Genomic DNA, 72,089 nt, shown 5'->3' with positions numbered 1-72,089 from the left:
TTCTGTACTTATTTGGATTATGCACAGTGCTGGAATTGGGCCGGTACTCACCGGTACGCAGTACCGGCACTTCTGGTTCTGACCCATGGAGTACCGGCACTTCTTGCTCAGTACCGGCATGCTGGCGGTACTCCGGTACTCATGCACCGTGCCAGTACTCAACACTCTCCCGCCGTTCTTATTATACATCCATATATATATATATACAGCCGCCCGGTACTCAGTAGATGCGTCATGAGGTGCCGAACGGACATTCTCATCGCTCTAACCGCTGGAGTTTCACAGCGGCTGTCAGCTGTTTACTCCTGTCATTCAAACAGAACGTGCTGGAGAGGGGGCGGGGCTTATCTTCTCCATGTAAATACTGTGGTGGAAACGACTATGTCAAAATTAACCTATTTGACCGTGATTTAATAGTAATACACGTTTCAAAATAATAATAATAATAATGCCGAAGTAACAACATACTGAAAACTGTTAGTAAAACCATGTTTTAATGCTTTACAATTTACATACCTAGATGCACGTGTGTTGTGTTTATGCAGTGCAACTCCCACCCAGTGGGTGGCTATGTAGAGTGATAGAACAGAGCAGGCACGCCCCCGAGAGAAGGAAAGCAAGTCACGTCACAAATTAGCATTTCTAAAATGTTAGCCTGGATTAATAAAAGTGCAAAAAGACAGCGGTTGTCGCCGGAAGAAACTTCAAATACAGAGAATGCTGTGCCTGTGTTGTAAATTGTGTCTGATGGGGAGCTTTCTTTGGTTGATCCTCGTGCTCCAAGTTCTAGTGCATTAGCATTAGCACTAGCTCCGCCGCCTCCTCCAGAGCCTCTAACGTTAGCTGCTACTGGCGCAACTGCCACCACCAACACCGGGCAAAGCGATGCACCTGACTGCTGGACAACGGACCAGGTGCAATATTTTTGCAAGACCAATGCATGGCTCCTTCTTAAAGATAAGAAGCTAGGATGTCGGATATGCAGAGATGTCAATCTTTGGGAATACACACTGGACAAGGACTGAAACTGTCAACTGAATGGGGTGAGTGTGCAGTGTCTCATTTCGGTGTTGACAAGGGCAAACAACAAGCTAGCCTGAGAAAAAAAATCAAAGAACATAAAGAATCACAAGCCCATGTAAAAGCTGCTGACATCCTTACATCTGCTTCACGTGAAACTATTCAACATCAAGTGCAGTCTATGCATAAATCTGAATTAGACACCACTATCAGAGTTTTTCGAACGGCATATAAAATTGGCAAACATAGCCGGCCATTCACAGACATGCCAATTGATTTGAATGTACAGAAACTGAATGGGCTGAACGTGGGCAGGGTTTTGCACTCCAATAAAACCTGTGGCGAAATCATCGACCACATAGCTCATGAGCTGAAGAAAAAAATGGCAAAAGACATTACAGAAAACCAAAGAAAACTCTGTGTTTTGGTCGATGAATCTACCACTATTAGTGGTAAAACGGTGCTTGTTGTGTGTCTACGCTCAGCATTAGCTGATGCTGAGCCCGAAACGTTTTTTTGGGAGCTGATCGAGTTGGATGGAACAACGGCTGATGACATCACAAAGGCGTTAATGGAGTGTCTTGGAAGAGATTTTAACGAGGACTTTTTAGGTCAGTGTTTCGTTTCTTTTGCATGTGATGGGGCTTCAGTCATGCTAGGGAAGAGAACAGGCGTTGCTACCCAGTTGTGTAGTAAATTCCCAAGCCTGTTTGTGTGGCACTGCTCCAATCATCGTCTAGAGCTGGCAGTTGGGGATGTGGTCAAGGAGGTCTCAGGGCTCAATCATTTCCAGATCTTTTTTGACAAACTCTATTCCTTGTTCCATGCCTCCCCCAAAAATCAGAGGCAGTTAGCGCAGTGTGCGCAAGCAGTCGGACAGCGTCTCCTGGTGATAGGGCGTGTTTTGTCCATCCGCTGGGTGGCTTCAAGTGAAAGGAGCGTCAGAGCAGTCTGGGAAAACTACCGAGTGCTTCATGATCACTTCACAAATGCTGCAAACGACACGAGCAGGGATTCCAGAGACAGAGCAAAGTACAAGGGCCTGGATGATGTGCTCACATCTGCAACGTTTGTCAGAAATCTGGGACTGATGTACGATGCGCTCACAGAGCTCAGCGACCTCTCTCGGCAACTCCAAAAAAGAGAGATGACACTGCCTACAGCAGATAGGCTCTTAACTCGAGAAATACGAGTTTTTGAATCCATGGTCACCATGCCTGGCCGACACATGACTACAGTTCATACAGCTCTAGCTGAGAAGTCCTTCAAGGGTGTTGCCCTGCGTGAGAATGGCAGGCTTGTACAGATTCATGCAGGTCAGTTTTTTCCGCAGTATGGTAGAGAATCTGAGAAACAGAATGACTTCCACAACCTCCTCTCATGTCAGCACAAGAGAAATCCCATTACATGGCCGGGAGGCCCGGGACAATCAGCTAATCCAGGACATGAAAGTTATCCATCCTGGAAGTTGGCCTGAAGAGGAGTTAGACGTACAGTATGGGGACGTAGAGGTGCTACGTTTGTGCGAAGTGCTGAAAGTGGACAGAAGAGAGACTGTTCAGGGCTTTCACGAATACAAGGAAACCAGGGCATCCCGTACACCTGCTGCCATGGAGCCTCTACTGAAAGCAGTCCGAACCATCGCTGTCTCCACTAGTGAGTGTGAGCGGGCATTCAGCTGCATGAACGATATCCTTACTGCAAAAAGGAATGCTCTCTCTGTCAGCCGACTGTCCAGCCTGGTTTTCATTAAATGTAATGGACCATCACTAGGACAGTTCAATACGGAACAGTATGTGAGGTCCTGGCTGGCAAAGGGAAGGAGAAGTGCTGATGAAAGAGCCTGTCCAGCTCCAGCCCCTGATACTGATGTCCCCAAGGCCTTCTGGAGCCTTTTCTAACAATGTGAAGTATATTGCAAAGCAGCTCACCCAGTGAGAAGACTTTTGGCATAATGTGCCGATTTGTACAGATCCTGGAGATAGAAGGACTTCAGACCAACCAGGGAGTTATCTGATCAGCTTGGTGTTCAATGTAACTCTTTACCATGGCTCAGACTTTGTTACTTACAGTTACAGTTTCTCATTTTAGATTGTGCAAATTTTGCATTTGTTTTTACATGTTCTTTGTTCATGCTCTTTATCATTTTTCTGAGTTGGAAAGTTAGATTGCATCATAGTTTACTTTATACATATTTGTATTCTTCAGTGGTGAAGTATATTGCAAAGCAGCTCAGCCATGTGAGAAGACTTTTGGCACTTTTTCGTTTTTCGTTTTCTGAGTTGGAAAGTTAGATTGCATTCAAAATGTACAGAAATACTTAATTTTGTTAAAGCTTTTTATAAAAAATGCTTCTGACCAGAGCTTTGTTTCCTTGTCATTAATGTTGAACACCACCAGAAGGGCTCTCACCTGAAAGGTCTCTGCTTCATGTGTCTTCAGCAGAAGATCTAGACTTTGATTGCTATATTTTCAGTTAATATTGACCTTACTGAGCTTTAGCCATATCCGCTGCCTATCATAAAAAATGTTAAGTACAGTGAACCTTTCTAAAATATACAGTAGTAAAGAGACAAACCCACCAGCATTATAGTAGCCAAATTCTTGTTTGTGGGCTGTATATATAAAATTGACTTGAAAAAGTTGCTGATTTTAGAGTACTGGCACCTTTTTCATTCCAATTCAAGCACTGATTATGCATGCAAAGGAAAAATGCAATCTCGGTATTTTGATTTATTGAAATAAGTTGTAGTGTTAGCCGGAGCATGTAAAGTACATTTAAACTAGCTAGCAGCTTGAGGCTGTTGGTCTACTTAGCCACAGTGATACTTTGAGCTAAATGCTAACATCAGCATGCTAACATGTCCGACTGGATGTGTAAAGAGAACTGGATATAAATAAACAGACGATGGGAAATCACAACTTTGGATTTAGCTATTAGTACATTTGACTAGTCTTCCAAATGATTGATTTGAATAAAGGATATTAAAGAGTTTGTACTAAGAAGCTGATTGAGCTCAAAACAAGTTATCTGCTGATTTAACAGCCATGTCTTTCCAAATCTTAGTCAACAGACAAGTATTTTTGGGCTCAATGGAAATATATGACAAACTCTGAAGTAATTCCACAGCTTGTTCAGAATGTTAATGCTATATGCTGACGATAAAGGAATATATATATTCTTAGTTGTGCATACAGACCAACCAATATCGGACCAATCGCAGCAGGCACGGCTTAATTCAATGAGACTGAAATCTGTGATTCAGCCCTTGTTTTTATTGTTAAAGCAACAATAGTAACAATTACATATGGTTGATATTGCAGATGAAAAGAAAGTCTAGTAAGTCTTTAAAGATTGTTCTCCAAAGCAGGCATTTGGCTGACGAAGACTTCAGAAAGAAAGTCAGTTCAACCTGAGCGGTGTAGAGAAAGCAGCTTCAGTGTTATTATGAAGCCCGCTCTCCTGATGAATGCCTGTCATGTTGTGATCACTGTTATTCACTCGTCATTCAAGCTTGCCAGCTAGCAATCTGCGGTTTAGCATGTAGGCCTACTGCTCATTCAGGTTGAACTCGAGCACTGAGATTACATCTGATGAGTATTGTGACTTTTGGGGGTTTTAGTGTGTTGTATAGGTTTGTGTGCATGTCAATGGTCTGCAAATGCTGAAATCCACACCAGAGGGATGCAGCACAGGCAGTATGAGAAAAATAAAGAGCTTTTTCAACATTAAAGCTTGGAAAAATGTCACAGTAGTAGAGGCACAAAATACAAGTATGAACCTGAAAATGAGATTTAAAGTTTAAAGTCTAACCTGCTGCTATAACTTTCATACTTTCTGCTGGTAAATACAAAAAGGGTATCAACTGCAGCGATACACAATCCCGGTTTAATACGGACAGTGAATGCGTCATCACGCCTAATTATCCACGTCTGTAATTGCTGCATGTTGGAAGAGCTTCAAATGGCAAAAAAAGAAGCTCCATTCAGAAAGAAAATCTCTGGTGGATGATTAGGGGACAGGTGGGACTAAGACTGATTGCTGTGGCCTTTGCGGGGCTATTCTGGCTCTGCTGAGTGTGTGCCTTCCACTCAACATTGATCTATCGACCCACAGTCCAGTAAAACCTCGCTCCGACCAAAAGGTGAATCTCATTTCTAAACACACACTGCACACACACACCAACACACAGACTAACAAGCATGTTGATTTTTGATGACAAGATTGATGTAGCCTCTCTAAATTCTCCTTGCGTCAACAATAGGTGGCTATTGGTGCTCTTCAGCGTGTGTGTGTGTGTGTGCGTGTGCGTGTGTGTGTGTGTGTGTGTTGTGTGCCATCGAGCAGGCTTTGTGACGACTTTGCAATCAGCGCAGTGTAATTGGAATGAGCATCCATGTAGGCTCGAGGAGGCTCCTCGAGGTAGGGTTAGGGAAACGATTGCTATTGTCTGCTGTAATGAGAAGCAGGTGGACGCCTCGGGGGTTAAAGGTCAGATATGGATGACATCAACTTATTCATGGGAAATGTCTGGATGACCAAAAGGCTGTTGATTTCAAGAGCTTTCTCCTGAGTCGCTCATATTTTAAGAACACATGGTGAGGTGTGAGTGTGCCGTAGATTGTGTGACCATATTCTTAGTTTATTTTATATATTTATCTTGTTTTTCATATTTCATCTCATTTTATTCATTTATTTAGCAGTTTTTTTAATATTAAAAATCGATTTGTATCTTAATATATTTACAGTGAAAGAGACCATATTTTATTCATATATATGTATCTTGTTTTTCATTTGTTTTTCCTTTTTTCATATTTTATTTAGAGATTTATTTAATTATTATTCTTCTTAGGTGAAAGTAAATAGACCATATTCTTAATTGCTTTTATCTAATTGTATTTCTTTTTTTCATGCAGTTATTATTCTTCCTATAGTGATTATTTATATATTATTATTGTCATTTTTTTTAATACACTGCCATATGTTCTGGGTACAGTTAAATGTATGTATCATGGAATCAATGTATACAGTGAATATATGAAAAAGGAAAACCCTATCTATCTTCATATTGATGCTTGATTTATTTCGTCAAATTGTATTTCTCTTTTTTACAGTTATTATGACATTGTAAGATGAATAGTTGAAAAGGGTTTCTCATTAAGAAGCAAAGAAAGGATGTAAGTGTAACTTTGTGTAACCTACCCTCTCCATTCACCACCGTCTGTGCGCTCTCTCACCTACACATTGAGTTTTCCTCTCCAATGTGCAGCAACAAAAGCGTATAGCCTCTCTGTAACTCCATACTTCTGCTTTACAGCGCTGTCATGGTCGCTCTTTCTCTCGCTTTAAGTCTGCATTTCACCTCCCCTTTTTCTCTCTCTGCTCCCCCGCAGGGCAGTCAACAGTGCAGCAGGAGAGTTCGCTTTTACAGCTCTGTATTTAAAGTGCACGTCTGTATTTACAGTCAGGGCCACGAGTCTCTCAGTCAGATGTGTTTTCTGCTCTCATTGTGTCCGTGTTATGAAAATGCAAATGAATAAACACATTTGTATACAAGATTGTATCCTTGGTTGTGCAAACACTGCAGGTTCATTGAAGGCAGTCAGGTTGTACTTTGCCCTTTTTATAATAGACAAACTAGCTGCCTCCAACTGTGTGTAAAAAGGGAATGTTTCAACATGATAAACTTGTATTTGGGCATTTAGGCACACTGTTGGTGTTCACATGACACCATTGTTAAATGTATTATACTCAAAATGTACAAAAAGAACCTAATTGTTCAGTTATCCTGTTTTAAATGCCAAATGTATATAAAAATCTATTTTCTTGCATTAGAGAGTGAAACATACTCACATTTTGGAGGGATAATGATCAACGTGGGGCTTGTATCTGATTACATTTGATTTTGCTGACTAACAGAACAGAATATGTTTGGATCTCTGTGAATAAAAACATTTTGTATGAACAACGAACGGGGTTGCAGTTGAAAAACATGTTTTTTGATGATCTAATGATGCAAATGTAGTTGGAAGGCAGTTTTTGAAAAGACAGTATCTCATTAATCGCTGAGTCATGCCTACTTTTGAGCAATTGAATCAAACCTGCTAGCCAATAGTAGAGTGAGCGTTACACCGCAATGTCAGTATGTTCTGGAAGTAAAAAAAGGAGTCCAATGGAGGTGAGTCAGGGTGGGGGGGGTGCAGACCATTTACATGCACACAAACCTACATCACACTCTACAGGAATGGGGAAAACTTCAAATTAATAATATGGCATATTTTTAATAATTTATAAATAGCATTTCATATTAATTGTTCAATAGAAAATTAATTACCCAGATTAGGCAATAATACAAATAAAAAAGTGCAGTCCAAAAGCAATCAAATATTTACTCTCACACGTAGTTTTTCTGTGGCTCTGGGATCAAAAGGAAAATAATAAAGCAAATACAGCAGAGAACATTAAAAAAAGAAGCGCCTGAGTTGAAACCCAAACCAATTGCCTTTCTCTCCCTCCCTGAACAACAATTACCGCTAAATATCAGCTGCCCTCCTCAGCTCCAGCCCTTAGCACTCGAGGCACGCAGCCCTCATCCATCCGCTCACTCAGGCCATCTTTCTCCACCTCTAGCCTCCTCTTCCTGTAACCAAACAGCACAGGGTGTCGCCGGGCCTGATGGGACAGCGTGAGTTCTGGCGCTTCTTATTATTCACTCCCGCCCTCCTCCTCTTCTTCTTCCTCTCCTCAATCTCCCCTATCCGCCCTTTTGCTCTCGCAGCGTGCATTGGATGTATTAGGAGGTATTACCCAGAAGGCCTGGTGGCACCGTGCTCACACCCTGACGGACGCACTGCAGGACGGAGACGAGGAAGACACACGCGTGGTAACACAACGGAAACACCCATGAGAGAAGACAGGAAGGAGGGGCGGAATTTGTTCTTTAAAATCTATTAATTTGTTTGTCTCCGTCAGGCAATTATACTGCATTTAGGGTTAACAAAACAAGCACCAGCCTTAAAAAGCCACGCAATGCGTTACAATGTGGCCTGAACACAGTCTAGTGCAGGATTAAGCTCTACACAATTCAGGTGTTTACCATTTTCTTAGACCCATCAGATTCTGTGACCACTTGAGCAGATCTTCCATTTGGTGGTGTGTGCGTGCCCATGTGTTTGCAGCTGATCTGGCATACTAATCGATCCATCAGTCTAACTTTAAGACCTCATGTGGTTGCGAAGATTGGCAATTTTGGAAAAACCTAATTAATTGACTGTTTTATTCCGCCATTGACTGTTGACTCCTTTTGGCACAAGTGATCAATACCTGGTTAGGCAGCAAATGGCGTTTCCAGCAACTGGCTCGCTTTAAAACAAGTCTGCCTTTTTCTGTTGAAAGTTTGCCCCTTTTCTTTGCTTAAAAACTGACATCCATGTGGTCTCCTTTTGGACTGGAGCATCTTCAGATGAATTCCTTACAAGATGAGTTATGATCCACTAAAGTTAAGCACGATACAAGGTGAACAAATCCACGTTTCTGTTATCTTCTCCGCTTTGTTGACTGTAAGGGAGCCAGGAAGGGACAATTCAGTGAGATTCAACTATTAGTTGTTTGGGAAGAGAGAAGGAGACACACCTGATGGAGATCTTTAGTGTATCATCTCTGCCTGCCAAACACGCATTTTCAACGAAGCTGTGTTTTCATAACTTCTCTCTTTCCATTGAACCTGTTCCTTCTTCTGCTTTCCCTCTGGCATTCAATCAAACATCCAAAGCATGTTCCTGTCTCTTACTGTTCACATACAGTAAGAGAAAAGGCCTGCCATACAACATCCACTGAAGCCTCGGGGGAGCAGTTGCTAACAGGCGGTGTTCATCATCGCATTGCCTCCCAGTAGTCGAGGCTAAAGCCTACGACTGTGTACACACACACACACACACACACACACTGACATGACACACATGTTGGTGAGCCGACTTTTCTAAATCTAAGCAACGTTAATGATGACCCAGTGAGAAAATCTCCATGCAACAGACCCTTCATTCCAGATTATGGCTCTCTGTTTGACGCAGCTTAATGGCACCAGAGGGGCACGGGCAATATTAATCTCACACACACATGGACACACACACACACACACACACACACACACACACACACACACACACACACCACACACACACACAGCACACACACACACACACACACACACACACACACACACACACACACACACACACACACACACACACACACACACACACACACACACACACACACACACACACACACACACACACACACACACACACACACACACACAACACACATCACACCACACACACACACACACACACACACACACACACACCACACACACACCACACACACACACACACACACACACACACACACACACACACACACACACACACACACACACACACACACACACACACACACACACACACACACACACACACACACACACACACACACACACACACACACACACACACACACACACACACACACACACATTTGTAAGGACTCAGAGAGACACGAGGAGAGTTGGAGCTTTGATGTCAAACACTGATGGTTTATTTGGAGCTTTGGCCGGAGAATTCACATCACAAATCCAAGAGCCAGAGGTTCTGACTTCACGGTAGAGTTGCCACGTCAAATCTCAAGAACTCTACCCCAGACCCGTGTATTTAGCTAGTTCAGATAATCATCAACATTGTGCATAACAAGATAGAATCATAACACCTCTATCAGCTGACGCCAACAGGCAGGAACAGGGAGACAGAACACTGAGAGCACAGCAGCCAAGGTTACAGGTGCGTGTGCTCAGTCAGGACAGAACTGATCAACTGGGTCACAGTTATGGGCCTTGGAAAATATTTCCCCGACAACACATATTCCCTGAAGTAGCCAAGACGAGTCATTGCGATTAATTGTGTCAAAGAGCGTGCAGATGCATGGATGTGCTTTTGCACTGTCTCTAGGTTTGCTCATTTATGTAAGAGTGTTTAAGTGACACAAGATGCGTTCCATCTACATTAGAAATCGATGGACCAAACTGGGAGTGCCGTCACATCCGAGTTGACTGCGTTCCAGTAGCACAAGTCGGAAAAGACGCCCTTGTTTACAGCATTAGCAGTCACCTCGGGTTAGCTATACCGGTTGATAACGACGCTTTATTTTGTATTTTGTGAATACAAATATTGTAGCGCATTCCACAGAACGAAGGTGAGCAGTACCATATTGTTTGTACAGTTGATTTAATGTGACACAAATAATACAGAGGAGATAAAAATGTTATATTATCAAAGTGTTCTCTTTCTGTTCACATGTGGAGACTCCATTTGGAATGATGGTCTCGTATGATCTCGAGTATGGCAAGGTATCTCCGAGTTTCAAAGTAGGGGAAGTAGGGAAGTCCTACCTCCAGTTGAAGTCCTACCTCCACTTCCCAGCACAACTGGAACGCACCATAATATCGTTCCATTTGTGGCAAAGACACAGGCCTTTCCAAAGACACACTGCAGCTTACTGCACCAGCCGCAGTGTGTCTGCTACTGGAGGAGAACAAAGCCGTGGCTCTCGGACACATCACACAGGCCGGAGCCATCCAAACCCCAGAAGAAACTCTCCATCGCGCCGCTTCATTGTGCCGCCGACTTATCAGGCCAGTGCCTCCTCATAATTCTATTAGCGCTCTCTGCGCTAATAGAATTATGAGGAGGGAATGAAAGGAGGAGAGAAAGGCAGCGATGTTTCTGTTGAGAGCGGATTCCTTTCCAGGGGAGAGCGGCGGTCTCGCGGACATATGTTGCAGTCATTGTGCCGACTCCAGTCAATAAGGCCATGGCTGACACTAAATGAACTCCCAGACGCAGAGCGAGAGCACCCAGGTGGGTCACATTCACAGCTGTAGCTGGGAAGAAAGGCAAGGAAGAAGAGAGATGTGTACTGAAGGAAAAGCTATTTCTGGTGAGGTTTGATGTGGAGTGAGCAGATGTCCAATCGAACACATACACACATCTTAATGGTGTGTGTGTGTGTTTCCTCAGGAGAGAGGCAGAGGAAACAGCTGGAGATGGCCGATGATCGCTGGAACACAGCTCAGAGACTCACACCGGGGTCAATCAGCTGCTCAGCGTGACACATCAGGGTTTAATGGTTTAAAGTGCATCAGCTTCCTGTCTCACGTTATTAACTTAGTGCTTTATAAAGTGCTTAAGGTCCTTCAAGATGCGTTTACAGGCCACGTATGGATTAATATGTCTGTTTGTTAAATGAGTTTTGATTCGAAACATTGCTCAAGAAAGTCTTTCATTGTAAGAAACATGAGTGAAAACAAAGAAAAACAAGGTGCTAGATTAGATCCATGTCGGTCCAAAAACGATATCATTTAATCCTATAGACATATCTGTGACATTGTCATTATTTATCGAGTGAATTCTCTATTTATGGCCAAATGTGTGTTTTATGGGGACCTTTGGCTACCAAATTCAAATCAGTACATCCTTTCGTCCAAGTAGACATTTGGACCAATTCTTACAAATGTTCCTGAGATCTGGAGAATTGGACAGATGTACGTATGGACAACCCTAAAACATTATTCCTTTGGCAACAGCTGTCACCGTGGAGAATCATAAAACCCCCTATACGCTAAAACCATCCAAGTTTGTTTTTTTAAAGCATGCCATGAAAATTACACTCTTACTCCAAAGCGATAAACACCCGTCACAACAGGTTCAGACATTCACAGCTCACACACGCTCTTCAGTTTTCATTCATCAACCCTGCGTGCTGAGAACATTTTCTATTTCCCCAGCATCCATAATTTGGGCAAATAAGGCAACATTACAGGATCTCAGTCAGAAGAGGACAGCGTGTTCCTCTCCATTGCAGCCATCATTTGGAACAGATAAGATGGGAATATTTGTACATAAATGTCGAAATAGTCATGAAATGAATTTAATGAATCCATTTGAATTTAAATGTAGTAATTTATTTTGAAAATCCATTTAACAGAACAGTTTTTCTATCGTAAAAAAAAGCACCTTACAGTATGTGCACTTCTATGTTTGTATGTGCAGGCACAGAACAGGCTGCACTTATATCACTCAGGTGACACAAATGGCTCCACTGGGCACAGACTTCCATTTTGAACTGGGCGGATAACAACATGTCTGCACTTGGAGGACATGATGGGCTTTTATATGACACACCAACGCCCTCGGGGACAAGCGTATGGCAAATTGGAAATATTGTTATACAAACATTTGAAGGAGATACAGCTTCTCTGGAGGCAAAACTAATCTGATTGGTTGAGATTAACCTCAGTGGGCAGAGCCAGAGCACCACAGTTGTTGAAGTCCATTACACAGATTGACGCAAAGAAGGAACCGCAGTATAATCCAGAAGATATTCATTCATTCATTACATGGTATCCGAGGGCTGCAACTTATGCTTATTTTCTCATTGATTCCGTTATTAGTTGAGTCTACAAATCATCAAAAGAAAGGGAGAAATGCCCATCACAACATCCCAGAGCCTCATGACATGTCCTGTTTTACATTATATAGTTATTTAACACTTCAATAACGAAGTATACTTTCACATGTTGACTGCAGAGGCTGGGAATCGAACCACTGACTCTCTGATTGAAATACAGCCCATTAGGCCACAGCTGGTTTTATCCATCCAACCATTAAAATACGCAAAACATTATTCAATCTACTACAATGAAAGAAAAGCTACGCAATCTCACATTTCAGTTTGGCTTATCGCTTGAAAAACTACTTCTAATTATTATTTTCTGAACAGTTTGAACAATTAATCAATTACTTTATAAGATAAAGTCCGTTATTGGCTAGTGTTACTTTCGTTTAGACTTACTTGCTAGTCGTGGAAAACCAATCTAGCAGGTATTTACTGCATTATTGGTTAAAAGAATACTTATATTTCACACTGATCTTTTTTCTAAAAGCACCAACTCTTCTCCTAAAAAAGGAAATTCTAATTCTCTATATCCACGAGGCAGTCTTTCAACAATAAAACCTACCCAGACTCTTATCAAACTGTTAGAGGGTTGTTTGACTAGCTGCTCCACCCAATATGTCTACAAGCATGTGCAGCTTCATGCCGAGCAGCAGCAGCAGCCAACACCATTTTTAACCGCTTTCTCATTGGTTTGTTTTTCCTCTTATTTTTCCTATCGTTTTTCCTACTTTGTGACGCTCGTAACAAAACGTGTTAACAGCAGCACGGCAAGCCTTCTGTCTTCAGAGGGTGAAAGAAGGACACAGATGTGAGTAAAGATACTGTAACCACCTTGGTAAACTAACCACTACCCAGACATACAGATAAGAGGTATGAGGTGATTGGATAATGTATGCCACCCCCCCCCCCCCTCCTTAGAGCCTTTCTGTGTGCTCCAGATGCCCCGGCTACATGCAGATGCCCTCGGATTGCCTCTGATTGGGGCTGAAGCCATCGCTCTGCTCTTCTTATATTTCATGTTGGCCACATTAGTGACAGGAGAGTAATGCCATTAATGCCTGGCCATTTCCTCTGCCCTTGTCATGCAGGCCCACAGGGCAGGACTTCCACTCCACTGAAGTACAGCGTTTGGTGTGTGGTTGGTTTGGGGGGGGGGCATGATGGCTTAAACCGCCCAGCTAATGGATTTTCCTCATTTCCTGTGGCTTTGGACTTGAAAGAAAGAAAGATGCCTGATGGTATAGGAGTGATTTGTTAAGAGTGCACATTTAGATACAAAAAGAGCCATGTTTCACCTCATCATAAAATCAAGTCAGTAATGTATTAATGCAGCGGTCCATCCAACACCAAGGCTGACTGTTTATTAATGGACGGGTTGGACACAGAAAGATCTACATTAGTCGGCTGCAGTAGAAAACACAGCTTCTCCAGACATGGACGTTATAAGGCCAAATGAACGATTCTGGCACAATCACCTTTTTCAGTTTTAAGAAAACTAAATAATCAACAAATGTCACAAGTAATGATATTCACAATCTTACTGAGAGTAAGAAGATTTAATGACCAAGCATAATCTATTTCCCAAATGTTGAAATTCTAGTTGTTATTTGTTAAGGTCGTTACTGTAAGCATTGCTGCAGTATTGCTATTACTGCATAAATAAGCCTTCTCTGGAAAAGTTGATATCATAAAAGATGATGGTGAACATGTAACATTTCCCTGGATTTCATGTCTGCAGTATTTGTGTATCTGTTCTTGCTCGAATAAGTATGCTTAATTACTGTTTTACGGAGAGTTAGCTGGGTCAACTGACATCATACACTGACATGTCTCATAATACTAATCTTAATTTGCAATGAACTCTGAAATATCGCCTCATATCATTATCACGTATATGATTTATCCTAATATGCAACTCAGGGAAACCAACACAATGCTGATTAATTTCATGACTTAATTCACTAACCTGATTATTTGTAGCATAATAGGCCAAGTACATGACTGTGTCCAGCCTATATCAGTGATTCCCACAGCATGTTAATACTTTGGGGGTCCCCCAAAGTATAATGGCTCCCCCCAAAGTATCATTTGTGTGTTTTTTGGTTTTTTTACTCAGTGAGCACTCATTTGCATTTGCATTGGTGGCAATGAGTGCTCAGTGAGTAAAAAAAACTTAAAAAACCATAAATTATACTTTGGGGGGAGCCACCCATAAATTATACTTTGGGGGGAGCCATTATATTGGTAAACAGCCTCTATGGGCGCGAGTCCAGACCCACTTTTGGAATCAAATGATGACGTCAGTGGGATTATCTCCTTTATCAACTCCTAAGCATCCCCGGGACAACATCACTAGCCCCGCCCCTAAAAAGGTGTGAACTTGAGCCAATCAAGGACTACTACTACTAGGTCGTCCTTAGACGAGTTTGCCAACGGGTTCGCCAATCCTCACGGTCCTCCATACACCCGGCCAGCTCTGTGGAGCTTTCCACCCCCACATCCTTCCTCAGCACCTCCACGTATGTTGGCGTGGGGCGCCCTCTTGGTCGGTGCCCGTGTGTTGGCTCCCAGAGTACTAACTTGCCAGCTGGAAGTTCCTGGTGTCGATGGCAGTGACCTGCACATTTCAGTTTCCTGGATGCCACCTTGTCACTCAGCCTGGGTAGCCCACCAGGACTAGCCCCGCTCCTAAATTTCACCAGTTTGTATATAGTTAAAATAAAGTTATCCGGTGATTAACGATCAGATACCAGTGTGGAGTTTTCTGTCTTAAATTTGATATAGATCATGTTCTTTGTTGGTTTGTGAGGATGTTCATACACACTTGGGTAAGATGTGTGTGTGAAAGAAGACCACAAAAAACAGCAGTGACTGCTCTCAGCTGTTTAACACTTAAAGACCTAGACACCATCACCAGTTGTAGGTTGTCTGAAGTGCAGTGTTACTATGAAAAGTCACTAGAATGCAGGAATTGAGAAAAAAAATCTCAACATTTTTCACGGGGGGGGGGGGGTTGGGCCATGCACCCCCGCAAATCAATCCCCCCCCCGAGTCGTTCCCCCAAAGTATATTTCATTTCTGCGGGAATCACTGTATATAAATGTCTTTATGATGAAAGGATGTCAGCCCTGTATTCACCTATAGAGCCTCGCCTCTTTCAGACTGGCTGACAAAGAGCACAGAGTGGATCTGAATTGGACTAGAGGAGATAACCATTCATACATCTGTTAGCAACGTCCCATTAAATCCAGCTGAAGTGTCTCATTCTGCCAAGCAGCTTCATCCAGCCTGCCTCCCACGTTGTCTCCCTCTTTGAGTCACACTACGAATTACTAAAGGTGATTTTTTTCTTCTTTTTTGTAATCATGTAGCTGTGCACCATTTCATTTAACTCCTGAGTTTCACTTTAATCAACCCTGGCTTAGAATTACCCACCATCCACCACTGCGCCAGTGGCTCGCACGACACACATGTCTTTGAACACTAGCTGCAAAATATGTGAGTAATTAGTAACATAACCCCCCCCACCCCTTCCCCCCATTTCTTTCATGTCTGGATTGAAATTTATTGCTGAGACAATTAGTTTAATTATACAGTTTGGCCAAGAAGCGGTAGAAGTGGTAACTTGAGCCGACTTGTGAGCTTCTGTGTGTCTCCACGTTTGACAGAAAAATGTGCACCGATGTGACTTGGCATTGTGCTCCGGTAGCAACTAGCATGTCTGATTTATGACACACAAATCTCCGCGGATCATCGTTCACGCCTCGTAGTTAAAGTAATACACACTTGACAAGAACAGAGGAGAGGAGTGTTTGAGTCTGAGGGGCAGCGAGGGCTTTAGAGTCTCAGAAAACCCCAAAAAGCGGGAGACTTGGTGGTGAAAGACCCAGCAGGGCATAAATCAAGGCATTTGGGAATATAATAGTAAAAATCAGGGAGTGAGCTGTGAGTGACTGCAGCCTGTGGTGTCCTATATCCAAGGACTGGGTCTGCTAAATTGGTGGGTGGGGTATACGGTGGCTGTTGATAAACAGATAGAAAACAGAGCTCAGCGCCTATAAATACACATAGGGAAACCCTGGAGCCATGGGACTACGGGAGTATGGTGAGAGGGAGGGGAGGCTCCCAACCGGAAAAATATTCAGTGAAAAGCAGAGATGGATAAAGATAGAAATAAGGGGGGGGAGAACGCAAAACAACTGAAGCTATGAATCAGATGGAATGAGGAAGGTATCCGGGAGGTTTAACCACAAAATATAAAAGCAACACACTTTATCAGATTTCACTGAGTCAGTTTTTCTGCTTTATAAGAGAGGAACAAAAGGAAAGGCTGCATCCTCCAGCCTTCGAAGAGACCGCTTTTTTTTATTGCCCCACCAGTATAACCTCACAAATACAAGAGGAAGCTGGAAAACACAATACAAAACTGACCTTGTTAAGCATTTATAAGCACTGTCTGGGAGGCTTTATGAGCGAGGGGAAAAACAAGTTTTGCGAGAGGACGAACGATAAACATCGGATTCAGATTTTCCAGGGAGGGATGGCAGAGCGTAAGGGAGGAGAGAAACAGGAGAGGACTAAAGGGACGGCGTTAAGTGAGCCTGTGTCTCCCAGCTGAATCACTCATATCATATCAGGAGAAAATGAGAAGGCGAAGGCGTTGACGTAGCAGCAGAGCTCTCCTCTCGCTTTCTATTCTCTCTAGACCAGAGATTAAGAGGTGTGGCTGGAGGAAGAAAGGGTGATGGTGAAAAGGAGGGACAGGGAGAGAAACAGGGACAGAGAGAAACAGGAAATGGCCTTGGGAGGGTAAGAAAAGAAGCAGAGAAGTGAACGAGGAATTAAAAAAGGAAGGCAAGACTACTCAAGGACTTTCCAGGCCCAGATGCTTAAAATGTAAGCATCCAACACGGGATACATTGGAAAAGAGAGCAAGGTTAATTACTGTTACAAAACTGAGAATTTATAATGAGAATTAGCAGGCTGTACAGATGCTCCCACACAATTAAAAAGAGAGAGAGGAGTGAATTATTCTCAACTGTGATATTACAGCACACCATGCAAAACACAGTACAACAAAACACTCGTAAAAAAATACATCAAATGAACTTCAATATCAACAAAATACATAAATTCAAGCACTTTTTACGCACCATGTCTACTGATGTCTTTCCCCCCCCCCTCAAAATAGGATTGTAACCTCTACTGGGCAGCTTAAATGAGCTGGTGGCAAAGTGTGAGCGGACTAAAAGCTATATACCAAATATAAAAAAAGGTTTGTTTTTGAGTGTTTTTTAAGAAATACTTTATTTATGTTAATGAATCCATCCATTTCCTAACAGAAGAAAACAGTTTTCACGTGGAAGGGGAAGCAGGAGAGTGTTTTTGTGTAAGTGTAAACGCTTGTGTTTGGGGATTAGTCAGCAGCAGTGATTACACCGTGATTTTTGCTGTTGTTAAATGCGTCCTTTGTTTATTTTATTTCATCACGACTTTGCTTGGGTTTTTGATTCATTGTTCACAGTGGAGACATGGAAGAACAAAGCTAATGTTTGTCACAAATCCAAAGTAACAATGGCTGAGTAACTGTTGGGTTGAGATATTTTAAAAGGGCCCTATTATGCACATTGTCAGGTTCATATCAGTATGTCGTGCCTCTACTGTGAAATGTTTACCTGCTTTAATGTTCAAAAAGCTCTTTATTGTTCTCACACTGTCTGTGCTGCAGCTCCTCTTTTCACCCTCTGTCTGAAACCAGAGCCCAGTCTGCTCTGATTGGTTAGATGGCCGGCTCTGTTGTGATTGGTCAACCGCTTAGAAATGTCACGCCCCTTAGCCTATTACCTACAATTTGTTGGTCCACTAGCCATTACAAGCACGACTGGGGGGAAATGTAGGATATTAGACTTTGACGACCATTTACATGCACACAAACTAAAGGAAAGGGAAAACCCCAAATAAGCACTAAAGGGACTTAAGACGGAGAGTCTAGTGAGACATTTCAGCGTCACGCAGTTTTATTTATCTTCTAGATTAAAGAAAAAACGCAAGAAAAGACAGAAAATGAATCAGCCCTAGAGACACTGCTGCCGAGTCCGTAGCAACAGCTTCTAATGACGTACACCGCAGTGACAGGTGCATTCAGATTTAATTAAGGTAATAAAAAAAACATGGTCGAAGAAGAAGACGGATGTAAACGTGCATATTTAATATTTCCTAAGTCTGTTGCACTTAACCGGAGCTCGTCCATTACTGCGCTGCAGAACGAAGGAGTGAATATTGTCTGAGAGCTCAAACAAACTGCTTTTAATGTCTCTTACAAGGCATGCCAGATGTGAAAGCCCCCCTTCAGACTAATACATTACGAGTTGTACTCTTATGTTTAGGGAGAGGGGGTGTTTTTTGGATGTTGCACACCGCCGTGTTTAAGTGCCTGCTTGAGTTGTTCTTGAACAGTGAATTAGGGGAGGACATGTGGAATTAAAAGGTGTGCGCCCTGTTCCAGGCGCAGGGCTGTGATTTTCTTGGATCATTACTTTGAATGATGAGACAGCCACGCCCCCTCTGAAGTTAGACAAGAACTGAGACTCCAAAGCTCATATTTGAATAAGCGCTGGGCAAACACCATAGATGTAGCCCCCCCTCCCAACGCTGCACTAACTGAACACACAGCAGTCGTAGGAAAGCTCTCGCAGCACACTAATCCGTGCCATTTTGCCAAGCTGCTTTCTCCTCGCGGCTCCTAACAATGCAGAAGTCACTTTTCCTCCCTCTCCCTCTCTTATTTTATGCGAACAACAACAAATCATAATCCTTTGGTGAGCCCGACCATATGGTCTTTTTCTTTATCCTTTCTTTATCCTTTCTTTATCCACATCCCACTGACATTAATAATCTTTTGGAATGGGTAGACGGGCCAAAAACACTCCCGGAATTAAAATAATCCCACTGTCGTTTTTTTGTACTTATTTTAGCTGATGCTGAATAATGCCAACATTATGTCAAAGCTGCACCAGTCATGTTTTGTATAATGACTGTTTAAAGGGTAAGGTGTGACTTTTAGTGACAGTCCCACAGATAATCACCTGAACCTGAAGAATGCCATGTTTCAGTGTTTCAGTGATGAGACATATTTACAGTGGAAAGAAACAGATATTTATCCTCAGGAATTGTTAAAAGATAACCGTTTGGCTTGACATATAAAAAGCTAAAGGAGACCATTGTGTTTAAGGAGTATTTATGCTGCCCCCATTGTCCAAAAATACAGTTATTGCAGGTAGTGCAGAAAGCTTCAGATGCTAGAGACTAGCTAGTTGGCTTTGCTAAAGAGTTTTAGAAGTGCTAGTTAGGTTCAAACTTTAAGACAAATATTGTAGGATGGCTGAAAAAAACCCTCCAAATAAAGGTTAATGCTGCTCCCTTTCTGCTGGATGTGTAAAACGCTGCTGACATTTGCCCTTCTGATGTCTAAGGTGATAATATGTTATGTGGTGTGGCTTGTTGTGCTGCCCCCCCCCCCCCCCAGGCCAACAATTAAACCTGCTCTCAGTCTGCACACATAGACAATATCTCTCTTTGAAGCTGTAACAACTTTAGACAAACAAGGCAATTATATATATGATAAATGTTCCATTCCAGTCAATGTGTTTTTTAACTGATGAAAAGATAATAATATATTTTTGACACGAAACATAATGGTTGGTATTTGATTCAATGTATAATCTCTTATTTGATGTTCTTCTTCTTTCAGCAACGGCTACATTTGCATTTCTTGCCAATGAAGTGCTTATAAACTGTAATGAAACCGAATTGTTTACACAATTAAAATGTAAGTGTGCCAATAAAAAGAAAATGGGCAACTCGGTCTGAGTGTGTTATTGTGCCACTTAAGCAGCATATTCTAAGTGAAACAAATCACATGCTGTCACCACTTTCAAATGATACCCTTATCTCTCAGACAACCAGAAGCTGGTACAGGAGATGTGACATTATCCGTTCCTGTTTCATGAGAGCCAGAACATGCATGTTGGGACCTGGATGGCTTTTCAATCTTCCCATCTGAGCTCGGTTGCATCACTTGTTTTGACTACTCAGCCTCTTGCTTTTCCTCTGAAGAGGCCGTCAGTGGTGACGCTTGCGGGGGTTATGCAGATATTGAATTGTAAAAGCAGAGCGCTCTACTTTAATCAAGCTCATACAGTATGCAGCCGAGTGGAACAGATGTTGTTTAATCTGCATCCTTACCATTGGCCAGAGTGCTGAAAGCTGTGGTTAACACAAATGCTTTCCCACCGTAACCTTAGTCGTCGCTCGGGATGTTTGCTAATTACGTATCACAACATGCCCCTCTTAATGCCGCGTTCCTGAACGACCACCCCTTGGAGGGCAAACCTTCAGGGGGGGGAAGAGAAAGCCTAATTAGACCAAGTGTCCATCTGCTGAGAGGGAGACGTGGAGGGGTGAGTTGAAGAAATGAGATAAACGCAGTAAAAAACGCCCCGAAGACCTATAGTGCTATAATTAAACCTGACAATCAGGAATGTTGGAGAGCGACGGGAGAACATGGTATTTCACCTCCTGCTTCATTACAGTCTAATGATCCCCCCCAGGTATTTCCCCTGACACTAACTACAGCTTATAACAAGGGATCAGTTTCTGCCGCCGAGACGAGGGGTTTTAATGGCTAGTGAAGGTGAAGACAGAAAGTAAGGAGGAAGATCACAGGAGAAGCACACCAGTCTGAAGCTCCGCCACGCAATAAAACACTGGATATTTCTTTAAAACTGGAGCTGTCTCACCCTGTGGCGGAATAACAGATACTTTGTTCTTTATATGAACCACAGAGCAGGGTTGTTTCTCCAGGCTGTTGCAGAACCAAGATCAAGAAAAGTCAAAGCACCGATTCACAATCTTTTCCCCATTCAGAACGTCTCTCTTTAAATCCAAGCACATTCTTCCTCCATAATTAATGAGCGACGCTTTCACCCGGAACACATTTAGAGCATTCGACTCTGGGAGCGTTTAGAGGTTTATCCGGCCAAAGGCTTCAGGCTCGACAAAAACAGGTGAAAATGCTTCTTTTCAAGACAATAGCCGTGCGGTTTTCCTACAAAATGTATCTAGGCCATCCACAGGAAACAACTAAAAAACAAGGTTTGAATGGAAAGATGGATGTTGACATTTGATAGCCGGCAGCCGAGGAAAACAAACTGCAGTCAGGACTGATGCTCAGTTATTCCCTCACATGATCTAACAGCACAGAAAGTAGATGAGAACATGGTTCTTGGCTTGAGATAAAGGGACTCAAGTTTGATTTATTTAGTGTCACCCTGCTGCCAACATCTCTAACCCTGTGAGGTGACAGGTTGCAGAAGCTGTCCAGAGAAAGAGCAAGTTATGAGACCTGGTTAGATTGTTATCATGCAACCTGAGTTATATAACTTGACCCCCTTTAAAAGTTAATGCTGTCTAATAAAAGGTGTCTGAGACAGTAATGAGGTTCATTTTTTAACCTCATGAATATTCAGTTTGTAACCTGAGCTAAAACAAATGTCGATGTCTCCACTTATCGCAAGTACTCGATACTGAACGCAAGACACATGACACTGTCGTACCCCGTCTTTGTTCATTGACTTTTCATCGAACATAAAAGGCTCATTTTCCAGTCATGAAACACCCTCTGTGCCTCTGCTTTCAGCATCTGGTTCTCCATAAGAATGGCAGAGCGGAGGGCCCGTCCCACGCCAGATGAATCAGTGTCTGCCGCCATTGTCACATCAGCTGTTGGTGTACTGTGTCCAGACAGAGAGGAACGCATGGCTTTGAGTGACAGCTCCTTCAAAAGCAAAGAGACACGTTGACAGATGGTATCGAGGCCTTGCGTTCCCTCAGAAACTCGAGGCCGGATCAGGTTTTCTGAGATGTTTATTGGCGCGTAATTAAGCTCCTTTTTTTGATTATTTCCACGAAACAATGAATGAGTTTATCAGGGATGAACCGAATGAGGCGCGCCAGGAGCAGCTTGCCTCTGAGACTGCGGAGAAATGGCAGCACAACATTTAAAATTCATGCGTGCACGGACACACACACACACACACTCACACAGATGGCAGAGGAATTTATCCGAGGCTTTGATATGCAGATTGGATGCTGGCTTGTCATTTCTGCTGGCTGCAACACTGTTATCGTTTCCTTCAGCACAGCATTAGAGCTGATAACATTTACCTGAAGGGGGTAGTTGACTGATAATATCATCAAGACATTTCTGCTCCTGGAAGCCTGAACGAGAAGCCGCGTCTGCCATAACAGTATCACTGCCGAGTGGTACTCATATGCACAGGCACGCACATGAGCACACACACACCCACACACAGATGTACACACAGATCAGCACAAGACAAAGAAATGTGGCCACAATCTGTCTCAGTTTGAGTACTGAGACAGATTGGAACCCTGTACGTCCAAAGTCATCAGAGGTGGCAATAGAAAAAGTGCCACACACACACACACACACACACACACACACACACACACACACACACACACACACACACACACTGACAGCGACAGCCATGCAGAGAGAGGAAGTGGTGAGAAGACGCTGATGGATGATGATGTGGAATTTTGAAGAAGTAATACAAAAAAGGAGAGTTTGATCCACTTGTCAAACGTAACGATTGTGCTTCTCAGCCACACTGATTACAACTGGCACTGGGTGTTAAAGCACATTACTTACTAATATCTACATTCTACATACATCATGATGGCTGATTACTGTAGATGGCAGCACGCCAACAGTACATTAACAGATTAGCACAGATTCCGCCATCCCCACTAGACCGTAGATTATTTGCCTAAGCTTCTGTTATTGCCTGCTCATAACATGTTTTTCTACAGTACGGCGGGCAATAGGTCTGCACTGCTTACTGGCCATTACCATGGAAACCTCAGCCTCATATTAAGAGATTGTTATCAGTGGGCCAGTTTACCCTTGGCTTTTAATTATAGGGTGTTTTACAGCTGCTTGGTAAATAGCTCCTCAGCCACTTTTGAGTCATAACATAAAATTCATTTTACAGTTATTTTTGTCCTGTAAAAAATACTGTGTAGAAAAGTGGTTCATTTCTTCAGTCCTTAGGAGTGATTTAAGCCTTTCAATGCTGGCCATTATTTTACCAATCTGTACAGGGACACGTAAAATGTACCCACAAATCACTGCTCTATTTTTAGTGAGAACGTAAACAACCCTGTTTTGGGCGTGGGTTGAATACAAAGCAATGGCTCATGGGTAAACAGGTCAATGAATAATGGCCGTGGCATGACCAATATTGATGATTACAGTTGTGCTATTTTCTACCCAAGCATAAAATTGAGCAGGGTTATTTTTCCGCACATTTCCACTATGTGAATATGGCAAAATGACTCTACCTTGCCTGGCAAATTACATCTGTTTCGCTCACATTTTTCAGGCGTGGAAGTCATTAAAGCAGACATTACGAACAAATGCTCTGCTAGCGCGCCATCTCAACAATTGTTCGGGGGTGAATATAGGTGCTTCTGCCCTGTTATTCAGTGTCTAATTAGCATTGCATAAGGCTCCTGTAGCATCAGGGTGGATTTAGTTGTTTTGCACACGAGGGAAAACACAGTGCTCTACATGATCCCAGTGGCCTGCAGTGTGTTACAGTCTCTGCAGGGAAGACAGTAAAGGGGGTCAGATTTGATCATATAAAAATATGTGAGCTTTATGAATGCCAGGAAAAGGCAGAGAGAGGAAGAATATCGATTTACAGTGGGTACATGCCACAGAGAAGAGCAGAGAGAACAGAAAGTGTGCAAGGACGTTGAAGTAAAGAGTGAACAGTTACTGTAGTGCACTTCGAAAGCACATGTGTGAGTGTGTTCACTGTACTCTATGTGCTTGTGTGAATGTCTTTTAAACCAAGCACTTGAACACACGTTTTCTTCCTCATCAGCACAAAAAAAATGAAACAATTATAACATAAGGGAGAACAGTCAAAACATTGAGCGGGGAGCAGTGCGAAGCCTTAAGTGCTGCGAAATAACACATCTCACAATGGCTGTAATTTCAGATTAATTATTCAAACTGTTTTCTGTACCAACAGAAATGAATAGAGCGGCGATACTTCCTGAGGTCAGCCGGTGCGTTTACAAGCGATTATAACGTCCAGCTATTATTCATGACCCCCGAGTGCTCTGTTTAAGATGGGGAGCATGTGCACGCAGTATTGACTTTACAGTCCAAGCAGAATCATATTTTGAGCTTGGAAAGATATGTTTATTTCCATTGTTGTGTATAAAAAACAGTAAATGTAAAATGCACTTGAATTAAAAGCATGTAATTCATGTAAATACTGGATATGCTTCCTTTTGTATGCCACAAGCCTGTACAGTATATAATTACTATATGTGCTGTATGTATCCAATTAGTGTTGTGTTCAAATGCCATGGTTCAGTGCAGCTTCCCTGATATATGGGCCAGCAGGTTGGGGGTTAACGCGGCACTTTCAAAACCCCCCAAAGCTATGACATTGCCACTGCGCTGCGGTGAATTTCCTCTTCTTTCCAAACAGAGCTGCAGTCATCATCTGTGCTCTGAATGACTTGTCCTGAGGCAGTTCATCCCTTCACTTCCCGACTCAAAGTCAAAGCGTAGGCACGGGAGACCTTGTGAATACAATATCCTGCAGCAAACAAGCGGACGTGCACACGCGCTGACGAACAAACAACCAGAATATATACAAAAAGTGAAGGGGCAAAAACGGATGTTAGTCCACAGAGGGGTCGGGTTGTTTGACGTTCTTTTGTTCGGGAACAATCGCTGAATTGTCCTGCTGTTTATCTGTCTCTCTGTCTCGTTGGAGGACAGATCTGGGTGGCTTCAAGCGAGGATAATAAGGGTATTTGTTGAGACATGCCCTCCCCATCCTCAGACAAAGGTCTCTCAATCTTATTCTTTCACCTCCCACGGCTGGTGCAGCTGGATGATACCACATCTACCCTCGTATGCAGCCAATTTCCCACTTATATTTTACATTTAACACAGACATTTCCTCCAGGCTGTTATTTGTGCTGCTGTCAATATGTTATTGACACAGAAGAGGTGACATTCTGTGGCTGCCCTCTCTTGTCTCCACGACGTGTCAATCAAAAATGACTCATGGACCCGACTGAACTCAGATATGGATCGCTCAGCGGGGAGAGCAGATATCTCTTCGAGGAAAATTCGGATTGATTTGCGTGTGACTGAGTCAACAGTCGGTTGATTGACAGGAGATACAATTAATTGGAAGCGAGAAGGAACGGAAGAACGCCATTATATCAATCATCGGTTCTTCCCCCGCCTTCCTTAAGCAGATCATCTGCGCTCATCATCTATGGGCTTTGTGAGCTCGGAGACTATTTTGTCTGTAAATATAACAATCATGTTTCCCTGGAATCACGATGGCAAGAAGTTATAATGATGGAAAGACGAAGAGACATAACAAAACAAAGAAAATCTGAATCAAAAGGTCTATTCTGGTACGCAGTGTTACTTGTATCAAAGGTTCCTGGTGGCCCTTAAGCTATTACCTTTTCATTGCACTAAAAGGTACATATCTGACAGCAAAAGGCACATTACATGCATTAGTATTATCTGAACTTGAAGGTAAGCCTTTGAGGGTACACAATGTTATGTTTCTGGAGTGCTCCTCCCAAAGGGACTGCAGCTTTTTCAAGTATACTTTCCAGAGAACTACAGAGTCCAGACTCAAGCAGTTGTCATTTTATCAAAGCTGCTGGCAAAAATGGTTGTAATTGGTGAACCTTCTGGCAACGTAGCATCAAGTACTTATTGTAAGTCGCTTTGGATAAAAGCGTCAGCTAAATGCAATGTAATGTAAAGTAAGCAGTGAGTCCAAAGTGTACTTTTTGTTCTGCCCAGAGCTTCACCTGTCATGCAACATAGCAGTTTACCTAACCTTGTGATTGGTTGAGGTTGTCAAGGGCAAACACAGCCTGACAGGAAAAGCTAGGAACACAACTCTACTGAGAGAAATGTAACTTGTTTCATAGGTGTCCCTCAAGGATGTATTATACTGTAGGTTCTTTTTAAATGTCAATAGTAAATATGCAGATGACACAGTCATTTAAATATATTCAAATTCACCTCTTTAGTTAAATAAGTAAATATGGAGAAAAGTGCAGATTGATGACTGACTCAGGCTTGAATCGAATGAAGAGGATTTATGACATTCAACATGTTAAAAAACAAGTTGTGATTGTTTCCTATCATTATTTGAGGTAAGACAGAAATAAGAACCAGATTTCTATTTGCTTTTGTCATACTACCGTAAAGAAGTTGTATCATACTGCATTATCTGCTTTTCTCATATTTGTTTTGGCCAGTGACTTTGGCATATTCAACTTGAAAATAAGTAACACTAGCCTACACCCTACAGCGTACAGTAAGTGCACCATAAAACTAAACAATTGGTACAATTGAGAACATTCTGTTATTTTTCTACCAAAGTTTCACCTAAAGGTAGATTTTACAGGTGTAAATTGTTACTGTAAAAAATACTGTAAATTGTTTTCCAAAAGGGCTACGAGCTGTTTATTTTGGATGCTTTTGCGAAAAATAAACGTGTTTTTAGCCACAAATGTTGAGTAAATGCTCCCAACCAGACAGAGTAAAGGGTTGGTTTAGTGGAACAAAAAAAGGATTTATGGAAATGCCGCAAATTCAGGGTTATTTCAGGACCAGTCGCAGCATAACAGGAAGCAGAGGATGACGAAGATGATAATTGAGCTTAGTCACCCAACGCAGCTTTGTTCAGGTTACAATGCAGTTGTTGTGACAGAGAAAAACTGCCGTGAGGTTTTCACCTGTCTACTTAAGCAACACAGGGCAGGGCATCAGATGGGAGGTTTGCACCATCATTCAAAGCCTTTCTGATCTCACCAGACACTTGGTCTTAAACCCATTGCAAAATAAGGGTAAGAGTGGGTTTATTCCATGTCTTGAACCTAGGACCGCAGACAGTATTTCAGTAGGCTGATTCATCTGTGTGACATCATAGTGGTGTCTCAATACAGGAGAAGCTGATTCATGTTCTGTCAAGTAAACTGTGAGTATTTTACTCCATATAACTGTGTTAGGTTAGTTGAAAGCAATGATATTAAGTTGAAATACAATCATATTAGGTTCAACTTAATAGTATTGCTTTTGTGAACTAACGTAATGTGTTGACGTATAACACATTTAATTACAGCCACGTTTCCGTTTGTTCAGTGCACAGAGAAACCTGAAACAGAGGCCCAGACGAGAGCAGCTGATCATCTTCTCTCTCTTTGAGAAAAAAAGGATCAATACAGCAACCCTGTTAATGGATTCCTTCATCTGCAGCGTTCATTAAAGAACGTTTGAGAGAGAAAAACAAACAAATAGAGTTTCGAAGACAGCGGGGGGGGGGGAATGATGGAGAATACTAAGAATGAGAAAGAGACAGAGGGAGCGATAAACAGAGACAGCCGGAGCGCAGGTTTCCACAGATATGGATGGTTTGAGGGGTCGATCGTTACCCAGACACCGCCTGCCTGCCTGCCCGCCTGCCTGCCTGCCTCCAACGCCTGATTGCCTGGCACACATTTGCATTAGAGTTGAGAGGAGCCGAGCAGAAGAGCACAGCCGGAGAAGTGTTTGATCTCTCAGCCTCTGTCTGATGCACCATGTGGAAACACACCAGCACATTTGGAAACGAGGAGATGATGTTGGGTGTTAAGTGGATGTGTGTGAGAGAGAGAGAGAGAGAGAGAGAGAGAGAGAGAGAGAGAGAGAGAGAGAGAGAGAGAGAGAGAGAGAGAGAGAGAGAGAGAGAGGAGTGTGTGTGTGTGTGTGTGTGTGTGTGTGTGTGTGTGTGTGTGTGTGTGTGTGTGTGTGTGTGTGTGTGAGCATGTGTGATCTCCACGAGAGAAATGACATATGTAGCGGGAATGATACTGCAAATCTGTCAGGACCTTGATTGCAGTCCAAATGAGCACAGACGCCAGCATGGGTTGCCCTATTTTGTTAAAGTTAAGTGCATTCAAGCAGGAGCGGAATGGAAAACTCTTGCCCGGGTTTTTTTAGGATTATCAAACATCACGGCGGCTCTGAAAAACCTACAACTGTCAAGCAACAGATTTACATCCAACCCCATCACCACGCTTGCTCGGGAAATGGCATTTCACACTTCCGTCTGGGTTCACATTCGAGGCAGTGCACCGAGATAATCTGCGGATTTCAACTGTGTGCGTGTATCGATAACATTTTCTCCCCGTCTGCCTCTCTTCCTCACCCTCCTATCTCTCTTCTAGCCCTCGCTACCTCGCCTCTCCTCCCCTCCTATCTCGCACTCCACATCTCTTCCCTCCTCTCTCCGACCTGTCAGGATGATTTCAGGCTTGTTGCGTCTGGCCTGACTTAGGGTGGTAAGATTGAAGCAGTAATTACAACAGTCTCTGAATAGCTCTTCCTCCCACAGTGAAACCTCACTACCTATCATCCACAGGCTTAACCCGGCTCTCCATGCTGACATGCAGGGGCCGGACAACAGACTTGTGTTGAAAACCATTAACCCACAATTAAATTACAATCACCATAACAAAGGACGGGTGACATTTAAATCCACCAATTGAGGAGGGATTAGGAGTAAAGAGCACTTCTCTTGGGGTGTGTTATCATCTAAATATGACAGGGTGGATAAAGGAAATGTGAATTAATCAAATATTCCACGGTATCTACCAGTGGGGCACTCTTTATGACTGGGTAGACTTATCTTCTCTACAAGTTAAGCCCAAGTGTATTACAGGATGTGCCGAAGTAAGATTTGTCACAAAGGGAAAGGAGGTGTTGCTTTCACTCCTCTTCACCTCCTTATGTGAGACTTTAATGAGAAGCTGTAGTTCCCGGGTTGGATATTAAACTGGAATAGGATGAGGAGAGGAACAGAGGTGTTGGATCATGAAGCTCACACCAATTATATCTGGCGCCATTTTAGAGAACCAGCTCCAGAAAGATAATGATAACATTATGTTGCCCCAGGGTGAGCAAAAGTGATACCTGAGAGGCAGCTGCCTGTAGCCACGGCTGGGCAATAAGCCAAAAATACATACCTTAACTTGTACCTTGGACTGTTGAATTGTCCAATGTATAGAAATGCATGACAGCAGGCTGTATGTAGGGACAGTGCGGCTTTGAGCTAAATGCTGACATGCTCACAGTGACAATGCTTATCGTCTATGCCAGGGGTGCCCACACTTTTTCAGCTTGGGAGCTACTTTTAAAATGACCAAGTCAAAGTGATCTACCTACAGGGCCGCCCCTGCCCAAAGTCATGTGGCGAGGCCCTGTGTGTCACGAGCGGGGGACGACGACGACACGCTTACACTTATTGTGCCGCATTTGCGCTTCAGATGAGGAGGTGAGGCCCCCCTTATACCCTTTCTTTAGTAGAATTGTATAAATTGGAAGGCTCGCTGGTGATTTGCAGCTGGCGCATGCGTGGTGAACTGCGTGTTAGAAAATATGAGATCTCAGACTGGCTTACCTGTACGTCAATCAAGTGGCAAATGCCATAGTAAGGATTTTTTTCAAACTTATTTTTTCAATTCCATGCGATACCAACACTACCTTCGCGATCGACGTCTTGGGCCCCCCTGGTCTATGCGAATGCTAGCACGCTTAATATTACCCACGTTCAATGTCTTTAATTGTGTTGGCATATGCTCATTAACACTGATGGAAACTGAGGCATGTAGATACGCGGTTATGACCAAAATAAAGGGAAAAATTCAAATATTGACCTAATGATGAATAGCAACGTTATTACTCTATTTCATAAAAGGAAAACAAATTTGTTTACCAAATGTTATGGCAATCCAGCCTGAGGCGCTATATGCAAAGTCATGGGATCACAACTTTTTGCTGCTCTATAACAAAGAAAGACTTGCATGGTTCAGGTCTTATTTTCTTTTAATAATCTAGTCTTTCGTTTTTTGTAAAGCACTTTGAATTGCCTTGTGTTGAAAGGTGCTATATAAATAAACTTGCCTTGCCTTGCCTTGCCTAGAAGGAAGTCTGTCTAATATAACATAATTTACTCTGATTAAAGGGTTCTTTGATACGCAGTGATTGTTGCTATTGACTGACATGCAGGCTCTTAATGCACACAAACCAAAGAAAACTGTCAAACACAACCTGAAATTGAGCAAGGAACACGAGAAAAAACCCGAATGGTTTCTCAATATCGTGCAGCACTAGATCTAATAACTAAAAGTGGGCTGACCAGGGCTACCAAACGAACAATATTCACAAAACCCAAAGCTAGCATATGGCTGAAAAGTGCTACATTTAAACGGGTGAGACAAACAATTAACATTCAATACAATGTGGAAAAAGTCATGGTTCCCAAATTGGGTTTGTGCTTCATTGGGTTAAAACCAATTCAAGCTGTAGAAAGCGAGCATGCAAATCAGGTGTTGACAATAGGTATAACAACACATAAAATGGATCAGATGAATAACAAATCGGCGCCTAAGGACTTCCAACATGGCCACTAAAAGATGCACCGTGTCACCTTAAAGCCATGCGAGGTGAAACGCCTGCTCAACTTTTGGCTCTGACACAGCAGAATGATGTCAGCCTTCAGTTGAACATCAAGGTTGTGCTGAAAGGAAAGCAATTTGATATAGCCAGAGAGGAGATTGAGGAAATGAGATGGATGTTGTGAGGGGAGTGAGTGGGTGGTGGGATGCGAAAAGGAAGTCGTTGCAGGTAAAAGGCTGCATAGGTGGTGTGTTACGCTGAAATGGCACCCAAGCTTTAACAAGATACGAAAGAGATTGCTTTTTCTTAAAGAGAGTGGACTTGACACTGTTGGAGGAGGAGCGAAAGAGGACGTCGTTTAACCAGAGCAACAATGGAGATAGTGGGAAGTCTTATTTAAACAGATAGGACACTTACTTCATGGGTTTGAAGAGAGCCTGGCCGTAGTTCTGGAAGGTCATGATGAGCTTCAGCTGAGTGCCTCCAGACTTCATTGCTGTTGAAGGGAAACAGACCACACCGCCATTAACAATAGATCACCCAAACTGTGCATATTTATTATACAGTACGATCATTATTTTACCTAAGAGAATAGCTGAAGTAATGGGCTAACAGTTTGTGGTTTAACCCAAATTGACTCGCCGAAGTTTAGTTTTAAAACACACAAATTGGCAGATTTGATAAGCTAGAGAGCCAGTGGTGTTAGCTTGTTAGCCTAGCTGACCTTCAAGAATCAAGCTAGCAAAGCTAGTGATATTTTAGGTTAGCTAAATACATTTTTTGTAATCAAAATGAATAACTGAATATTATAACACACTGCCTTCAATCTTTTAACCAGTGTTCAGCTTTTGCCCAATCAATTTAGCCTTTTTTTTTATGTCATTGTACTGTAGCTATTAGCTTTGTTTAACCTCCCAAGCATCTCCGCAGTGAAAAGAACGATTAGACAACGTCAGGAAATAGAAACATTGAACAGCAGAAATTCAATCAACCCAGTGAGATTTTTTAAATAGTAATTTTTTTACATAATAATTAGAATTTATGATAATCTCTCTCTGTTTTGACAAGCTGGAACAAGTACATATTTAAAGAGCTGCCAAAACATTTTTTTATATAAATATAAAATGCAAAGCACGGTCAAAGAAAAGTATGTTCATAAGGTTCCATTACTTCATCTAAACTGATTAACAAGTAACAAGAACAGACATTATGTCCATACACAAATTTGAATTTATTATGTTTATTTTAACTAAATGCAGTATTGACTGACATTGATTTCACATTTCAGATGTCATAGCACGCCCAAAGGTTGAAACATTTCCTGTGCGGTGTTGGTGAAGCACACTGTTGTGTATGTGCACTTGTGTGTAGATGTGTTTGTGAGTTTTAGTGTGTGTTGTAGCGCTGATGTTACAGTGTTTGTTTGATAGGAAGAGAGCGTGAGGGGGTGAAGGACGCTCACTGTACCTCTGCTGTTTACTCTTTTCTCTGTGTATTCTCCGGAGGGTCCAACTCAATCTCCCTCTGTCCCTTTGTGTTCCTACTCATCCGTCTATCCTTCCTGTTTTCTCCCTTTTTGTACGTTATAATGCACTCTAAAAGCACTCATGGGGCTGGGGACGGGATTTCTCAGGGCTGAAATACAGCGAAATTCTCAAAAAAAGGGGAGAGCAGCAGCTGTTCTCTTTTTCAGCTGATCGATCGAAAGCCAAAGAGCAAGCCTCTCAATCAATGTTCTCATTCATTTTTACATATGGGAATCACGAGGACAAGAAACATTTTCACAGAGAGAGAAATTACAAGAGGAAAGATCAATGTCCGTCTCGCCTCACCTGCTTCTGTGCGAAGAGATTTCCCTGCGGATGTTTGGAGGGACTTTAAATAAAGGCAAATATAACTAACAGACAGAAGCTGTGTACATGAACCATGCAAATAACATAATGCAATAAGGAAACTGTATTTGACAAAACATGATTACCTTCGTCCCAACAAAGTTACATATAATGTGTAATCACATCATATCTGCTGCTTTTGCACGCTATGTCCTTATTGATGAACGCTGCTGAGGTTAGAGCGTATAATACTTTGGAGCACTCCTATCCTTGAGTTTAGATAATAACCGACTGCTTTTGGCTTCTATTGGTATTCTGCCCCAGGCCTGTGTTAAAGCTCTATAATTACTGAGCCACCATGTATTTAGCTGGCTAGAGACGCTGAGAAATGCTTCCTCTATCCACCCAGCCCGACAGACAGAAAGCAGGAGGGAGAAAATCGGGGAACAAATTGAGTATAAACAAGAAATGAAGGAAGGAAATTCTTCATTGAGTAACAACGCTGGGGTGCTAGTTTTAAAAACAGCGTATCAACTCCCGGATAAGTATTTGGCGAACAGTTTTGTCATTTGGCAGATGAACCTGAAATCTGCAATCACTTTTCAAAGCTGAGCGCAAGATAGAGCGACCTTGAGTCGACAAGCACTCTTGGAATGTGGGAGCTGCACTGAACAAAAATAGGAATACAATCTCTCTTGGAATAGGAAAAAAAACATTCCTTATAACTGCCACAGTGTGGTTTATTCAGCTCTGTCAGGTATCTGTGTGCAGCGCAGGCTTTCTGCAGAGAGCTGTTTTCACCGTGCACTTGTCAATCAAACGATAAAGCCACAGCGTTTGATTCGGATCAAACCTCGATGGGTAGCTGTGTGATTTGCAAGGAGACCGGGTGTTCTGATATATTCTGCTGTGACGTGTTGTCGTGGGGATACATGAGAGGAGATTGTGGTGTTGTATTATTCTCTCAGCCAGTTGTAAGACATGAGAAGGGAGCAGGCAGAGCACATTCACAATCAGATTGTCGTACAATAGCCTGCAGCTGACTTCCATCTTTATGCATACTTTCGTGTGTGTGTGTATAGTGTATGTGTTCACGTGTTCAGTGCCTGTTACATTAGAGGTACTTGTTCCCCTCTGGCTGTCTTTCGATTTACATTAAAGGTGGGGTAGGTAAGTTTGAGAAACCGGCTCGAGATACACTTTTTGTTATATTCCATGGAATGCTCTTAACATCCCGATAGCAATGAATATCTGAAGTGCTTTGACAAAAAATCCATAAAAAAAAGTCATCTGTGGAAGCCGTGGCGCTGTAAAAAGCTCGACCAATCATCTGAGCCGGCCCGGCTAAAGTAGCTGGATGGCCTACCTGCCTGTCAGCCTTCCATCTGTGCACAAACTTATCTCGTTCCCTCATTGGTCATGTGCGCGTTCCTGTGTGTTGGAGGAGGGGCTCTGTAAGGAAGTAGCAGACTTCTTCCGGCTGTGTATTTTTAAATTCTAGCGCACTCGAGCTGGTTTCTCCAAAATGACCTACCCCACCTTTAAGTGTTGACTGATCATTTTGGAAACTGTTTGTAACATGTGGGCACTGTCCCCTAATGAAAACTAATGGATATTGGCTATGCTGCACTTTTTGCTCTACAGATATTTAGATTTGACCTGAAATGTCATATAAATTACAACAAGGCTGAGATTCAGTCAAACAGACAACACTGCTGACATTCTCATATCTTTACACTTTGACCTCTGTGCAGCAAACAGACACACCTAGCGACTGGATAACCAAAACGACACATCCATGAGCAAAACCAATATCTGTGTCCTTCAGTAGACCTTGATCAAGAGACTGAAATACTTAGTAGCTTAAAACCTAAACGAAGATCTTAATTCTATCATCTTAATACCTCTTAACACCCAGAAATGTACACCATGACAACTGAAAAGCAGTGCAAACTCATCTCTGCAGTATCAGCTTGGTGTCTTCAGAGTCAAGTGTAATTTTGACCCTCCATCTGCACTGAAGCCCTCCTGCTGCTAACTGCTGTTTGCCATCCAGTAATCCCCCCCCCCCCACCCTCCTCCTCCTCCTCCTCCTCCTCCTCCTCCCTCTGTTTCTTATGACTCACCAACGCTGGTGATCTTCTGGCTGACCAGGTCCTTTAGGAGAGCGTCGATGACCGGGTTGTGCCTGGAGTACAGCTCGTATCGGTTAATCCCAATGTGGAAGCGGAGCCAGTTGGGGTAGGAGTCGGACGCCAGCTCCCCTGTTGGGCTGAACTCCTCCTGGTTGCCTTCAGTATTCCTGGGTGAGGAGAGGATATGGAGAAATGGGAATGTGACTTTTTTCTGTAAACTGGGGCTGTCCTCGACTCATAAAACTATGATGTTGTCATAGGAGTGTTTGTCAAAAAGTATATTAGGTGATTTAAACAACAGCTATGAGTTTTCCCCAGAACAATCCAGCAGAAAGCACCACTTAAAATCTTGTGTTTACCAAGTCAATAAATGGCTTGGAAATAAGCAATTCAGAGGGGGAAAAAGCTTAAAAGATGACTCATCGTCTCAAGAATTCTCAGTCAAAACGACCAATTAGAGGAGGCAGCATAATGTAAACAGTGACAGGTGTTGTGCAACATATGCACAATTACATTACTGTGATTGCACAGAACTAAACATAAGCCTATAAATGTGTGATTACATTCCCAAATTTGTATTTAAACTTTGCATTAGAGTTGATTATGATAAGACTTTAAAACGCTTCTTTTTTTTTACCATGCCTGATCCTCTGCAGCTTTGGGATCAAATCTGAGGTCCGTGTTGACGTTGAACAGCGTGTCCTCGTCGGTCAGAGTTGGCGGGGATCTTTTATATAAGGGGTGGTCGAAGAGAGCCGACAACCTTGAACCCCTCACCGGCATGTTTTTGTTTACGTCCTGGATGAAATGTCTCTTTCTGTCTGCGCGTTGCCCGAGATGCTCCAGCCTCCTGAGAGCCTGCGTTTTGTCTCCTGTGGCCGGGATCCTTTCCAGGGAGTGGGAGGAAACATTGGAGCTGGGCTCGTTGCTGAAGTCCTGGAGGATCCGCAGCGTGTGCTTGTTAGGCCAGCCCTGTTTCCCCCAGTTCTGAGGCTCCTCGCTCGGCGTGTGGGAGCACGAACAGCCGTTGTTCCCGTGCCTCTCCAGCTTTGGTAACAAGTCTATCATTATGTGCATGGAGCACGCAATCAGGAACACCATAAGGATCAAAACCCGGAATTTGCGCAGGAGGATCATCTTCATGGTCTCCCTTTTGAGCAGATGTGAATATTTACTGCAAATTATGAGCACGCAGATGAACAGGCTCACTACATCGCTGATTATGTTTATTAGACTGGACGCTAATCTAATGAAATACACACTAAACAGGTAGGAGACATCTTCGCTTGCCGTCTTCAGTAGAGGATTCAGTGTTCAGCCTTTTTATATTTTTTCAACATCTGAGTCCTGCTTTAGTGCGCGCAGGAGATTTCAGAAGCGCAAAATCATCCGCGAGCGCCCAGGTAAAACGCGGTGAGTCGGTTCAGACCAACGGTGGATGTGCGCAAACCACATCATCTATACTGCGCAGATCTCCACCAAATACCTCACAAGGAATACAGAGTAAGTTACTCCAAAAGCAGGATCCGTGTCGTAGAGTGTGCACCATCCAACCTCGATCAGCTGGGGAAAGCGTTCGGGAAGTGCAAACTCTTTACATTTTAAATGCTCTTCGGGAAAGTCCCCGCAAAAGTAGTCTGTGCTCTCATCCACCTCGCCGATCCAGCATGCGTAATATCTCTGTCACGTCGACTTATCACCCGAGCCGATACGGAATAAACTGCACAGGTAGCAGATCCTCCCGTAGGGCACGGCAGGAGTTACAGCGTGTGTGCATCTGGGGTGGGTGTGTTAAATATGATGATGAAGCTAGGACTAGATCCAGCCTTTTGCGTAGCGTCACTGTGCGCAGATTGGCTGAACGGAGAGAGAGAGAGAGAGAGAGAGAGAGAGAGAGAGAGAGAGAGAGAGAGAGAGAGAGAGAGAGAGAGATAGAGAGAGAGAGGAGAGAGAGAGAGAGAGAGAGCGAGAGAGAGAGAGAGAGAGAGAGAGAGAGAGAGCTAGAGAGAGAGAGAGAGAGAGAGAGAGAGAGATAACTGCTCGTCCTCCCTGCACATCCCGGCTAAGCAAGAAGAGGGCGTCTTTCCACTGGCCAACATTCAGTGGTGTAAAGTAACGAAGTAGATTTACTCAAGCACTGTACTACAGTACCATTTTGAGTGGGCTTTACTTGAGTATTTCGATTTTTTGCTGCTTTTTACTTCTACCCCACTACATTTGAGAGGTATACAGTGTACTCTACTCCACTACATTTGTTTTACAACTTTAGTTACTTTGCAGATTTGGATGAATGATGTGAAATATAACCAAGTGTTAAATCAGACTTTAGTTCCACCTGGAGTAATCCACCAGCTACCCTGCAGTATACAAAGTCATTCAAACTAGCTGCACCTTTACCAGCTTTGAGAACACTTTAATGATCAATCATTATAAAACATATCATATATATTATTCTGAAATGGACCAATCTGCACAATGGTTACTTTTACTTTTGTTATTTTAAGTATATTTATATGCCAATGCTTTTGTACTTAGTAACATTTTGAATGCAGGACTTGTAACAGAGTATTCCTACACTCTGGTACTTCTACTTTTTCTTAAGTACAGGATCTGAGTACTCCTCCCGCCTCTGCCAATGTTCCGCCTGACTTTACACACTCAGCAGCCAAGCGGTTTTATTTTTTCAATCCTGAAATTAATCTCCTGGAATCCCTCTGAAATGTCTCCTCGGAGACGGCAGTCAATCCATCGATGATACATTAGACAGGCCTATTAGAGCGCTCATCAGTCTGAGGATCCAGTTCCATCCTGCACTGCTGCCACTCAGCGCCAATCGCATCTTCAATAATGTTTAAAGGCTGCATGAAATGAAAACCACAAGGCATCTTTCAGCGCTGCGCTTTCCAAAAGAGAACAAATAAACTGACTTTACTCTTTTCTGCTGTGTTGCCCTCTGACCTGCCCACCACACGAAGCACATAACCTGCCATAAAAGCAAGAAATATTCAGTCAGGCACTTTTTTTTAACTGCTAATTGGCACAGCATAATGTCTGCCTGCACCCATGCTTCCCGGTGGTTGTAAATATGCAGGAGAGACAGGGTAATAAACTGCTTGCATTACATAGTATGGCGTATATATGCAGGAGTAAGTGATCATGCTGTCTGTGATTACCTCCTTAGATTAGTTTATAATTCTAATACAGAAAAAAGAGAGGAGAGCGGCTTAAGATAGGCGATGTGCGGGATTTACCCAGTGGAACAAAACATTAGTTTGTGAATGTTAATGAAGCTGATATAGAGGTAAAATTAAAAACAGCAGCATAGACGTAGAGGGGGGGGGGGGGGGGTCGGTGAGCCGGAGGTGATTGTTCTACTGCAGGATAAAATATGAATTAATCTCTATTTGTATAGCACTTTTCATACACCAGGCAGGTGCAGCTCAAAGTGCTTTCTCAACATCACAAATTAAAACACAAAACAAGAAATTAATTTCAGGTTGAACGTTAAAACCTTTTTACACACATGCGGCATAAAAGCCCAATGTAACAGTTCAAGGGACACAAGGAGGTAAAAGGTGGGATAATACAAATAAACTACAATCAAATAAATAAGAATCCCTCTCTGTAAAATAAAAGGAAGGCATAAGTTATCATGAATAAATTAAATATTTAAACCTATAAAATAATAAGAAAACAAGTAATAAATAATGAGAATAATAAAGGTTATATTTAAAGGGGATGTCGTTAATAAATCTATAGAATAAATAGATACAAATAAATCAATAATAAAGTTTAAAAGACCAATTAAAAGGAGATAATAAAAAGCTAATCCTTTAAAAATGTCCGCTGAGTTATCCTCTCTGATGTATTGTAAGGTGTCACTCACTCCACGGTCAATAAATTCAGCTCCACTCCATTGTCTATTGTGTTAGACATACAGTAGAGGAAGCGTTGATGTGTTTCCCCCTAAATGTTTGGAGGGTTTAGTGACTGCTGACATTTCAGGGCCCTTTAACAGTGACTAATTCCCAACAAAGCAAAAGGTCCATCAGATCGCCTCCTCTGGTGTTTGATGTCAGTGATAGTGTGAAGACAAAGTGATGCTTGTTGGCTGTCCAGATCTCACGCCAGCCACTGTAGCCCTCGGCCCGACTCTAGCCTGAGGTGAAACAAGCTGGGATGAATGTGTATTGATGTCAGTCAGACATGGATCACAGCAGTCGATGGGTCAACGGCTCCTCACAAGCTCTGCCTTGTGCAATTGTAGCCGGGATTGTTCAGCTCTGACAGGATTCTCGCTTAGCTATTTTTTGTTTCGTTTTTGAACTCTCATTTTATACGCTGTCAAATGACATTAGCGCTTCGGATGGGCTAATAGGAGTGGACTGTTGTGAGATGACAATTTTCAACTCCAAATGAATAATCTCACCCTATTACTGGGCACGGCACAATGACAAAGCGCAGTGCAAGATAACCACACACAAAAGGATCTAGGTTTCCCAGTGTCCTATTCCCTCCTTTGTGCACAACTTGATATTTTCTATGACCAAGCCTTTTTTTTTTCTTCTCACAATGCTCCTTCTGATCACAATCTGTTACATAACCGGCTGATTGAGAAACACCATCCTACCGTCTCCCATGTGACAGCAGTATTAAAAGCACCTAGACGTTGCACTGACAAGATCAGGAAGAGGAGGAGGAAGAGGAGGGCAGGGCATGCAAACAGATAGCTGACTACAGCACAGGTCGTAAATACACAAGATTTATGTCCTCTACACTTCACAATGTCTCTCAGTGAGATAACACGGGGGGGGGGGTAGCAAGATAGCACTATCCTTGTTCCTATCTGCACATGGAGCTCACGATGAAAGGTGAGCTCTGCTACTGTACAAAGTCTGCTCAACAGATTCAAGCAGAAGGTGGTACGAGTCTAAATGAAGAATGACAGTTTCATTTGTTGTCTGATATTCTATTTAGTGCATACGATAAATGGCAGACTTTTCATAGTTCTATATAACCACGTTTTTTTTAATGTTTTTTGGTTGCTATTGTTTTTCTGTATTGTTTTTGTAGTGTTGATTTTATGGCATTCTCGATTACCAATACAAACAGGTTTGGTTGCATTTTATTGTGGGGTTGGATTCATGTCCAAGATTCAGGAAGTGACAGCTCAACTTACAATAAGTGAATTCAACCAGGAGATAAGTCAGAAATGCAACGGTTAGCTTTCACTAAGACAAACCATTGTAAGTGCTACTGCATTGGCTTCAAATAAGCTAACCATTTCTAAATGCCTCCACAAGGACTGAAAATAAAAAGGTCTTAATGAATTGAAGTAAACAACAGCAAACTATTCCAAAACATACAAACTCTCACACAACTTGTACAGCATAACCCAAGTCTAATTTATCAAGCCACTACTTCCCAAACAAATGCATTTCCCCTAAAACCTTACTATTTAAAACACTTCCTTATAAACAATCTCACGCTCTTCCAGGCTGGATATTTGTCCATCGTGTTCTGTTGTTGCTTCATTGCCATTATTAATATTTTGGGGATTATTTGCTCACCTTTGAGGCATGTGAGCAGAACAAAGTTTTCTTCAATAATTCAAGATAATACTGTGTGAGTATTTGACACACAAATGATCATGTTGGGGGTAAAGCATTCCTTTATGCCTTTTTCTCACGCCAATGTATTATTATAACAACATGCCGCAGTTCTTCAGCAGTTCAGAATTGTAAACAGCTTTAAAAATGTACATATAGCTAAAATGAAATGTGAAAGTCACCCTGAAGCATGGAGAAATAAAATGCTGAGAGTTGTTCTGTGAGAAAATAAAGTGAGGGCATGTTGGACCTCTCCGCTCCACACACAGTATGTCCTGTTTCTGCCATTCATACGTCCCCCTGTATCTCCAGCGTTCCAGATGTATTGTCTGAGTTAATTCATTTGTCTGAATTTGCCCTTGCCGTGACCAGGGCTGAGTGGGGAACAAGACTAATTTCCATCCCCGAGCAGCGGCGCACTCTCTGCATCTGATACGGCACATTTGAATGGATATTACAGATAACAATGCCCTCTGTTGGCCCCAATAAGCCTCACGCCGCTCCTCAGGCTCCTCGACCGCCTCCTCCTCCTCAGCCCCTCCTCACTTCCATTTACACTTGCTCGGTTCAGAAGCCAGATGTGTGAACACAGACACATTTAAACTGGTATGATAATCACTTCTGTAACATCCACAACCACTGGAGACCCGGTGACACGTTGAAATGTTCGTTGCTCTAATCCGAAGCATCTCTGCTTTTATTTTCCCTGTTTGCCTCTTCTTAATACTGTTTGCATTCTTTTGTTATCCCCGTTCATCTATTTTCTTATATTGTTTGAATAAATGATTTTGTTTACGCAATTATCACTTGTGGGCGTCAGCACAAAGCGAGGCTGACATTCTGCTTGATTGCATATTAGAGACGTGAGACAGAGATGTGTGTTCGCTTTGAGTTTGGTACTTTGTTATTACTTACAAAAGGATGGAAGATAATTGGCATCTCATATAGACTGAATGTACTAGTCATAGAGAATTCATTGTTCCTCAAGATGATGCCCAAGGGCTTGAAAAAAACTAATCTTGGCAGCTGTTTACAGATCAGTTGCTCTACATCAGTAATAGTGTATCAACAAAATGTACAATGTATTCCTTCAGGAATTAATTATGCCAAAACAGTAAATTAAAGTAGACTGTTTCGTTCTCATAAACGCAGTCAGTTAGTTGAACTGTAGCTCGATTTTACTGGCACATTATTTTACACACAAGTACCATAAAAGAAACGTTACATTTAGTGTTATAAACCATAGTATTGGATAAACAATTGTGTTAACGATTCCCCAACGATATTACACTTTATGCTTAAGGGGATATGAATGCCTGTACTGAATTTCATCGAAATGCATCCCATAGTTGATGAGAAATGTCACTAAGAAAGGCAAATGTCATCCTAATGATGCCACGCTAGTTATTAGGGTGTATCCTCAGGGGACCATCGATTTTTCGTACCAAATTTAATTAGTTAATCATCATCAATTAATGTAGTCCACGCTAATGCTGTTGCACTTAAGAGAAGCGTCAAAAGATTACCAAAGTTGGTAGGATCCATCCTCTGGGAACCATGAATGTCTTGTCAATTCGTCAAGTAGCTCAGGCGATATTTCACAGGATATAAGTGGTCATTTTGTCCTGCTGATGGAAATAAAACCAAATTGAGTGGATCACCAAAGTCAGTAGCAGTTTCAACTTTGAGGACGATGAATGGTTTCATAAATGAAATGTCGATTCGTTCAATAATTGTTAAGATGCTGGTAAAAAGGTTTGACCGTCCAATCCACATGCCAGGCAAATTAACATAGAGGGAACAGTTACTCAGAGTTTGTTTTCACATTTAAACGAATGCCAAATCTGGATGTCAGCAAGTACTAGCAATGCGACAGTAAGGACATTGCAACATCTGCTACTCTCCTGTACGTGCAAACACTTTCCGTTTCAGTTCATGTCAGATGATTTCGTCCTACTGGCATTGATAATACCAAATGAGATATTCCCTTGATATATTTGATGAACGTTGGTGCCTGTGGCCTACCTGGAACTGTAGGATACATTGGGCAAGTTATTTGATGTATGCCCACATGTGTAGCAGTAAAAACCGACTACCGCAGCAAGCCAAGAAGGTGCCATCATTTCCTCATTTCAAACACATCAGCGACCCGAAAACTGATCTTCAGATCGAGCCCCAGAGGGAATGACTGAAGGACTGAAATGAGTGGAGGGACTAAAACAGAGGGAGATCCTGAGCTGCCTGCAGATGACCAAATATCTAGAGGGAGGGAAAGCAGGGAAAGGATGCACGTTCCCTCTCCAAGCAGGACTCTTAAGTGGTGATTCGGGCTCCCCTGGGTCATCTCTTAAAACATCTTAAAAGCCCAGACTGTCTGTGGCTATAATAAGCTGTTATTGAGAGGACTTCTCCTGTCTGCTATCAGACTGCAGGGCTGACTCCTCTCCGCTCCACCTTGGGGTTATTTCAAGTCTGTTTTGGAGGCGCACCATCAGCACTATACTTACCCAGGTATATGTCTGATGGTGTGTTGGTTCAAACTGAGGGAGAGAAAGACGAACCCTGTGTAAATGAGTGTTTGGGGTTTGTGCAGGAGTGTGTATGCAATGCTATAATTAGAGCTTTGGCGGGACCACTTTAATGAAGTCTCTGGCATGGATGGATGAGTGTTCCTATTTGGATAATTTTGGGACGAGCGTGTGTTTATTTAGGACTGCGGCTCCATCGACCACATGGCCTCACCTCAGGTCCAGATATAGCCCTCTCTCCGATCCTCGACCAATAACTGTCACCTGTGGTCAATTTGTTTGTTAACTTTTGCTCTGATTGCCTGATATGCTCCCTGACCTGAAGGCCAATGGTGTGCTGCATCAGGACATCACTTCGGAAAGAGTTTGGACAAATATTTTCATTCACTGTTTTGTTTTCCCACTGGGGTTTACACACACATTTTTGGCAAAGCTCAATGACTTCAACTCACAAACATCAACTTTTTCATTTCATTTATGAGCTATTTACTTCTAATTTATATTAAGGCAAGCTTATTATCCCAAATAGAGCTGCTGTTGTGCCAAAATACAAAGGTTTTAGAAACAATAATGTTCCAGTAAGAAATTATTTCAGTTTTCTCGTTTTAGGGTAAACATAATATCTTTAGGGTTTTGGACAAATATTTGTAACTATTTAAAAGAAAATTAGCTTAGGTTTAGGAAACTTTCATAATTGTCTTTCACATAGATTACTCTGTTATAAGGATATTGAAAAACAGTCAATAGAGAAACTATTAACTTATATTGGCCTACACATTGAGCCACACTATTGTTTAACACAAGTACTTTTCAAATGAGGAATAACTTACTGTTACTTATAAGCAAGGCCAATTTGAACCAAATCCTACTTAGTTTACTTTAAAATGTTATTTAAAGTTCAAGAAAATTATCACAATGACTGCATTTCACTTAAAGGATACTTTTTCCCGTCCTGGCTAAACTTCTCTGACTCTCATTCGTTTCTAAATGTTATTTTCCAGCATGCTTACATATTCACTCCAAAGCAACTATCTGAATAAATCACTGTTACCATCTTTTGAGTATAAACATTCTAATATTGTGACATGCTCCTTTCACTAGACAAATCTTTGCTGCCTCCGCTTTTTATATAACCTCTTTTACCGATACCATCTCACAAAATCAACATTTATATTAGAACATTTTCATGTGTTTACTGCAGAAGTCCGCCTTCACAGGTAGAGTGTGTGCAGCAAGAGAAAAGCCTCCTGTTGGGATCTGGGAAAGATATTAACATCCTGATGGCTTGAAACCACTGAAATCTCACCATTAATCCCGCTGTCTGCCCGGCCGAGACATGTTTGGGTTGCTTAATGCAGAGGGAGTCAAGGAGTCGCGGTAAATCTCAACATTTATGACAGCCCAGCTAAAATAGAGCTAAATGGAGATAGATCCTGAAGTCGTTAAGTCATAATGAGAGAGAAAGGGGGATATCTCAGAGATTTGACTCAGGGCCAACACTATTAGAGAATGATGTATGAACCTATTCCATCTGGGATCTTAACTCATAGTGGACAATACACACACACTACCCACCTTGCCATTACCACTGGTTCTCACACACATACCAATATCATCACTGCTGGCTTTTGCAACTCATGCTTCCCTCTTCATGGTTTGTCTCCCACCTCTTCACCTTTTTCTATTTTCAAAACACTCCCAACCTGTCATGGAGCTCCTCTCCTCTCATTATGTTCTCATTTCTTCTTCTACCTCACATAATCTCACCCCTGCCTTCCCTCTTACTTTCGCTACACACTGCTGCTGCTTGTCAACAAAGTCCCATCCCTGCCAGAAACACACAACATGTCTGCATAAACATGAGGTTTTTTAAGAGGTAGCGGGCTCTACTTGGCAACGCTGCCCTGGCTTCTCATCGTGTGTGTGTGTGTGTGTGTGTGTGTGTGTGTGTGTGTGTGTGTGTGTGTGTGTGTGTGTGGGTGTGTGTGTGTGTGTGTGTGATCTCACATGTGTACGACTGTGTGGAAGGATGTAGCCAGTGAAGGCGACACAGAGAAAGAGGCACTTGTCTTTGTTTTTCTGCAGGAGGTACGAGTCTGGCTTTGGATTCACACACATACTGTAGTGCAAAACCACAAAGCTTCCACAAAGCCACAGGAAGGATTTCAATGGATAAAGTGAATCTCAAGGATATTGTTTCAGGGAGTTATTGTATTTCGTACAAAACACTTAACACAATTTTCTATTGTAGCTTCTTTATGATCAGTTTTATATGCCAGCGCAACCAAACGGAAGCTATATAATCGATTATTAATTGATTACCATTGCACCATTCATTCAGGGTCTGTTTTACTACCAACATTTCCTGGCTTGCGAATATATCAGAATAAACGTTTTGTTTGAGTGCCTTTTTACAGGAAACTCGTCATTTTTGTCTTTTTATTTTATTTGTAGTTTTATCAAGCCTCCCCTTTCTTTACGACGGTGATTTGTTATCAGACAACATTAGTTAGCATGCAAGAGTTTCTGATTAGCAACAAAAGAAGAATAAAACACAACGTGTTTTGACCTGATGAGGATGAATTAAGGTCCATCCTTTAGGGAAACGGTTGTCTAGACCAGTGCTTCTCAAAGTGTGGTCCGCGGACCACTGGTGGCATTTTTGAGACTTTTAAACTTTAATCACCCCCCCCGTGTGTGTGTGTGTGTGTGTGTGTGTGTGTGTGTGTGTGTGTGTGTGTGTGTGTGTGTGTGTGTGTGTGTGTGTGTGTGTGTGTGTGGTGGGGGGGGGCGCAACTTCCAACAGGAGTCATTTGGGGGGGCTCTTGGGAAAAAAGGTTGGGAACCACTGGTCTAGACTATTCACTAAAAACTACAAATGTCACCCTCATAATGGCGTTTGACAAAATGTCAGGATCTGCTCTGGGTGTTGACATATTTTGTAATGCACTTTGTAATCCCATTTTTGAAAAGGTGCTTTATAAATATGCTTAAATGTTAAAGTCGGGTGTGTTGAGGAAAGACACACACAGAGCAGTGACCGAGGGAAAGGGCACTGTTAATGCGAAAGACACAGGTTGCATTTCTGACATCAACAGAGTGTTAGATGCCCATCTATATTCACTCCGATCAAAAGGTCAAAGCGTTGTTCTGACATTCTCTACTCCTCTGGAGCTCGTATCCCCCCACCGGGTAGAGGAAATGTTATTTTTAAAGAGATGATAGCTGGACGCAGCCCAGTATGGCACGGGAAGTGTGTCCTGAATGGAGTTTCCAAGAGATTCGGAGAAGCTTGACCTTTCAGTGATAGCCTCAACGCAAGGTACTTTCCCCTCAGGGTAGAAGGAGAGGCGAGTCTGCTGTCCACCTCCCCTCAATGGAAGCTTTATTGAACGTTGGAGGGAGAGAAAAAAGGGCGGTTGTTTCCTTATCGAATGTCGGGCGATAAAGCCCGGTCTTCATCCATTTCTCAACCTTGGAGAGCAAACCAGGGCGTTTTATGGGAATGCCTCACCATGCAAATACATTAGGAACGGCAAGTGTATTAAGGATTGAAACCATTCAAGGTATGGATGTTCCAATGTGCTCCCTATGCTGGGTGATATGAGCCATGAAACACGCATGCCTTTCCTGTATGTATGCATGCATCATTTTATTGTTTTCGTAATGTTTTACTGCTGCCTACAGGGTTATGCTTTATGACAACTGCTGCAATACAGGCAGTGGAGGGTATAATCAGTAACATACTACAAACCTTAAAGTATTATTGCTACATAAACCATATACATCAAACTCTATTAATGCTAACACTATCAAACGGGCAGAGCGTGCAAGACCTCTGCAGTTTTTGCTATTCAAAGGAGGTATTGATTTAGCTTGACACAAAACCCTTTCTGTCTTATTTCCCTCAAGACTGCAGTAACTAAAGCCCCGTGTGCTTGTGTTTCAGATCAACACACACCTTTTGGCTTAACTATAAATATAGGAAACGTCATCCGTCAGGTGAAAACATCACGTACTAACAAAAATACTCAGCTTGATAGCACCTATTCTCTCTTTGAAATAGTTTGTTACGCCGAAGGGTGTTGAATTCTCTAAACCTATAAAGAACCATGTAATCCTTTGATTGAATTCAAAACATGAGTAGGGTTTTCAAATGATAACAGGAGAATGTAAAATAGCTTTGAAATTAAAACTCTGGTGAATTAGTTACGAATTAGTGAACGTGTTTTAACTGAATAACTTTTGGTTCAACAAAACCTTTACTTTCCTTCCCATCTGTCATTCTTTCATTTCACTTCTCCATTCCAGTCCGTCTTAAAACAGAGGCCCTGGGTGTTGCTCAATGTCAAGGACGCTTCCTTTGTAGGACATGTCTTCCGAGTCACTTCCTTCAGAAGTTAGGCAAGAATCCTTCCTGGCATTCGGAAAACAAAGAGTGGAACAGGCGAGCAAGTGTGCAGGTGTGCGTCATATGAGAGCCTTACATTTTCCGCCACAGATTTGGGGAAATTGGTCCGTGCGCAAAGCATTGTGGGGATTTTAAGACCGCGGAGGATACACATGTGCAGCCTCGAAATGTCTCGCTACAAAGGACGCCGGGCTCGGTAGAATTCCAAGGAGCCTGGACATTGGAACAGTCCTTCGGCGGGACTCGGTGACGTAGCGTCCTTGAAATAGTGGCTCTGGAGCATCCTTCCTTGACATTGAGAAACACCCCCTGTGTCTTGTGGGTAGAGACAAAAGCGCAGTTGTAATAGGTGCTGGTTTGCAGTGGATTGGGCAGGTGGCCGGTCATGATTGCATATAATATGACGTGTGCGAAACGTCAGAGGAAATGAAAAAGGCAGAGGATTTGTTTCCTGCCACCTTCACAGGGAAACAAAGTAAAAACTCTTAAAATATGAGAATCAGAGTGGTGCGAGGGTGGTGGGATTAAGAGGTGCAGCCAGATGAAGCTGAGATACACATTATGATTGGAATATCTTGAGAGAACATGAAGGAGGACAAATCAAAAAATATGAATGGTGTATCAGCGTTTCCTGATCCCTGTTTCTGACATCAAATAGCAACACAAAACGTCCAACACGAGCCTCGGTTTTCTGTTCTCTCCAGATTACGGTGTATCAGACTCCCTGTTGTCTGAGCTCCCACCTGCCTGGGCATTTTGCCAGGGCTTTTGTTGGGCCCTGAGAGCAGCTTAATACCTGTGGCTGATCTTAAACCGGTAAAAGGCTTTCTCTCAGGCCTCCTGCTGCATCTCATTTTCCTGCGCCGAGGGTCCACCGCGGAAAAGACGCATGCGGAACACTGAGAGGCCGGAGATTATGACAGGGTTTTAACAATGGTGGGTTTTTTTCTAGCTCTTGAAGAAGTGGTGCAAGTATGGACACATTCAGGGTCTTCTCGTGAATGCCAAGTAGTCCAGGAACGCTTCAAAGGTCTCTCTGACAGTTTTTCTTTATACGTTTTTTTATTTCATTATAGTGTACAATAATCGATGCCATTTCATTTACATTGTAGTATCACATTACACTCCCCACTCCCTCCCTCCACCCGCACATGCCCACACAGCCAAAACCAAACCAAAACATGCTTATCAAGATAACTTGAACAACAGAGCCATGAAAAGAAACATAGAAAGGAAAAGACTGAATGTTTTGAGGATTGTGAATCTAAATGGCACACAACAATGGCTGCCAAGCTTTTTGCTCTCCACCGACGCACATATGGAATCTAGCGGTCACTTAGTTTGAAATGGTACTCGGCAGGGCTCATATTTGCTTCTTGTTTGTTGAACATAATAGATGCAGGGCCCTGTTGTGTTCCGTGGCCCAGACTTTCAAAGAGCCCTGAATTCAAAGGAAGTGCCTACAGCGTCCCGCATATCTCAGAGAAATGGATGCTGTGCCAAAGGTAAATACAGTGGAAAGCCAGCTGATTTGTAACAGCGCTCACTTAAATAAATACCACTGAAAAGCAGAGTCTGTGTACAATGACAAATTCAAACCAAGCATGGATGTACTCAGAGGCCAGTGATCACAATCAGGGCCAAAGACACTAATACCCTCTTTCTCTATGTATCATTTAACCCACTTTAAATTAAAGAAATCAAGGGAAAACAGCTCGAGGCCTCTGAATAGATTGTGGGCAAATGGAAGGAAAAAAAGTAAATTGCATTAGTAGTCTTCAATCATTCAATCCGAGTATTGATCCCCGGACAGAGGAAATATCTGGAGTGCTGCTTCAGTATCCACAGTGGGATTGATTGGGAAAACAGGATGGACAGGAACTGATTTAGTTGATGCATCCAATCACTTCTAAGTTCCACAAACACACAGTGGCCTCTTAACTCTTTTAATCCCTACACAAACACATATGCAAACTTCTTTTAAATCAAGACTAAGTATCTCTAAACAAACCATGTCTACAAGAGTAAGTTTGCATACATTTAAACTGCGTTCTCAATTACGCTTTAAGGGACTTCTACCAGATAATGTTTACCGTTAATGGAAACACAATTCAACTACTTGAGTTTAGGCAACAAAACTACTTTGTAAAGTTCTGAAAAATCATGTTTTGGCTAAAAATAAGTATGTTTATTTGGTCATTTGACTCACAGAAGTATGTTCAAGTCAATGGTGATTTTAAGAGAGCAGTCTCCTGGGTGAAATTCCTTTATTCGGTTTAATCAATCACCCACATTGACCTTCCCTCTACACAGATTTCTACTGACTTTCAATGGGCATGTATTTGTGTTCACGTTGAAACAAACTAAATCTGCTAGTACTACAATTGAGGTTTGTAGTACTGGAAAGTAATGTTTAGGAGATCAGGTTGATTTTAAAACTAGAAAAAGCACATTTAGTTTCTTGAAGGTGATAAGTGATAAGTGTTTCAAGGCAACTTTGATGGAGATGTTTGGAGTAAAAGTAATGTAATGAGTAATTGCGGATGTGTACATCAACACTCAGCGTGCGGTTTACCAACAGCCCTGCCTTTAGCATCTCTGCAGAGATCAATACAAAACTGGCGTTGAAAAATGTGTTAATTCCTTAGCATCACGCACAATCTGTCTCTGGAATACAGCCGTATTCAATTTTGGAAGGAAACAGATGAGCTGTGTGTGCTTGTGAGTCTTCAGCCCCAGAGACGCAGATACACACTCGAAAATTAGTGATATTGAATCAATTGGATAGCTAAGACTTCTCCTTACAAAACCCTGAATGCTGGTTACAGAAGCTCCTATGATTCAAGCAAAAAATAAAAACATTAAATGCTTTCCTGTTCAACTGCTACAAACTGGTCTGAGTGGACTGATTTCAGTGATTGTGTTGTGAGGAGGGCAATCAAGACCAATTCTGGGTCTGATGTGTTTACCGGGGTTTGGTGAGAACTATATTGTGAACTTCACCCATCCAAACTAAACCAATAAAAGTGTCTTCACGAAACCTCTTTGATCATATAAATGCAGCTAAACAGCCTTTCTTAGTGCAGAGGCCTCCGGGAATTTATAGAGTGCTGCACATCCAAACAACTTCACACAATAGACAAAGCATTCTTAGGTGTGGAGCAGTACACCTGTCATGACATAAATGCTTTTCCTAGCAGACTAATGAGTACAAAATATAATGCGCAAAAATACACAATACAGAACAGTATCAAGAAAGTATATTCTTCCATCTCCAAAAAAAAATAGTTGGAAAAGCAATCCGTAACCCTCGCAGTATGGACATAATTTAATGTAGAAAGGATGGTAAAATTGGTCTAAAACCTTATAATGATTGGCTCTCTATCGTTGTTTAAGACCCTAAAGAAGTACGACATAGAGTATATTACCTTAAACTATAAGTATTTATTGGGGGCACTGAGTCATTTATTCCTTCCAACAAACACCACAAGGAATTTCAACAACATCAACAAAAGCCAAATAAAAGACAGGACTGTTTGGCTGGGGAAAAATACCTTTTAGCCTTCGTGGTTGAGCAAATTATTGAGTCACTGTATTGATCAACAACCTTTATTGGATCAGGTCATTTTGTTCTAAGGGGCTGTAAAAGTCTCACTTGTTGGTTCTTTAAAGTCCAGTTAACAAACCGATTCGCCAGATTGTATTAGCTTGTTCTCTTTTTCTCAAGTGTTTCCTGGTTGTTCCTGTGTAGAAGTTAACACTGACTGGTTGGACGAGTTGAGCTGCAGTCAAGTTTCCCTTTGTATCCACAGCCCTGTCTTTCCTGCTCTTATTGTGTCACATAATCAGTCTTGTTTATTTCAGTTGAACAGCAGTCAAGCAGCACAGGTCACATAAGCAAAAACAATACTATTCCATTGGTTGACATCATGGTGAAATCATATGATTATTACTCACAGGGATTGGTTGTTGAAAGCATAGATATATATAAACACTAGATGACTCACCCGCGCTGCTGGCCAATGGAGACCGACGTTGCCACATGGCGGCCATCTTGCCAGAGGCAGCTCGCTCATTCATAACATTATGTCTATGGTGCACTATTGAAATAACCATAGAATGCTCAATTTTTAACCAATTTTCAAACGGTTTGGTTTGTTATAAACATCAAAGATGTAGTTATGATACTGCATACTTATAATTATAATCATTAACTTTTTTGTTCAACATGTCTTGTTGTCTCCTGTATCATAGCCATGCTAATAACGTTTATAATAAACCAAACCGTTTGTAAATCAGTCAAGATTTCAGCGAGTTAAGAGTATTGTTGTGCAGATCACTCACCTTACAACAGCTGTAGCAGTAGTTGTTGACTGTGGCAAGATGGCCGCCGGTGAGCTACGCTGGCGACTCCCCCTTGAGCTTGAGCCATCTAGTGTTTATATATATATCTATGGTTGAAAGTGCCGTCCGGCACATTAAGAGTTTTTCGTTAGTCAATTTGTTTACATTTTACGAGTGGTTGAGAGCAAAGAAAAATATACGTTTGTTCCTTCGTTTCCATTAAGACCAAAAAACCCTTGGAGGATGATAGTGCATGCTTTTAGCTTCTGAAAGGCACTACTGCTCTTAGATGCTTTTAGATTTCCGTCGAACACTTGAACTGATGGATCTGAAAAATCGCATATTTGCATTGTTTATTTTTGCTTAACAGCATCTTGATTTTTACTTGTTCTTATAGTCTTTTTTTCGGAGGCATCTCTCCAATTCTTGGGCAAGTTATAGAGTATTTGCACACGGCACAACACCTGCCCTTCAATAACGTTTAGGCGGACATACATGGTAATAATACAAATCCGTCCACACACTTCATTTATGAAACCTGAACAGATTTGGATGGTTAAGCCCATTAGGTGTATCTGGAGTTGATTGACCTTGTTTCTTTTCATTTACAGTAGGAACAAATTAGAGAAATGTAAGGGAATGCTGCTGGATTCCTCACATCTTTCTCCCTGTTTCCTCTCCTCTGCTCATACTCCCCCCCCCCCCTGTCCGTCCGTGCAATTACGGGCGCTTGGTCGGGTGTTGAAAGCAGAAGATACTTGATGTGCATTTAAAGTCCGAATGTCAAGTCACGTGCTGTGTGTGCACATGCTGTTATGGGATCAAATAGAAGTGGTATTTTGAAACGACTATGTGTGACACTACCATCTTGATATATAAATCAGGAATCACATTCGCGTAAACTAGAGATATTACTGTAAAAATTACATTTAAAAAAGCTATGTTACTACGAAAGCCCATTCTATAGTTTACTCTCAGGATGTGGATTATTGATCCTCTGACAGAGAGCTGATGTGATTTTTTTTATGTGAATTTCCACCTCAACCTCAAAGCAGTGATAGCTCAATTTATCTTCTAAATTTGCAAAACATATCAAGTCCTGCGGTATCCGGTGTTATTATTAAAATGCAAGGTGGACACATTAACTTTGGTGTCTGTTATTTTGACGCATGGAGATGGTGATAGCATACATGAAATATCACCGTCATTATTAGAGACCCAGCACATCTGACAGACGACGGCCATCTCAAAATGGCCGCCGCCGTCTTATCTGGGAAGCGGCAGATTGAAATGTAAATTAGGCCTTTTGATCAACAGCAGCCCTGCCTGTCAAGCCAGCCTTTAAACTGATCGGTTTGTTTGTCCAGAGGATGAAAAATCCCAGGCCAATGACCTCTTAGTTAAATTAAGAGAAACAAATAGTCTGTCTGTTGCTGCCAGCGGTTGGTTTTCACCTCCCGTGATGTCCAGGTATTGATTTAGCCTTGAAAAGAAAGACAGAAGAAGATGGGGTTTGATGGGAAAGACGGATTTGTTCAAGAAATCCCAAATGGAGATGAGTTTCAGAAAACTGGCAGCATCAGCAAGGAGAGAGCGACTTGCAAAGCGATGTAAGCCTTAAAGAGAAGCAGAACAGAGAGGAAGTGCCAAGAGAGAAATGGAGGAGATTGAGAGGGAAGTACTGAATATATTCATCTAGAGTTGAGAAGGGACAAAGGACAGATCTTTGATGTTTCTCAATATCCACGGCTACAATGAAGAGTATAACTTCATTATGACTGACAATAGAAACAGGGATGAATGGCTCTAACATGTGGCTATCATCACGGAGAGCAGCCGCTGCACACTGTTAAAATTAGAGCTGATTGGTCCCCAGGGAGTCATTTGTCAGACAATTTCTCACATATCTGGTTTGAGCATATTCATGACGTCTAGTGCATACGCTAACGTGTCCATATAAATATTTAAGTCACATTTCCTCGAGCAGAATGTGTTTCCTCGTTTCACAGTTGGTGTTTGTATGTGCTGCCATCCTTCACCTAACAGGTTGTGAGAGCCATAGCGAGTCCTAGATTAAAAGACACATCTGCCTCGTTTAGAAAACAAGCTCTCATTTTCTCCCGTCTCGCTAATGGCAAACACTTTGCTGACAGGAATCGATGAGGTAGAACTAGGAAAGACGCACAACACCTTTTGTGCTATCCGTACTGTGTTGAAAAGAAGAAGAAAAATGAATAGGACGGTTCAAATTGACACCTGGAAATACAATTGTGGAGAGAAAATGTTTTCTAGCTATTTATCCTCACTTTTATATCCACTTGTCCCTATATCCACTTGTTGAAAAATTATCCAAAAAGTAGTTTCATGTATTTTTCTGCCATGGTGTTCCCGATTGCGTTTTTCATGTTCTTCGGTACAGAGAGACGACATTGGCACTGTTAGTTCAGAGTTCAATATTAGTGTGCATAAGCACTTAAAATAGTTCATACTACAGATCATCTTGCAATGGGGTCAGCTGGAAAACAAAATCAAGATAGGGTCATAAAGTAGTGTGGGCAATCACCCAATAATAACCCTCATTTTGTCCCATTTATTCAAACCACACGCATCTTCAGGCCAGGCCAGGCCAGGCCAGGGGCGCAGAGTTTGAAATATGGAGTGCTTAGACCACTCAGAGGTTAAAAAGGTCCAAAGTATTGTGCAAGTAAAATGCAGGAATACTGTGAGTTTTAACAGTCCCTCATAGCTATACATGCTAAATGGTATAGAGGCGCGTTGTCTCAAATCACTTAAAGAGCCTGTGACAGCATCCCAACAACTGTTGTGCAATGAAATATTGGGCTACTAGTCATCTCGAACCGTCAGTTTAAAAAAGAAAAAGCGATACCGTTCCGTTAAATATCAATAATTTCGAACATCGCGGGGAAATTCCTTCGACTCATTTTGAAGTTTTGGGGGAAGCCGGAAGTGACGTCAATGCGGGAACGCTTCACTGTGCAGCGAGAGAGCCAAACACGGACAAAGTGTGTTGTCATGCGTAGAAATGGTGAATTACTGAGTTTAGGCACGTCAATAACGTTGTAATGAAGTTGACTACAGTATATTCATATTTGTCAGTGCTTTCATGTCAATTCGGCGAACATAAACATAAATGATCGTAGTGAAGATGATGATTACATTAGGATAACAAATCGGTAGTGAGAGCTACTGAATTTCCTCCCGTAGGATGTGATATAAAAACAAATCGATTATTTTTGTAGTTGTAAACTCAAGTGGATGAAACTACATGTATTAGTGCTTTCATGTCAATTCGGCGAACATATGATAGATTAAATGATCGTGAGAATGATGATTAAAAATCGTTTGTTTGTGCCGGTCTGCATTTCCTGATGAGAAAACAAACCGATGCTTTTTGTAGTTGTAATACACCAACATGGATTAAACGTGTGGTTTTTTTACCACAATGTTGGGGAAATTAATGGATAAAATGCACGGATTATTATTATTATTATTCCCACTCCGATCGGGACACTATGTCCACCGTTTCACCGCAGCGAGGCTCCCCCCGTTGACAGTTTACGTGGGCTGGGTGCAGTGGCGGACTGGCCATCGGGACGAATCCCGATGGGCCGGTACCGAAGTGGGCCGGTCGGATAAGTCGCTAGCACATCCCCCATAGGCGGCGCGTGAGGCTCAGGTTTGGGAAGGCTAAATAACTTGTTTTACTTCGTAGTAGCCTACAGGGCACAGGTGGCTAGCAGCGCTAATGTCAAAGACACAGACATTGCATTATATTTGTATTTTACGAGGATGCAGTGACACAAATATTTACATATTTACATTTACTATCTACAGCACCCGCCACCCCTGACATCCCCCACTCCCCCCGTTGACAATTTACAAGCGGTACCGAAGTGGGCCGGTCGAGAGTCCCGGGATGATTTTTAGTCCCATTCCACCACTGGCAACATGACCGTATGATCGCCCATATTGACGCACCTAATTCCTAAACTTCTAACAGATACAACATAAACCGATCCTTCAGCCTCATATGAGCTCTCAGACACGTTCAAAATTAAACTGTCATCGCTGTCTGAGCTTGCTGCTGTGTGCGCCATCGTGCGTTTACATGCAGATGCTGGGATCCTGAACGGTGCCGCTGGAGCGCTGTGCCCGCAATGACGTCACACATAATTTGGCTGGATTTGAAGAATCCCCGAGAAGATCCAGGAAATGGTCAACATTGAAGGGCAGATTAATGGTTATCAAAGTACAAATATCCCAAATCAGTTCAGTAACGGTTTTCAAGGGGACAATATTTACTCAAATTGATGGGTTTGGATGATGGGGGAAACTCGTGTCACAGGCTCTTTAAGGTTGATAATGGAGTAAAATGTTAGAAAATGAGGGGACAAGGGTCTTGAACAGAAACGTCCACAAAGAGGTTTCATGCTTAAATCGTTTTCCACAAATTGCAATTACTTATCGTAGACTATTAGATGTAGTATCATTGATATTATCTTACACCAAAATCTCTACATTGTTCAAGCTTTAGCATGTTTTTGTACTTAAGCTGAATACAAACATAACACAGATGGCCTATACAGCACTACACAGGTTGTGTGTGTGCTCGTACTGCGTTTAGAAACTGGGTTTGGATGTTGGATTAAAAAGGTCTGGTGTACAGGTCACCAAACTGGCACTGGGAATAATTGATTTAAAGCAGAAGACAGCACTTCAGGGCTCAACCGTACATCCTGTGACCGCCACTTTCTCTGCTTGTTAGACCTACACATATCAACACCTGCACCGCCCCTGACACACTGCACCTAAACATAGTCTACACACATAGCATCGGATAATTCTATCACTGCAAGCCCATTCATTTCCTGAGAGAAATACTAAAGGTCACCCTTTCATTTTTCTCAGCAGCATCCGTCCAATAATAGAGAAAGTGCACTTACTCATTGGGTGATGTTGCTTCTGGGTGGAAACCTTGAGTGTTTTGTACAGCAGCTTTTCACTGAAGGATCATATGCTGCTTTATGATTTGAGAAATCTCATTGTTATTATTATCATTATTATCCATTTACTCAATAGACTCAAAATACCTTGGACTCAAGGTAAATTGAAAGAGAGTTATTATTTCACAGCCTGAAAAAGGACCATTTTCTTTCCACATGACAGGGAAAATATGTCATCATTAATTGAAGGACTACTCACTCACCAGTGGATTCAGGAACATATAGCTCTTGGCTTATGAAACCATGTGAAGAAGTGGCCAGTGTCGAGATATATATAGCTTCCTGCTTTTATTATAAGAGTGTGTTGAAGACTTTCCTTTTTAATAAAGCCTATAGTTAGAGCTGGGTTCAGATTACCCTATGTTGTTCCTCATGAGTCCTACATGTTAAGGTATTTTTATTTTATTGTTTTTATTTGTATTTCACGTTCTATCAAGTCTTTTATAATTTGCTTGTAATTTAAATTATTCTTTACACTGTCATTTATGTTTGTTAAGGTGTAAAGCCGACTGAAATCAACGTTTTTTGTGATATTGGGCTATATAATATATTTTTTAATGCTATTATATTTCTATTGAGATGTTTACATTGTGGAATGTTTATTTCTAGTCTTTTAATTTGTAATGTACAATGCCATGTCTTTTTATCAACAAGTCCTCCAACTCATACGACCAAATGGGCCGATTGTTCAGGCCCTTATTACGACCAAATATGTTGTTTGTTCAAGCGCTTAATACGTCCTATAATTATGTTTGAAAGTTTTCGCCCTCTAGTGCTCCCGTTGAATGCTAACGTAAACAAATTATCTAAGGATATATTAACTATGGATGGCATTAATTTGGCCTCCAGTGAGACTGTAAGGAATCTTGGTGTTATATTTGATCAGGATTTATCCTTTAACGCCCACATAAAATCAATTTCAAGGACCGCCTACTTCCATCTACGTAACATTGCAAAAATCAGGCATATCTTGCCTCAAAACGATGCAGAGAAACTAATCCATGCATTTGTTACGTCAAGGCTGGATTATTGTAACTCTTTATTATCAGGGTGTACCAAGAAGTCAGTCAAGTCGCTTCAGCTGATTCAAAATGCTGCAGCTCGTGTACTAACCAGAGTTAGGAAAAGGGACCACATTACTCCTGTTCTGGCTGCCTTACACTGGCTCCCTATAGAACACAGGATAGAATTTAAAATTCTTCTTCTCGCCTACAAAGCCCTTAATGGGCAGGCGCCATCTTACCTTAAAGAACTCATTATACCCTACTGTCCTACTAGGGCATTGCGTTCCAAGAATGCAGGGTTGTTGGTTGTTCCTAGAGTCTCTAAAAGTACAATGGGAGCCAGAGCCTTTTCTTATCAAGCTCCACATTTGTGGAATCAGCTTCCAGTTTGTGTTCGGGCGGCAGACACCCTATCCGTTGTTAAGAGTGCGCTTAAGACCTTCCTTTTTGATAAAGCTTATAGTTAGGGCTGATTAGATTCAGCCCCTAGTTTTGCTGATATAGGCTTAGTTTATCGGGGGACATCTTACTTCTTCCTTCTCTCTGTCTATACTTGTGTACTCTCATGTTCCGATTAACCCAGCTTCCCAAAATGTCTTTCTTTTTGGTGTCTGTATACGCCGGGATCCGGAGTCATGGATGATCCTGCGGCTCCTGTCCTGGTCCTGGATCTTGAGTCGTGGCTGTGGTCCTGGATCATAGGTCCTGGATGGATATCCTCGTGGATTCATCTTCCTATTATACACACATGCATTTCCAAACATTTGGACTACCTATGTTGCAAATGTATTATCTTTTCAATTTACACACGGCATCTATTGCACATCTGTCCGTCCTGGGAGAGGGATCCCTCCTCTGTTGCTCTCCCGGAGGTTTCTCCCATTTTCCTCTTTAAACTGTGGGTTTTCTTCGGAAGTTTTTCCTTGTACGATGTGAGGGTCTAAGGACAGAGGGTGTCGTATTGTCATACTGATATTTTGTACAAACTGTAAAGTCCACTGAGACAAATGTAACATTTGTGATATTGGGCTATATAAATAAACATTGTGTGGTGGTGTTTTAATCCTTGTCTACCATTTAATAGCCAGCTCTATCGGGGTTGTGGGTTTTGACGCGCCTCTCTTTGTTTCCAAACAATTCAGCGGAGATCGTAGTTGAATCAGATGAGCTTTATTCACTGATCCACACGGTGCATACAGGAGGACACATTTCTTCGCTTCATAGTAACTCAAAAGTGTATCATTTTCCAAAGTAACAAAAAGAACACGGTCAAAAGACTTTTCCATTTCCCCGTCTATCACCCTCAGCTGTGTCCTATCCACCTACCATATATAGGCATAGCCATGCACGTGATACTGACGCACATATAACAAATAATAAGTGAGCCTTAACTTAATGCATTTTAAACCATAATGTGACTCACAAAAATAGCCGATAATTTACAGTATAATCTAATTTATATTATTATTAAGCCCAACATTCAGACAATAATAACAAAAGGTAAAATGGCTCTAACATACCAGCCCCTAATTGCTTATTACATAGCAATTACCAATAATAATACATCAACAGTCATTTTAACAAAACATAACGTCCATCCGTAGCATATTTGTATACTTAAGTCCATAGTATATTGTATACTTTCAAGTCCATGTATATTGTATACTTTCAAGTCCATGTATATTGTATACTTTCAAGTCCATGTAAGACTAGTACTGGAGTGTGTAGGTCTAGTACTAATTGTCTGTAATGGTCTGCGTTCAAAAGGCAGCCTTTGATGGGGAGGGGGTAGGAGACCAAGAGTCTAGTCCTTTGGTCTAACAGTCAGAGGTGCACGTGACTGAAAGGCTAAGGCTTAGTAGGCTCAGTCTGTCGCCTCCAGGAGCAGACATAACTTAGTTATGGGTCTTTCGATCGTACTTGTCTTGGTTTTAACCAGGACACTCCTAACAAGTCCTTTTGAACCAGGAAGAGTCTTAACTACGCGTCCCAGGAGCCAAGTGTTCCTCGGTGCGTTCTCATCAATGATGACGACCAGGTCTCCGGGGGTGAAGTTTCTTTTGATAGTATTCCATTTGTGCCGTTCTTGCATCAAAGGAAGATATTCCCTGGTCCAGCGCTTCCAAAACAGGTCAGCAAGGTACTGCACCTGTTTCCATCTTCCCTGTGAGTACAGATCCTCTCTCTGAAAGAGTCCTGGGGGCAAGATTGGATTTGTTCTTAACTGAAGTAGGTGATTAGGTGTGAGGGGTTCAAGGTCGTTTGGGTCGTTTGTCACTGTTGTGATTGGCCTATCGTTCATTATTGCCTCAACCTCACACAAGGCTGTGTGCAGAGCATCATCTTCCAATGTTTGTTCCTTCAGGACAGAATGGAGGATCTTTTTAACCAGTCGTATTAGCCTTTCCCACACTCCGCCATGGTGAGCTCCGGAGGGGGGATTGAATGTCCAATCAATTCCTTCTTTGAGTAGTGTTTGCTTGATTTTGTTGTTATCCAGTTGTTTTACAGACTCCTCCAGTTCCTTTTGTGTGCCGATGAAGTTGGTGCCTCGATCTGTTCTGATGCTCTTTATTGTGCCACGACGACAGATGAATCGACGAAGAGCGTTTATGCATGCAGCTGTATCCAAATGACTGGCAACTTCCAGGTGGACAGCACGGCTTACCAGGCAGGTAAAGATTACTCCCCATCTTTTGACATGAGCTCGGCCACGTTTCACCTCGATGGGTCCAAAATAGTCTATGCCTACATGAGTGAAAGGTGGAAGATCAGGTGTTATTCGATCAAGTGGGAGATCGGCCATTTTCTGCTCTCCAGCTCTAGCCTGTAGGCGTCTGCAAAACACACAGTTCTTTATGATCTTCCTTGCTGAAGAGTTAGCAGCGGATAGCCAGTAACGTTGATGGAGTTTGGAGAGCATGTGACCTCTTCCTGAGTGACCAACTTGATTATGGATGTGGCTTAATATCAACTTGGAGATATTAGAATGTTTCGGTAGAATCATTGGATGTTTGACCTCAGTTGGCATAGCCATCTTTCTAGTTCTTCCTCCAACTCTCAGAAGCCCGGCCTCAATGATAGGGTCCAGCTTGTATAGGGAGCTTCCTCTATTGCACTGTTTTCCTTTTTCCAGCAAGGCAATTTCCTCTTTGAAATGCTGTCTCTGCTCGTGGCAAATAATGGCTTTTTCAGCATTTTCTGTGTCCTCTACTGAAAGTCTTAGTGCATTAGCTGTAGGCATATTGAGCAGAAGCATCTGATCCTTCAGTCTCTTTCCTTTATCCTGCCTTGCTCCAAGATCAGTGGAGTCATCTTTTCTTTTTTCTCTCATCTGCAGGAGGATTTTCTTTAATTTCATTATCCATGCAACAGCTCTTTTTAGGTCATTCCATGAAGAATAATAGTCCAAGAGCTTACTTGTTGGAGTTTTTTCCATCTTACATGTGACAATGCTGGTGACAATCGCTTCTTTGCGTACTTCAGGGTCATCTGGAAGGAGAGAACCAAGTTCTTTTGGAATACTTGGCCACTGTGCTTCAGATTTCTTCAAGAATTCTGGACCCTGAAGCCATCCTTTTGAACTGTAAAAGGATTCAATGCTCAGTCCTCTTGAAGCGTCATCAGCGGGGTTGTTTTTGGTGTCTACAAACCGCCACTGGTTCACTTTTGTGAGGTTATGAATAACAGCAATCCGGTTTGCCACGAAAGTGTGGAACCTCTTAGTCCTGTTTCGAATATATTTCAGTACTGACTGGCTGTCAGTCCACAATACTGATTCCAAAAGCTCTCCTTGTAGCTCTGATCGGAGCATTTTGTCCATTCGTGCAGCCAATGTAGCAGCAGTGAGTTCCAACCTTGGAATTGTCATGACTTTTAGTGGGGTAACTCTTGATTTTCCCATCACAAAGGCTACGTGTACCTCATCCATGTCATTGGTGAATCTCAGGTAACTTGCGGTACCGTATCCTTCTTCACTTGCATCACAAAAGGTGTGTAGCTGTGCAGTTTTCACTCTTCCAAAGTTCTTGGGTTTTACACACCTGTCAATTTGGAATCTTGCCAGCTGGTCTAAATCCTTGAGCCATTTCTGCCATGGTTTTGAGAGTTCCACCTGAATTTCTTCATCCCATCAATATTGGGCTTTACAGAGTAATCGAAGTATTTGCTTTGCCTTCAATATGAAAGGGGCGAGAAGACCAAGAGGATCGTACACAGAGCTGACAGTGGAAAGTATACTCCTTCTTGTAAGGGTTTTGTTGTTCACAGTCACACGGAAACTGAATATATCATTTTCAATGTCCCAGTACATCCCTAGTGCTCTTTCATGTGGCAGCTTATCCCTGTCCAGATCCAAGTTTTTCACCTGTTTAGCCTTGTCTTCATCAGGGATGGATTCTAGCACCACTCGACTATTACTTATCCATTTCGTCAGTTTGAATCCACCAAGGGAACACATTTCTCTGAGAGACCTAATAAGGCTTATAGCTTGATTTTCTCTTGCTAGCGACTTGAGGCAATCATCCACATAGAAATTTGATTTGATTGTTTCTGCCACTTCTCCATCAAATTTGCCACAGTTGTCCTCAGCTGTTCTTCGCAATGCAAAGTTTGCGCAGCTTGGAGAGGAAACAGCTCCGAAGAGATGGACCCTCATCCGGTATTCCTCCAGATTTGTGCTGGTTTCTCCTTCAGGCCACCACAGGAATCTCAGCAAGTTTATGTTCTCCTCGTTTACACGCACTTGGTGAAACATCCCCTCAATATCTGCCATAATGGCGATGGGCTCTTGACGGAACCTGAGTAGAACACCAATCAATGAGTTTGCCAAGTCAGGGCCCTGAAGGAGTACACTGTTGAGGGATTTGCCTTTATAGGATGATGCACAATCAAAGACCACACGGATCGTTTTTTTTACGTTTATGATAGACACCATGATGGGGTATATACCACACTTTGCCGTTTTCCACATGTAGATCGTCCGATGGTACTTTCTCTGCATATCCTTTTTTGATAATGTCACTCATAAAGCCTTTATACTCAGCTGCATAGGTCTGATCCTTCTGGAATTTCCTTTTTAGTGACATTGCTCGTTGCTCTGCCATTTGGCGGTTGTTTGGCATGATAATGTTTGGATTATCTAGAGGAAGAGGTAAATTGTAGTGGCCATCTTTAAGAGAAACCGAGCTTGATACAATCTGCATGAACTTTCGGTCATCAGCTGACATTTGTCTTTCCTCTTCATACTCTTTCTCTGGAAAGTCGTTACTATATTGTCTTTCAATTAGCTTCTCAAGGTGAACAATTGAGATCCTGTTCACTAATGCCACAGGGGTTTCATCATCCAGATCTGTGGAAGCATTAAGTGGACCATTAACGACCCATCCTAACAGTGTTTTCACTGCATATGGGCCATTTCCTTGGCTATTTATAACTCTCCATGGTTCCATAGCCTTTGGAGTATTTACTCCAATAAGAAGTCCCACGTCAGCATCTATTTCTTTTATTTGGATGTCCTGCAGATAAGGCCATTTCTTGAGGTCCGCCTGGGTGAGAATGTTTCTTTTGGTAACAGGGATTTTGTTCTGAGTGTAAACCTTGGGCAAGTTTATATATGTGCCATCTTCCATATGTCCCACTTCTAGACCTGTTACCTCAAAACTCCTGACTGTTTTCTCTGTTCCCATCGTTTGAAGAAGGACTTCAGTTCTCCGTCCTCTAGCACCAAGCCGCCTCATGAGCCCTTCTGTGCAAAATGTGTCGGTACTACCAGGGTCCAGGAATGCATAGGTCAGTATGCTTTTATTTCCATGGCAGAGTTTCACCTTCACTGGCACTATGGCAAGTATGCTGTCTTTACCAGCCCCGATTCCTTCACCTTCTCCTACTGAAACAAGAGCACTGCTGATGGATGTCTCATCAGGCCTTGCTCCCCCACTCTGCTGCTCTGCCTTACCATGTTTAAAGTTCTCAGTTTCAGGCTTTGAAGATCTTTTAATGTGCAGAATAGTTGGGTGCTTAGCATGACAGATTTGACAGGTCATTCTCCTGTTACAGTTCCTGCTCAAGTGCCCCACCTTCAGGCAGCCAAAGCATAGTCCTTCTCTTTCAGAAACTCAATTTTAGCTTCATGAGATACTGAATGTATTTTATGGCATTCAGCTAAAGGATGTTTACTTGTACAAAAAGTACATGAGGTGTCATTGTTAGTGGAGGAAATGTAGCTTTTAACAGGATATTTGTCTTCTTTGAGTTTCTCTGCACGCCTGTCTGACACTATAGCCACTGTGGTTGCAAAACTGCTCCCTTTGCTCTTATTTCGATATGGATCAACAAGAGTCTTGGTCTTGAAAGCCGCCTTTGTACTGTTAAGTTGATCGGGAATGTCACCAAAGAGAGGGTCTTGAAGTATTCTAGCTTGTCTTTCAATAAATACAACAAGGTCAGGTAATCTTGCTCTTTCATGGCTCCGCTCCAGAATATCACAAGCTGCTGTTCTCCACTTCTCCCTTAGTTTGTAAGGTAGCTTTGAAAGAATGAGCCGTAGGTTGGATGGCAGGTCCAGCTCCTCCATGTTCTGCAGATCCCTCATTGCATTACAGCAGCCTCTCAGAAAAAGTGCATAACAGTGCAGTGACTTTCCATCCTCTGCCTTTATAGTGTTCCAGTTGAGAGCTTTTCCCATATATGCGCTTGCTATCTTGAGCTCATCTCCAAAATGCACTTTTAGCAGTCTCTTAGCTTCAGCAAAGCCACTATTAGCATCCATGTGAAGGCAGCTTCTCACCAGTTCCCTGCAGGATCCCGAAGTATATTGTTCCAGGTAATATAATCGATCCTGGTTACTGGTGGTTTTCTCCTCAATGCTATGTTGAAATGCCCTCACAAATATTTGATAATTCAGGGGATTGCCATCAAAGACTGGGATTTCCCTAGTGGGCAGTGATGCTTGTTTTTGTTGAAGTACAAGTAAATTAACAATGTCATTTTGTCTTTGCATCACAGTCAGGAAATTGTCATTAGTATTTGTCCCTGTAATTCCTGCATCTCTAGCTGTTTGTTGAGAGCTTTGATTTGCATTATCAATATTTTCTGGTGGTCTTGGTTGTTGGTGTATAAGCCTTTGAAGTGGTGTCTTGGGAATGGATCCGAACTCAGCAAAGGAAATTGGAGACGGCTCTGCATCCATTGACATATGTGTTTTTAATCTGTAGTCCTTTAAATAGTCATTCATGCCATCATATTTTCCTTGTGTTGGATTTTGTGAACCAGTCTCAAAGTGCTCCAGGACTTTCATTTTTGCATCAGATTCAGCTAGGCTGACTTCCATTTCTATCCGTTCGGATCTAGCTTGCAGTTGAGCCTTTTCCATTTCAAGTGCATGCTTTTCCTTCAATCCTGCTGCCCGGGCAAGGAGGGCAGCTCTTTCTGTGGCCATTTTGAGGTGGATTGAAGAAGCAGAAGAAGTTGCTGATCCTGCTTTTGAGCTCCTCCTGGTTGATGCATTGGAAACACTGTCATGGGGTTCAATCAGTATCTGAGGATCCATTTGAGAGCTTTTCCACGTTTCCACATCCTTAAGGAAATTCGTGAATGCAGACATTTTTGGTTCATACCAATCTATTCTCTCAGTTTCCCTTATTTCCTCAGATAAAAGCATTTGAACAATTCCATGACATTCCATAAATTCATTGAGTAACATCTTGAACGTTGCAACAGCTTCATCCACCTTTTCCACATCTCCACCTCGCACCAGTAATGGGTTAATTTCATTCATTCTGCGGGTGCATGCTCCAAGTTTTCCTCTTCGCGATTGGCTGAGAGTTTTATATCTCTCCTCTGCCGCGGCAACATCAGCTGGAGGTATATCAGGATCCATTGTTTATTTGAGTTTTTCTTCACTTAATCCACATGAAATAAAGTCATTAATATTTCCAAGAACAGCTCTTCGCGAGTCCTGTTTTTGTGCCAAATATTCCTTTAACGTCCGCTTCCTGGCTGCGTGATAGTTCGTTAATGCATTTCATTGTTTAAGCATTCCAACAGCAATAGCGGATTATCTTCAGTAAGCATCAGGATATCACTGGATGGATTTCCCGTTTCGTTTTGTCAAACATCCGTAACTATGCACACATCAGTACTTGCATTGTTTGACGAAGCGATCCCGTTGTAAACAGCGTCTCATTCATAAGTTCCGGGCCGGCGTGGTTTACTCACGGCCTCCTCCTCGGCACTTTAAAACGTCCGTTCGCTGTTTCCAAAGCAGAGCTGAAATCCACACGAATCCTGTGCTTGTCCTTCGAAGTCTTTATCCACAGTTTACGGAGTCTTTTGACTATTGTGGTGGCGTTTTAATCCTTGTCTACCATTTAATAGCCAGCTCTATCGGGGTTGTGGGTTTTGACGCGCCTCTCTTTGTTTCCAAACAATTCAGCGGAGATCGTAGTTGAATCAGATGAGCTTTATTCACTGATCCACACGGTGCATACAGGAGGACACATTTCTTCGCTTCATAGTAACTCAAAAGTGTATCATTTTCCAAAGTAACAAAAAGAACACGGTCAAAAGACTTTTCCATTTCCCCGTCTATCACCCTCAGCTGTGTCCTATCCACCTACCATATATAGGCATAGCCATGCACGTGATACTGACGCACATATAACAAATAATAAGTGAGCCTTAACTTAATGCATTTTAAACCATAATGTGACTCACAAAAATAGCCGATAATTTACAGTATAATCTAATTTATATTATTATTAAGCCCAACATTCAGACAATAATAACAAAAGGTAAAATGGCTCTAACACATTGATTGATTGATTGATTGATAACGTTACAGATGGTCATTTATTCACCGATAACCCTCTCTGTAAAATCCTAAATTGTAGGATAGTTTGGCCATTAAAATGCTTTTTGATTGGATTTCTAGCGAGAAGTGTATATTGTACTTTTAGAATCCACGTCCAGTCGATATGTCGGATCTATAGCTTGATAGATATTACGAAGATGATTTGAGGTATGCGGCAGCCTCCATGTTAAGTTACGGGTTGAAAACAGTATTTCCGGTCTCGACGTTTTCATAATAAAACCAATGATCAAATGATTTAACAGTGATATCTGCAGTACTCATCAACTAAAGAACATCAGTTTATCCTTGTTAATTATACGACATTATCCATCCATCCATCTTCTCCCGCTTATCCGTGGTCGGGTCGCGGGGGTAGCAGTTCCAGCAGAGAGCCCCAAACTTTCTTTTCCCTGGCGACATCAACCAGCTTTGACTGGGTGATCCCAAGGCGCTCCCAGGCCAGCAAAGAGATATAATCCCTCCACCTGGTCCTAGGTCTACCCCTTGGTCTCTTCCCAGCTGGACGTGCCTGGAACACCTCCCTAGGGAGGCGCCCAGGTGGCATCCTAACTAGGTGCCCGAACCACCTCAACTGGCTCCTTTCGACGCGAAGGAGGAGCGGCTCAACTCCGAGTCCCTCCCTGATGACCGAACTTCTCACCTTATCCCTAAGGGAGACACCAGCCACCCTGCGGAGAAAACCCATCTCGGCCGCTTGTATCCGCGATCTCGTTCTTTCGGTCATGACCCATCCTTCATGACCATAGGTGAGGGTAGGAACAAAAATGGCCCGGTAGACAGAGAGCTTTGCCTTCTGGCTCAGCTCCCTTTTCGTCACAACGGTGCGGTAAAGCGACTGCAGTACCGCTCCCGCTGCTCCGATTCTCCGGCCCATCTCACGCTCCATTGTTCCCTCACTCGAGAACAAGACCCCTAGATACTTGAACTCCTTCACTTGGGGTAAGGACTCATTCCCTACTTGGAGTGGACAGTCCATCGGTTTCCTGCTGAGAACCATGGCCTCAGATTTGGAGGTGCTGATCCTCATCCCAGCCGCTTCACACTCGGTTGCGAACCGATCCAGTGAGTGCTGAAGGTCGCAGACAGATGAAGCCATTAGAACCACATCATCTGCAAAAAGCAGTGGTGAAATCCTTAGTCCACCGAACTGCAGACCCCCTCCCCCATGACTACGCCTCGAAATCCGATCCATGTATATTACAAACAGGATTGGTGACAAAGCGCAGCCCTGGCGGAGGCCAACCCTCACCAGAAATGGGTCCGACTTACTGCCGAGGACCCAGACACAGCTCTCGCTTTGGGAGTACAGAGATTGGATGGCCCTGAGTAGAGACCCCCTCACCCCATACTCCCGCAGCACCTCCCACAGTAACTCCCTGGGAACTCGGTCATACGCTTTCTCCAAGTCTACAAAACACATGTAGACCGGATAAGCGTACTCCCAGGCCCCCTCCAGGAAAAGCTGATCCGTCGTTCCACGACCAGGACGGAATCCGCATTGTTCCTCCTCAATCTGAGGTTCGACAATCGTCCTGACCCTCCTTTCGAGTACCTTAGAGTAAACTTTCCCGGGGAGGCTGAGTAGTGTGATGCCTCTGTAATTGGCACACACCCTCTGATCCCCCTTTTTTATACGACATTAATTGGTTTAAATTGTGTACAATGCTTTTGTGTTTTTCCCATAGGTTTTTCTCTTTCGATTCTGAGAGACACCTTTCTTTTTTCAGAGGTTTTGATAGGCTAAAACATTGATTGTTTTAGCCGCAATGCATGTCGGGATATGGTGTTTATGCGATATGAAATCGAAAACATATATTTTTTAAATAAAATAATACTTTATTCCGAGTGTTCTTGCTTTTCTCTTTGGAAGTCATCACATAACGGCATTGTAATACACGGTTCGGCTGCATTAAATATTACAGATCTGCCGTAGATATTTATTTATAGAGCCCTGATCAGAAGACCTTTTGACAAACTGTAAGAAATGCCGCCAAAACTGAATACGTGACGTGGATCATAAATATATTAGAAATTAAACAACATCTTCCATTTATTTTCACACAATACGTCTCCTTGCAGTATCAACACTAATTCGGCTGACTTTTATATTTGATCCAATTGGTAGATAGGTTATATTTACACCATAACGGTGCACAGCTGATAGAAAGGGATTTTTTTTGTAGTTTTTAAAGATATTATTTACTACCTTTCCAACTCCTCATACAGTTGACTGTTACAGGTTCATGGTACAATGCATAAGCTTCAAATCGAGAGACTGAAACTGTATTTTCCTTTACCGTTCTGTTTTAATTTCACAATAAAGTTATTAGTCATATTATGTTTGATATTATTATGTTTTATTAACTACACCACTGGTTTTTTAACCCGCACCGCCTAGTGGTTAAAGCACGTTATTGAATTTTGTTGTTGAATACGTTTTATTTGATGAAAACATTTAAATATTAAGAGTAGCCTACAGTACATACAAAATTGGGGGAAAGTAGAAGGCATGATAGAAATATAGAATAGAAAATATCAAGAAGATACTGTAATGATCTCTACAATAAAACAGTTTAGTGCAGGACGTCCAAAGATATTAACAGGAGGATGTGCAAAACAGACAAACTAATAAGGCTTTATTTAAACATTAAAGAATACTTTAAGTTAAGGTCTTCTTTTGAATAAGAAACATTGGGGTAATCCACAGATAAATATGAAGTCTGACAAAGTACTTAACGTCCAATATATTGCATAGTTTATTTTGGCACTTGACAATCACCTTCCCTGAATTTGACTCAGGTGTAACTAAAGTCTGATTTAAGGGTTGTTTATATTTCACATCATTAACCATTATACCAGGTTAACCTCTGAATTGTAGTGGAGTAGAACAAAGTAGTATGCTGCTGTAACAAAAACATTTCCCAACTTAGGATCAATAAAGTATATCTTAGCTTATCTTAAGATGATCGATGGCTACTGCCATATTTGCAAAATGTGCCTCTGAACCTTGAAAGTGCATGTTTCAGGCTTATCAATGAGCTGTTAAATAAAGCTCTTCTGACCTTAGGTGTCATGTGGGTATATTAATTCACCCATTTATTAATTATATGTTTTAAATTTGATAACACCACTGTGTTTCGTATCCCCTAAACCTCCAGGCTGTACACAGTTTAATACTGGCAACTTCTAATTATGGGAAATACAAAAACATCTTATAAAGAGACGTGTCATAGAACACGCGAAACACACAATAGCCAGCATGTGTAGTTCTGGGGGGGGGGGGGGGCTGGACCCGTCCAATTCCAGTTTTGGAAAGTCTGTCGTGGTTCCATTCCATTTCATAGAGCTGTGATGCTCAGCGTAACCTTGTCGCACTGCCACTCCAACATCCAATCACAGGGCTTGATGACTAATCACGGGGTTTGTAAAGCAAGGCGGATGTTGTAGTCCCAAACGATTGCTGGGGATTCTGGGTAGTGTAGTGTCTTCGGAAACTGTAGTGTCTAAACTCCGAAAAAGCTATTTGTTTCTCCGAATCGAAGGTTAAAAACACAAAAGCATTGTACACAATTTAAACCAATCAATGTTGTGTAGTTAACAAGGATAAACTGATGTTTTTTAGTGGATGAGTAATGCAGATATCACTGTGTAATTATTTGACAGTGAGGGGAATATATCCGGTTTTATTATGAAAACTGTTTTCACCGACGCTAACTTTACATGGAAGCTGCATACACGTTATCCTGGCGAGACCTCAAATCATCTTCGTAATATCTATCAAACTATAGATCCTACACATCGACTGGACGTGGATTCTAAGAGTACAATATACACTTCTCGCCAGAAATCGAATCAAAAAGCATTTTAATGGCCAAACTATTCCACAATTTAGGATTTTCCAGAGAGGGTTATTTGTGAATAAACGTCCCTCCGGAGCGTTTGCAATGAACGGGCCGGCATGTTGTTTCAACAACAACATACACTTTAAAACGTGTCTCTGGGTCGTAATAAGGGCATGAACAATCGGCCTACAGTATATGGTAGTTTTTTGTAGGAGGACAGACTACTTTATGTAATGCAGAAATGTTCCAAATTGGGATCAATAAAGTACTTCTTATCTTATCTTAAATAAACGTTGATGTTTTGATAAATGTACATGTATACTGTACATATACATATTCCTATACTTGCAGGGATGTACGCAGGAGATGGTTACCGCAGTGAGAAAAAAACAGTAGAGCCTCTGAGCAATTTCTAGGACAAAGTGCTAATCAGTGCAGGAAATGTAATAATATTCGTAATTATTGGCATTCATAAAAGGGACATCTCTTCGGCGCCCTTAGGATGAGGGTCACGAGAAACACATCCGCTCCAGCCGTGCCCTCGACTGCACATTGTATCGTATGTCACTCCATCATTGTTCAAACATGAGACATACAATGTCTCATTTATCTCGCTGTGCTCTCCTCATTAACCATGCTACACTCTGAGATGGTCACACACACACACACACACACACACACACACACACACACACACACACACACACACACACACACCATGTATACATCACTTCAGGGGACATTACATTGACTTACATGCATTTCCTGGAGTCTTATCCTAACCTTAACCATAACCAACACGTGCCTAACCCTTAACCTTACCCTAAACCTAACCAAGTCTTCACCCTAAAATTAATGATTCCCCTCATGGGGACCTCAATTTTGTCCCCATAAAGCCCCTGTCACACTGTCCCGAAATTGACACCCGATGGACACACGAATATGGAATTGTGAATTTCGCACGAAGATGGCCCCGAACCACATACGAAGGCAACATTTACATTACATTTAAGACATACAACCAGGGGCGGATCTAGAAAAATATTCATGGGGTGGCAAGAGGGTGGCAGGAGATTTTGAGGGGTGGCAGAAGTATATGCTGATTTAATCGCAGTCATATCAATCAATGTTAACAATCAATGTTAGACCCCCACAAAGAGGTTAAGGATGGCAGCTTCCTCATACGTTGCACTCGGAGAGAAATAGTTGAGACAGAGACGATGAACTGTTAAGTCCTTAGGCATGGTTTATTTTACTCTGCACTGCAGGTGCATCCTTTCGCTCAGCCGAGCTAACTTAGAATAACAACACCTATTGCCTCACAGTGGTACAATAATAACATGACATCCCTTTGACATCCCTTTGTG

The 72,089-nt window shown here is 42.2% G+C and overlaps 2 protein-coding genes across 2 annotated transcripts; both read right to left on the bottom strand.

Moving 5' to 3' along the window:
- Positions 1-31,534: 31,534 nt before the first annotated feature.
- On the bottom strand, positions 31,535-36,867 carry LOC117545051 (extracellular serine/threonine protein kinase FAM20C-like). Its single transcript, XM_034214701.1, has 3 exons — positions 35,726-36,867; positions 35,080-35,255; positions 31,535-31,617 (listed from the first exon to the last, which is right to left on the bottom strand). Exons 1-3 carry the CDS (start codon positions 36,229-36,231, stop codon positions 31,535-31,537), a joined length of 765 nt encoding a protein of 254 aa, XP_034070592.1. The 5' UTR covers positions 36,232-36,867.
- Positions 36,868-59,162: 22,295 nt separating this feature from the next.
- LOC117545048 lies at positions 59,163-61,978 on the bottom strand. Its single transcript, XM_034214697.1, has 2 exons — positions 59,712-61,978; positions 59,163-59,661 (listed from the first exon to the last, which is right to left on the bottom strand). The coding sequence occupies exon 1, from the start codon at positions 61,937-61,939 to the stop codon at positions 59,873-59,875; it is 2,067 nt and encodes a 688-aa protein (XP_034070588.1). The 5' UTR covers positions 61,940-61,978; the 3' UTR covers positions 59,163-59,661; positions 59,712-59,872.
- Positions 61,979-72,089: the final 10,111 nt, after the last annotated feature.

Source organism: Gymnodraco acuticeps, unplaced genomic scaffold, assembly GCF_902827175.1.
Source record: "Gymnodraco acuticeps unplaced genomic scaffold, fGymAcu1.1, whole genome shotgun sequence".
Lineage (NCBI taxonomy): Eukaryota > Metazoa > Chordata > Actinopteri > Perciformes > Bathydraconidae > Gymnodraco > Gymnodraco acuticeps.
This window is presented reverse-complemented; position numbering and strand designations above follow the sequence as displayed.

Excerpts from the sequence above, each read along its gene's own strand:
- LOC117545051 (XM_034214701.1), bottom strand. The coding sequence starts at position 36,231 with ATGAAGATGATCCTCCTGCGCAAATTCCGGGTTTTGATCCTTATGGTG. Across the intron at positions 35,256-35,725 it reads GCTGCAGAGGATCAGGCATG|GAATACTGAAGGCAACCAGG; the intron begins GTAAAAAAAAAG and ends CTCCTCACCCAG. Across the intron at positions 31,618-35,079 it reads CCAGAAGATCACCAGCGTTG|CAATGAAGTCTGGAGGCACT; the intron begins GTGAGTCATAAG and ends TCCCTTCAACAG.
- LOC117545048 (XM_034214697.1), bottom strand. The coding sequence starts at position 61,939 with ATGGATGAGGTACACGTAGCCTTTGTGATGGGAAAATCAAGAGTTACC.